Below are 72,089 nucleotides of genomic sequence, written 5' to 3'. Positions count from 1 at the left end.
CAAAATTGTCAAATTGCATGGTTTATGATTGTGCATTTAAAAACTTTCTGTCCACACTTTCTCAAGCAAAGAGCTACCGTTCTGCAGCTATATTGTTTGCAGATTTTTAAAAGATATATCGTGAGTGTGTTTTATCTTCATCCTTTTAATCCAACATAACCATAATCATTACACTAGAGGTTTTAAAACACAACCTACCGATTGTTAAAAATCATTTAACAATCATTTAAATTACGAACATTCAATAATTCTCATCTAGAAAATGTATTTTAATAGTGCAGTTAGACAGCGTTTAACCACATTTTCGACAAGGACAATTAGCTCTCAGATTTACTCTTATTTTATCAATAAGTACAACCCCCTCCCAAATAAAAGATGACAACACAATTGTGACAAAAACAGCAGCGCCATTGAATGACATGTTTTTTTTCTCTTTGTGCTCTATGTGTGATGCTTAATGCAATATTTAGAAAGGTTTACTGAAATAAAATGAATACTTTTTTTTCATACTCAGCTTGGGCGAATTTCTTTTGAATAACATTAAGAAAAACTTACTATCTGAGGCTTGGGCTGGGTTGAATAGTAAAACAAATCATTTACAGGATATTTTTTACTTTTACGTGAAAATCAGTTTTATTTACGAAAAATTAATTCAGCCAGTTAAAGAATTGAAAAAAAAGAAAATGATTCAACTTATCATAAATCGTACCAAAACAGCCAGTGTGTCGGTCACACCCCTGTCTGTCTGAGCAGTTACAGAGTTGACGGCATCCAAATCCAAAGAATCCAAAATCACAGTGTAAGGAACAGTTAGGTCCGTGTCGTCCAATACAAGCTGATAATAAAATTTAAATATATTTTACATTGTAATAAGTGATTGTGTACCCTTTGATTGCTTGGATTTCTCAATCTAAACGTGTCCAAACTCGAAACGTTTACTTCAAGGTTTGGGTGGGGTGGAGGTGATGGAGTCTAGCTCTATGTAAGAAATTGTTCTTTACCAATAGTATTTAATATCTATTTCCAGAATGCTGTGTAATAAATTGCTTTCTATAGATTTTACTTAATAAAAACCTAAATTAACAAGTTCAGCTTATGTTTTGAGTTACTTAGAGATACGAATTTAGATCAATGGATTATATATTATTTAAAAACAAATTGTCGAATGATTCCGTTTAATATCCCAATATAAAACAACTCACGCTTGCAGTTACCGTCGACTAACTGAAAATCCAGACAGCAACCCAATCTCATTTGGTTATTCGCCCATCTGAACGCAAAATAAAGATATATGCACAAATTAAATAGAATATTATTCATTAAATTATAATTGCAGAGTATAAAACTTTGATTACTAGTATATCGAAACAAAACTTACGAAACATTGCATATTCCAGACCTGTCTTGGTCTTTAGCAGTCGTAAACACAAATAAACCCCAAAGTATAACATGCAAAGACATATTTTATATTAGCAGCTTGTGATTATCAAATTAAACAAGACATTTTTTGTTTGCAGTTTCGAGTCGACTTAATGTTGTGGTTATTATCATTTCCTTTTGTGTCTGTAACTAAATGGTTCATATGCTGTTATTTTTACCACTCCACAATCACGCAAAAGTTACATGACCTCTAGGAAATAAATATTCTTGTAATTGATTTGTTTCGTCTCTGACACTTATCTTTGACAAACTAATAGTGACTCTTCCCTCTAAAAATCATTAAATAAGCTATATAGGTTGCACTAAAGAATTAAATTTTTACTATTTATTCTTACCTTATAAATGCACAACATTAAGTAGGAGGTCATAATTTCAACAAACGATTAAGATGTTTCCTTTTGCAAAGCAATTCTTTATAAACAAAAGACCCTAGAGATACTGTGCTCACTTTGCTCATAAAATGACACCCCAGCTTTCCCTATGATTATAATGGCAAAGTCCATGTTTTGCCTCTGGAAGACCCAAAATAAATGTCAGATCAAAGAGTAAAATAGGAGGTGCATAATGGCAATATGTAACAAAGATTCTGTGAAAATCTCATTGAATTTCACTCAATGGTATAATAATGAGAGTTGCAGGTAAGAGATGGATGCCCCAAAGTGTAACAGACGGACGGACAGACAGACGTACAGACGGACAGATATAGGTATCCAGTAAGGTAGAAAAGTTTGTTTTGGTCGAAGTAGCGTAGATGTTTGACATGAAACATGAAAATAACGAACAGTATTTAAGCTCATAAGTATATTCAAACAATATAAATCAGAAGGTAACGGATAAATCCGTCGTTAATTCGGGGTTTAAATAATGGACAAACAATTTGTATGCAAAAGCATTTGACTCAATGATAAATTGTATTTGCTGACGATGTCGTTGTATCGACCATAAAACTTACAAATTGATGATTTTAAAGAAGACTGCTGATATTCTTGTTTCATCAACTTGTTTGTCAATAATTAACCTCGTTTAAGAAAATTGTTCATACGTAGAGCATGCTCTTACGTATCGAATCAACTGAGATATATTAACTCCGCATGCAGGTGATGAAGGTATATTGCTGCATAAGTAAGGGGATAGAAAAGTTAAAATCATCGCGTTTATCATATAGCTTGGTTGTAAGATTACCATTAACGTCTTTTTCAAGTAAAATATCGGAATATTTAACAGATGTGTCCGACTTCGTGGTATCTTTTATCTCAAGCTCCTCAGAATATATCGTGTCGACATACGAATGGAAATTACTATTGTTAATTGACAATACATCGTCGATATATTGAGTTGAAGGCCACAGCAAGTCTTTTCTTATTTGCACGCACAAGATTTTACATAAATTCTGCTTAATTTTAATACAAAAGTAGGTATGCTTACAACAAGGAGCAATTGGTACGCATGGAAATTCCAACAGGTTGTTGGAAGACCTGGTCACCAAAAAGAACATAAATATTGTCAATCAGAAACTCAAGCATCTTTTTGATGCTGACTTCAAAGTACTTGTGCGTACAATCACAAGGAAAAAGCATATAAATCATTAGTAAGACCAAATGCCAGTATTCCAGTATGGCCTGGAATCACCACCGCCTTGAATGACCATTATTTCAAGAGCGGCGAAGAACATCCAGTCTCAGTGCACTTGTACATGTAAGCTACTTATTAACAAAGTTCAGATTGACACTCGCCAGGAACTTAAAATACTGCCCACCTCTACCATGATGGCTAAGAGCCTTGTCTGCTTCAAAGCTCGTCTCCATCAATAAGTCTCTAGCTTAAATGATCTTTTTAAAACTCACCTGTAAACAGACTCTCAGAATTTTATTTCTTAACATGTGCATACCCGGTTGCTTAATAATCAACATTTTGACGGTGGAATCAACTTCAGAGACATAACCCACATATGCAGGTGATAAAGCTATATTGCTGCACAGGGAAGGGAAAATATCGATTGAAAAGATGAAGTCATTTAAATTTTTCATTCATTTTGTCATCAACGTGAAAAGTCATTCAAAATACAACAAAACGTTTTTACTCATCTTATTTAGACATGATACTAACCAGGGAGGTTAGAAAGCGGAGATGCATGAGGGTGCAGTCATACTACATTTAAAAAATATCACCAGTCAACACTCATTCCTTCAGTGCTGATAAGGAATTCAAAATTTCAAACATGAAAAGACAAATATCTTAAAGAGACCTAGTGCAGATAGAATAAAGGATGTCAAGATCTTTCATTATGGCAATCGCAAGAAAAACATTATTCAATGTCAACTAAGAAATGAATCTAGTAATTTAAATGCTCACCTGTAAAATCAGTATTTAAGTGAAATAACATCTTGTACTAAGTGCGGATATCTGAACGAGGATAACTATCATTTCTTGGGATGCCCTGCATATAATAATCAGAGAACGATACTTTTTGAAAGTCTTCAGAGTGTGATAAAAATTAAAAACCATGTCTCCTGATCAAATTTTGAATACTTTGCTATCTGGTGATAGGCAAATACCTTATAAAATTAACTGTTTAATTTTTGAAGCAGTCCAACTGTACATCAAGTCTTCAAAAAGATTTTGATAGTATTCTGTAATAATTAAAAAAAATAAATCAAGATATTTTCTTTATATTTCTATTTACTTCAAGTCTCAGCATTTCTATCCTCCATGCTCCATGTATATGTAGTATTTTTCCTTGGAAATTTGTTTTTGCACTTTATTATTTTTTTCTTTACACAGTGTTATTGCTTGATCAAAATGTATTTATTTTATATTATTACCATTTCCTTCTGTTTTGTATTTTTCTTTACATATTTTTTTGGTTCTTTGCACTTTATTTATTTGCATATTCTGTTTTGCTGTTTGTTTGCACTTATTTATTTTCTTGTCATTATATTGTATAGCGAGTATAAATACTTAGTAATAACTCTTCTGTATAATTAAATTCGATTCATTTCTTTTTATCTTTTTTCCCACCTTAGTTAACAAAAGAATTTAATGTAACTTATAAGGAATTTTTTCATCATTGTAAATCATTATCTATTCTTAACATTTGTAACCTTGACCCTGGAGAGGACTTATATAGGCAATGCCTGATGTCAAATCCAATTATGTAATCTTACTTTACATGATAAAATAGATAAAATAAATAAAAAGAAAAATTAATGAAATAAAACAAACTTATTTTGATATGAAAGTGAATAGACAGAGGTTTGAATAAATATTTATGCATTAAGGTCACACGCAGCGTAGTTTAAATTTTATTGGGCTCTTTCCTGGAGTTGAAGAGTTCCACTAAATGAAGGACCTGTGTGCAATACCTTAAATGTCTATATATGAATTTGTACACCTCTTCTAAAACAATTTTTGATGAAAAAAAAATCTGTAATTTATGTTTTGTATTTTTTGTACATATTTTTTCTTGAATAATGCAAAATTTTCCACAATTTGATATCTTTCCAAAACCCCTGGTAACGCATGCTGATTTTTTGTCTAGGAACATGTAATGGTATTATAAATTAAAATTCAGAATATCTTGAAAAATTTTTAGTAGGTAAGGTACCTTGCGTATGTCCTTAAAATGCTTAGATCCATGACATGTCCATAAAACTTTGAACGGATTATGTCTAAAAGACTTGAGATTGTGTCTTACTGGTTAGTTTTATATTTTAGTTAATTTAAGTGGTAGGGTCTCCATTTGAGTGAAAAATTCTCGAGACGTTAAACAACAAGCAAACAAACACACCTGAGTATTAGTAAGATAGAAATTAAATAACAAATCAATATATCAAAATGTATTGGCCAAAATAAAAGTAGGGAATGTATTTACTACAAATATTTAAACACACAAATCTTTATCTGTATTAAATAAATATTTCTAATAATGGATATATCTCGTTTTAAAAATTGTAGGATTAGATTTTAAAAGAAAAATTCCCAGTTTTTTTCCAAAGGTCACTCCGGTATATGAATTGTTTATAAAGCGGTCGTAAGAATACTGAAGAATGATTTCAAACAATACCTCGTGACTGTGATTTTAGTAACCTGTGTTATTATGAAGACAAACTTTAAATTCTATTTTTAAAAATAAAAAAGTGTAATCCGAAAAGTTAAAACTACGAAGATGATTTAGGAGTCTCTGAGTTTTGCATACTGGTGTTCTATTCTGGCCCTGCTTTCCTTTAGTTGTTGATAATCTGAAATTTCCGTGTACCCGCTCTCTAGTGCTGTGTCTTCCGTCGTCTCGTCTTGGTTAGTCCGTCCCTGTTTCTTAACAAGGTTACTTGATGACGTCATCGTCTTGTCTTTCAGGGGAATAGGAGTAAGGTATTGCCCTTGAATTGATTGAGCTTCCACACTCGTCTTCTCATCCCTAACGTTGTTCCTGTTTGTAGTGTATTTCTTCTCTATAAGAAATCGTAAAAATGAAAAATAGCATAAATAAAAACAGGAGATAGTAATATATTTGAGGATTTTAAAGAAATTACCATAATGCAATTTGAACCTCCTGGTAAGAGCACCTGCCATAGACGAACAAATGATTCCAAATAAAACTCCTACAGCCCCTAGGATCTCTCCACTGTAAGACTTTGTGCTCTTGTCAACAGCGATATCTAAAGAATCAAAGAATAAAAGTAAACATTTGATTAAACTGACCTTTTCAATGAATTGAAAAAAAATTGCTTCCACTTAGACAAGAATAGGTCCCAGAAAGTCCTTTGTCCTTTGCTGCAGGATTTGTTGGAGATCATTTATACATTTGAAATTTATATAAAGATTATCATATAATGTAAGGTAGACCTATTTCCAAAAACGTTATTGTGTGAGATATATGAAATTTTGATATTCCATTTATTATTACTTATACTTCTTGATTAAAAAGATACTTATTATATGTTAATTTGCATGTTGCAGCAAAAACTTTTGATTTTGGGACAGCATTAACTTAACACAAAATGAACAATCAGACTTAAACAATTTGTAATCTACATTTAAGATCATCAGTCGACTTATACGAGGGATTATCAAAAAATTTTGGACTGAGGCTATCAAATTAGAACTACGTAGTCTGTGCCTTCGAAATTTTCAAGGAACATTAAACAACAAAAAATAAATAATTGTTGAAAATTTGAGCTTAATACGTTCATTATTTGCCAAATTTTTATAAAATTAAAACGACATATAATAACCTGGCGCTGTCGCCGTTCAGTTTCATGACATACGGCAACGTCATTGTTTTTCTATCTCCCCTTCTTCTACCTCATACACTTAGTTTGATGAGATTCCCTGGAACTGAGTAAGACTTAAACCCGTCTTGTTCTTACAACTTTACAATGTCCTGAACAGCAACTTCAGGGCATATAAAATTTCAAATAGATTTATACACTGGGAGAGATCCTCGTTTGATTCTGCCAGCTTATTTTGCTTTTTGGAGTTCAATAGCTACAACACATGATCAACGTCATTTCTGACGTGATTGTTTTTTCACACCTTGACTTCAAATCGACATAAACTTTGCATTCCTTTTCTCTCTGAATTTATTTTGTCATTAAAACAAGTACTCTGGATGCATATTGTTTCTCCGTACTCAGATTAAACATTTCCTAGGTCTGTACCAGTTTTTTTTAAGGGCAGAACTTCATAGAATATTGGAAAAGGATACCCCTCCCCCGTTTTGACATCATTTTCAAGGCCTTATTTGTTTGGAAGCTCCATGTAAAATTTAAGATAAAATGAGGTAAAAATTCCATATTTTATGGAACAATAGTGTCCAAGCGGATACCTGAATTAACGTGATTTTTAGATGTCAAATGTTCATATCAAACGAGTTTTTCTCAGTTACACTTAGGTTGGAAAAACGTCGTGTTCAAGGTTGCGCCGCCTGGACAAACTAATGCTTTCAGAAACCTTACTTATTTATAAAAAATTAATAAAATTTATGACGTGTTTTTTTCTATAAATAGAAAGGACGATGCTTAATAGATATTTTAAAAATTCATTAATGAACCTAAAGCGGTTTTAATTTTATGGCGCTAGTCCACGAACTTTTTGATACCCCCTCGTACTCTAACAATGATAGTAAATTACTGGAATTCGTTCAGCACATAGAAAATTTTGCGACCATAATGCAAGTGTTACTACGTATTCCCTTCAGTACCTTTTTGATATTTGATGAACAAGCAAAAATAACAAACTTTTACTCATATAGAACTGTTGTTTTCAAAAAAGATATATGTTTTTGGCAAAGAAAAAGGTACCGTTTCAATAAAAATATGGACTTGTATTTTTTTTCTAAATGATGGAAGGGAAGTGATAAAAGAAATTAAATTTTATCCTTTCTGAATATGGTACATTTTAACACATTTTCAGAAAAAGTTGCAGATGACATCATTTTTCAGTGAAATTTCCTTTTGTTAATAAATGATACTAGTATGCATCACATGCATTGCAGACAAAGATTTTGAAAAAAAGTGATTTTCCAAAGCATGTTACACAACACATCTAAAAATTAAAGTGGGCAACGGCTGTCGACACTTTTTTTCTAAAGTGAAATAACCACTTAAATGAATAATTTGAAGGCTTTTTCTGTAAGGATATGGAGATAACGAACAGTATTCAATCTCAAAGTCCATTACACAATACAAAATAGGAGCAGAGCAAACACAGACCTCCAAAACATCAGAGGTGTGATCAGGTGCCATGGAGGAGTCTGACACTTCTGTTTCATACTTGGATATTTTACTTGAAAAAGACGCTAATGGTAATCTAACTACCAAACTATATGATAAACGTGATGACTTTCTCTTTTCTATCGTCAACTTCACTTACTTATGCAGCAATATACCTTCATCACCTGCATACGGAGCATATATATCTCAGTTGATTCGATACGCAAGAGCATGCTCTACGTATGGACAATTTCTGAAACGAGGTAAATTTCTGACAAGCAAGTTGATGAAATAAGAATATCAGCAGTTCCGTTTAAAGTCATCATTTCGTAAGTTCTATGGTCGATACAATGACCTTGTCAGCAAATACAATTTATCATTGAGTCAAATGCTGACTGACGTTTTTCATACCAATTTTTAGTCCATTATTTTTACACTGAATTAACGACGGATGTTTTCCATTATTTCCTGATCATGACAAGGAGCACACGGCGGGTATGACCGGTCGGCAGGGGATGCTCAGTCCTCCATGGCACCTGATCCCACCTCTGATGTTTCGGAGGTCCATGTTTGCTCTGCTTTTATTTTGTATTGTTTATGGACCTTGAGATTGAATACTGTTCGTTATATCCTTATCCTTCTGTTTAAAATTAAGATAATTACCAAATTCATGACGTTATATTTCCAGAATGGTCCTCTTTTTTTTCATGATTTATCACATACATGTACAAATTCACTCAATTCCTATTTAACACAATTTTATATCTTTTTGAGAACATTAAGTTTTAAAGAAACAAATAAATAAAGCACAAACCAAACTTTCTTCTTGTCAGACCATCTCCATTTTGTGATACGTGCAAAGATACCTTGCTGATAACGTAATAGGATAATCTTTATATTGTTTGTTTGTGTTTTGGCGCAAAAGTGACATAGTAAAAAAATTAAGAGTTCCATATTTATTGAAAAAGCGGCTGTTATGTTTCCTGTTAATGATGTCAAAAAATTGGACTTTCATTAATCGTGTAAATGTTTTATGATGTGTTGAAAATTTGTTCGTTTTGATGTTTTTAATTTTTGTAAAGTTTTGTGATTTCAAATTTTCTAAATGTTCCCTTGAGCTTTTAAGTAGTTATTTGCCCCAGTTCTAATATATTGTTTTACAGTACTCTTGAAGTTTATCCTTCTCTGTTGCAAATATATTAGTGAGAAGTAAGGAAATAGGCTAAGTGGAACCTGCTCAGTATCGTAATGTTCGTAATGATTTTTATGTAATTTAAGAATCCAGCATATAGCTAGGTATGGTAATTCAGATTCAATTTAATTGCTGAAAATATATATTTAAAAAAAAAGACTTTAACTGACATCTGATTTTGAATTTCCTCTTTAGAAAGGGAACTATGACTCTAAGCGGGATTGCCACTTAAAGACTACACTCCAAGTTCCTCTAAAAACATTCTATCCGAATTTTCTCAAGCGGAGAGCTACAGCTCTGTTTTATCTTCACCTTTTTGTTTCAATTACCATTACACTAAAGGTTTTAGAACACAACCTACAGATTTTGTTTAAAAGTGTCATTTAACCATCATTTAAACAACGGACATTCAATAACTCTCATCTAAGAAATGTATTTTCATGGTGCATTAAGTCAACATTTAACAACATTTTGACAAGGAAAATTAGCTCTCAGACTTACTTTTTATTAATAAATACAAAGACTCCTACCCAAGCTAGAGATGACAAAACAATAGTGACAAAAACAGCAACACCATAGAATGATATGTTGTTTTTCTCTTTGTGCTCAGAATTAGATTTGTGCTAAATGCAATATTTAGAAAGGTTTACTTTCAATTTGAACTAAATAAAATGAATACTTTTTTCTCTTACTCAGTTTGAGAGAATATCTTTGGAATAACGTTTAAAAAAACTTACTGTCTGAGGTTTGGGCGGGGTTGAATAGTAAAACAAATCATTTACAATATATTTGTTACTTGAAAATCGGTTTTATTTATGTAAAATTAATTCAGCCAATTAAAGAATTGAAAAAGAGGAAAATGATTCATCTTATCATAATTCGTACCAAAACAGCCAGTGTGTCGGTCACATCCCTGTCAGTCGGAGCAGTTACAGAGTTGACGGCATCCAAATCCAAAGAATCCAAACCTACAGGGGAATGTACAGTTCACTCCATGTCGTCCAATACAAGCTGATAATAAAATGTGAATATATTTTACATTGTACTTAGTGATTGTTTACCCTTTCATTGCTTGGATTTCTCAATCTAAACGTGTCCAAACTCGAACACTTTACTTCGAAGTTTGGTTGGTGTGGTCTTTGATGTAAGAATTAATTTCTGCTAATAGTATTTAATATTCATTTGCAGAATGGTGGGCAATAAATTGCTTTCTATTAAGTTTACTCAATAAAAACTTAAATTTGCATGTTCAGCTTATGTTTTGTATTACTAAAAGAGAAGAATTTAGTACTATGGATAATATATATTTTAAAAACTAATTGTCGAACGATTCCATTTTATATTTGAAAATAAAACAACTCACGCTTGCAGTCACCGTTGACTACCTCAAAATCCACACAGCAACCCAATCTCATTTTCTTATTCACCTATCTGAAAACAAGGTTAAGAGGTTATACACAAATAATCTAAAATATTGTTTATTAAACTAAAGATTGTTCATAACGAAACAAAGCTCACGAAACATTGCAAACTCCAGGATTGTCTTGGTATTTGGCAGTCGTAACCACAAACAAACCCAAAAATGTAAGAAGTAAAGACATTTTTTATATGTAGCAGCTTGTGATTATCAAATAAAAAAAACCCAGGCATTTCCTGTTCGCAGTTTCGAGTCGATTTAATATTGTGGCTATCATCATTTCCTTTTGTATATGTAACTTAATGGTCCATATGGTGTTATTTTTACCACACCACAGTCCGGCAAAAGTTACATGACCTGTAGAAAAAAAAGGTGTAGCAGTCGGACGGACGGATGGATCGACGGAAGCACAGCATAACAGACGGACAGATATAGGTATCCAGTAAGGTTGAAAAGTTTGTTTTGGTCGAGGTAGCGCAAATGCTTGAAATGAAAGATGGAAATTACGAACAGTATTTAAGTTTAGCCCATAAGTCCATTCAAACAATGAGAATCAGGGGCAAAGCAAATGAGGTCCTCTAAAACATCAGAGGTGGGATCAGATGCCACATAGTGATCAACCCCTGCCGACTTGTCATCCAGTTATGTTCTTCTTGTCATGATCGGGAGGAAATCATTGTTAATAATAACATCAAGGATAAGCATATACACATCATTAGTAAGACTAACTGTAGAGTATGCCAATGTGGCCTGGAATCACCACCAATAGTCTGTTGTTTATAAAATTGAAATAATTCAGCACAGAGCAGCCCGGTATTTCCACATTAAATATCCAATATCACAACAACTCATTTGAAACTCAGATGCTCAATCAGTGCGAGTAACCACAATTATAAGAGCGGCGAAGAACAGCTAGTCTCAGTGTTGGGTACAAGCTAGTTAATAATAAAGTCCAGATTGACACTAACTAGAAATTTAAGAGACAATATTAAGTATCTATAGCCAGGAACAACAATATTCTGGAATTTCAAATACCCTCATGCCATACTTCAGTGAGGAAGGGATCATTCTAAACAACGTAGCATCAAGCATTAAGGATTGAAATGCACTGCATGTTGAATTATTTAAGGAATGAAGCTTAAACTGCCCCAAGTTATGTTATATCTTATAAAATAAGTTAAATTAAGCTTCATTCCTTATAATTTAATTTTAAATACAAATCTAACTCAATTTCATAAAGTTTTCAATTTTTTAATTGGAAAAAACACATGTGTACATAACGTAAGTTTTGAATTTACACGCGCATTAATCTATACTTAAGTTTCTAAGATGTTATTTTACAGTACTCTTGAAGTTTATCTTTCACTGTTGCAAATATATTAGTGAGAAGCAAGGAAATAGGCTCAACCGGTCGGGAACCCGCTCAGAATCTTTGTAAGGATTTTATGTAATTTAAGAATCCAGCATAGGTATGGTAATTCAGATTCAATTTAATTGCTTGAAATATATAAAAAAAGAATTAAACTGACATATGGTTTTGAATAATTTCCTCCTTAGAAAGGGAACTATGACTCTACGTTGGATTGCCACTTAAAGACTACACTCCAAGTGACTCTTAAATGCAATTAGATAATCAATTAAAATGCAGTGATCAGTCATTCCAGGACAAAATTGTCATATCTCATGGTTTATCTGCATTTTAAAAGCATTCTGTCCGAATTTTCTCAAGCAAAGAGCTACAGTTCTGCAGCTACATTGTTTGTAGATTTTTAAAGCCGCTTGGTCCGATTCTAATCGCTAAAAATTATATTTATATTCTTCTTGAAAAAATAATTGTCCATAAATTATTTCAACTTTTGTCAAATTATATCACCAAAGTCTTTTTCTTTTTAAAGATATCAAAATTCAAAAGTAAAAAAAAAATAATTTTTGTTAAGTCACACAATAAATAAACCTTTGTTGACATTTGTTGACATTGCGTGAAGTCACCTTCGAAAAATTGAATTTATCGCTTACATGTATAACTCATGAAGAACAAACCCGAGCATTTTTTTCCACAACAAAGTGTACACGGGCAATATTCTAGCTTTCGTTACTAAACCCCCTTTTAAAAAAATCTTTTAAAATATCCTATTTTCCTTTATTCTGTAAATATGCATATTAATATAAAAATTACTGTGGATTATATTCAATTAATTCTTTAATTTGTAGGATTCTACTGATTGAAAAAATACTCGGGTTTGAATTCTCTTTATAATTAGATACCTGGTATATCCGATAAAAGTATTTTTTCAAAGGTGACTTCAAAACAGATCTTAACTTCCCGTCAGGAACTGCTGTTTGTCAACAAGGTTTTTGGTCTAGGTTTTCCATGTAAGGATTGTTGTAATAAACTATTAAATCAATCTTATAATTAATTTTTATATATTATCTATGTAATGACATACTTTTATTGTATAAGATAATATGTGTCCGTTTCGGATTAAGCGGCTTTAAAAGATGTGTTTTATCTTTACCTTTTTATTCCAACGTAACCATAATCATTACACTAGAGGTTTTAAAACACAACCTACCGATTGTTTAAAAGTGTCATTTAACAATCATTTAAACTATGGAATTCAATAACTCTCATCTAAGAAATGTATTTTTATGGTGTAGTTAGACAACATTTAACAACATTTTTGACATTAAAAATTAGCTTTCAGATTTACTTTTTATTAATAAGTACAAAAACTATTCCCCAAAATAAAGATGATAACACAATTATGATAAAAACAGCAACGCCACAGAATGATATGTTGTTTTTCTCTGTGTGCTCTATGCATAATGCTCAATGCAATATTTAGAAAGATTTAATTTCAATTTGAAATAAAATGAATACTTTTTCTCTTACTCAGTTTGTGTGAATGTCATTGGACTAACATTAAGAAACTTACTGTCTGAGGCTTGGGCGGGGTTGAAAGTAAAACAAATTATTTACAGTATATTTGTTACGTGAAAATCAGTTTTATTTATCAAAAAAATAATTCAGCCAATTAAAGAATTGAAAAAGAGGAAAATGATTCATCGAATCATAAATCGTACCGAAACAGCCTTTGTGTCGGTCACACCCCTGTCTGTCTGAACAGTTACAGAGTTGACGGCATCCAAATCCAAAGAATCCAATCTTACAGGGTGAGGACAGTTAGGTCCGTGTCGTCCAACACAAGCTGAAAAAAAAATCAAATACATTTTACATTGTACTTAGTGGGAACTAATTAATGATTTCATGTACTAATAATTAGTGATTGTGTACCCTTTAATTGCTTGGAATTCCCAATCTAAACGTGTCCAAACTCGAAAAGTTTACTTCGAGGTTTGGGTGAGGTGGAGCTGGGGAAGTCTCTCATGTACCGGTAAGAATTCATTTTTCGTAGATAGTATTTTTAAAATATTTATTTGCAGAATACAATAATTACTTTCCATAAAGTTTACTCAATACAAACTTATATTTACATGTTCAGTCTAAGTTTTGAGTTACTTAGAGATAAGAATTTAGTTCTATGGATTAAATATTATTTAAAAACCAATTGTCGAACTATTTCCTTTATATTTCAATTTACCCGGTAAAACAACTCACGCCTGCAGTCCCCTTTGATTAACTGAAAATCCATACAACAACTCAGTCTCATTTTGTTATTCACCCATCTGAAAACAAGATATTGAGATATACATAAATGATTATAAATATTGTTTATCAAATTATAATTGCAGAGTGCAAAACTTTGATTATAGCAAAACAAGACTTATGACACATTGCAAACTCCAGAACTGTCATGGTATATTTAGCAGTCGTAACCACAAACAAACCTAAAAATATAACATGTAAAGACATTTTCATATAACTTGTGAATATCAATTAAAAAAAGGCATTTCCTGTTTGCAGTTTCAAGTCAAACATTTAATTCTGTGGCTGTCATAATTTCCTTTTGTGTATGTAACTTAATGGTTCATATGTTTCAATTTTTAACACCCCACAATCAAGTATAAGTTACACGGCCTCTAACAAAAAATAACTTTTTTTCTAGCAATTGTATTGCAACAGATACTTATCTCTGAAATAATAGCCACCCTTTCCTCATTTAAAAACTATTTATATGTTTACCCGTGGGGATCCGGATTAGAATAGGTCCTCAGTACCCTTTGCTTGTATTAAAAGGCGATTAATGGGGCGGTCCTTCGGATGAGACCGTATAAACCGAGGCCCCATGTCACAGCAGGTGTGGCACGATAAAGATCCCTCCCTGCTCAAAGGCCGTAAGTGCCGAGCATAGGCCTAAATTTTGCAGCCCTTCACCGGCAATGGTGACGTCTCCATATCAGTGAAATATTCTGGAGAGGGACGTTAACTTAAACAGTATACAATCAATCAATCAATCTATATATATTACACTGCAGTACAATTTTTTTAACTCCTAGTTCTTAACATATATACACACCACTGAAAGGGAGGTCTTAATTCAAAACAAACGATTAAGACGGCTCATTTTGATGTCTTGTAATGCACCTTTATAAAAAAGTAACAAAATATATACTTTATATTAAATACATAGAATAAAAAAAAAACCACATGTAGATGCATGTATCCAACATCTAGCAAAGTCGTTGAGTATAGGCTTTTTCTTATTTATATAGAATATTCAGCTATCATCAGCATTTGAAGATTTGTCTCCCTACTAAATCGATATTCAAGTGAATGTATGCTTAGAGTAAGATCAGTTTTCAAAACGACAAAGGATACGGACAGATAAGTTGATGACATAATGAATTTCAACAATTCGTATTAAGACGTATTGGAAACCGAAAATAAAAAAATATGTAGATATAAAGTGAATTATGCATGACCTTAACAGTTAGTATGAAAAACGTCTGAGTCAGCATTTGACTCATAGATATAAGCTTGGTTAATTGGATTTGCTGACATTTTCCTACAATATTCCATATCGAACCGAAAGTAGATTTTTTATGGAGTAGATTATATTTTTAACACGTTTTCATAATTACGACCACAGTCACTTGTTGCGGAAAGAAATTTTTAACCTATAGTATAATACCTTATAAGTGGAAATTTTAGCGAGAGGCAAATTTAGCGATTTCTACCCAAAGTCTGGTACAATGTATTTTATTTTTAGCGAGAAATAATTTTAGCGATTTCAAAATGCTAACTAAAGAAGCTATTACAAATAATACGCAATTAATTTTTTTTGGTATTCAATTTTAGCGATGACAGCAGCCTCGCTAATAATGCCAAAATTAAATGCACGCTAAAAATTCTACTTATACGGTAATAACTAAACTATGGGTTAAAAATTTATTTCCGAAACAAGTGCCTGTGTTGATTACTTTTCGTCATCTCAATTCAGATTTTTCGTTAAGGTTTTTCGTCTTACCACTGAACTGTGACGTAATATTTATTTAACATTTGACAAGACATTTTCATTGCCATTTTCTGTAACCACTTGAACTTCGTAGCCGGGCATGGTCACCGATTTTGATGAAACTTCACCCATGACTTGTACTTGACACCAGAAACAAATATCCAACAAAATTTTGTTGCTAAGTGTTTCGGTTGCCATGGAAACAGCCGGAAAATTTTGAAAATCGAGATTTTCAGCCACTTTAAATCTTGACTGTGGCTTAATAAAAACTAGAAAAAGCAAACAAACAATTCTCACAAAAACATGACACCGTGATGTCACTTATACTGTAAAGAAACTGTTTAGAATATATCTCTAAGTAAGTGGTAACCAAGGGTACATTTGGAATACATCCAAAATGCTGAAATATGCTGAAAAACACTCCGTATTCACTAATGGTAGGTGTTACATACTCAAACTCAATCAACGACTTAAGAAATACAGTGAAAATGTTTGACCTTAAGTATATAAGTATAAGCAATATTATTCTATAAATAACTTTTATGGTTGCCATGGTAACAGAGTGTAAGCATGCAAAACCAGTAACTAAGGTTGGGTTAATGCTACTGTCCTGAGGAAAAACATGAAAATTCAAGACTGGCAAATATGCATCCATAGGACTTTTCATCACCGAAACCATAAGAAAAATTGGGTATAATTGCTACTTTGCAGTGTTACCATGGAAATAAAGTACCAGTGCTTAAAAGTTAATTATTTTTCGCAGCATTAAGAATTAAATTGCCATTATATAATCAAAAAACAAATTAAAGGATTCAGCTCGAATAGTACTTATCTGTTAGAACTGAAGTTGAATATCATATATTGATAAAATTTGATGAGGAAAACAACACTGTTGCTATGGTTACCAAGAAGGGAAAATGTTCGATTTTGTGAACTTTATATCAATATTAAACCCTTTGTGCCAACTTCTTGCATCCACTTAAAGATTGGATGATAGTCAGAATTAAAGGTCATGTTAGCTGTTAATAAATATCAATCATAAATATTTTGGGAATCTTCATTTAAGGGTACGTATCCAAGGAACGAAAATATTTTTCAGGTTTTTAAGCATATATTTTCTGCTTATTTCCATAGCAACGCTCAATTTAAAGAATCTAATCTGAATTTTTTCAAATGGGAAAACTAGGAGCACACCAACATTTTTAAAAATTGATCATTAGTTATTAGGAAATGTGCTTTTTTAAAAGATAGAATCAGATTTAAACATACAGAGTGTTACTTTGAAAGCTCTCTGTGGTATAAAAACCTTGGCAACCATTGCCAACCAAAATGAAATTTCACATTTTGTTCTTGGTATATGTTTCAGGGCTCTTTTTTCTATTATTTGGTCACATTTTATCCTATAATTGCTTTTAATTTTTACATGTATGACTTTATAAAATTCAATGAATTTTTTTTTTTACTTTTGAATAATTTGTTTAGATTGTTACCATAGTAACGTATGTGATAATTGATTTACCAAAAATGTTTTTCATGCATTTGAGAAGACTGACTTTCAACTTTTGGAAACAGTGATTGCCAATTGTTTGCTTTGCCGCAAATGTTAACTATGGGGCTCTAAACATGTTAAAAAATGTCATTTTTCGAACTTTAAGACATGTTACCATGGTACGTAACTATAAAGCATAGCAACCAATTTTTGCATGATTTCAGTTTAGAGTATCAATCACTTTTATCATAGAGAGTTTGGATAAATTCTGAGACTATGCGTTTCACAGCTCCTATATAAAATTTTAAATCATTACAGAGAATGGCTCTTAATATCAGCTAAAAATCAAGGAAAATGAATTAAATATAAAATTCTACATTTTATATATCTGAAATATATCGCATTCTTTGCATGCGGATGACAACCATCCTAAATCCGATAAGAATATTCTATTAGTGATAGAAATCGGTAAGCTTTATAAATTTTGTTAAAAGTCCCCTAGGGGTTTCCTTATTATTATTTTGTTGATATCTAAAACGAAAGTAAAACCTTAGCTTTTTTCATGGAACAGGGCAGGGATAAAGAGGTCATTTATGAGAAGTAAAACAACGATAGGTGTCAGCAGTTAGAGAAAGAGGTAGGTCGGCTGTTTAAATGATGATCAAAGATAGGGAAATATTAATGAAAGTGATTACAACCGGTAAATGACGAATCATAAGAGTCAAAACGGATGTGAATTTCACTCATAAATATTAACACACTCAGTTAACAAGACTTGAACTGTATAAGGAATGTAAACATGAATAAGTTACCTTTATTCGCCATGAATGGATCCATGTTTATCTTGAATAAATAATGCCTAAACTAGAACTGTAAAACAGCGAATGAGAGGATATATATGTCACATGAAAGACTATGATTTAGTTTTAGATTTAGTATTAGACTACGTATGGTGTATGGGTTGATTAGATCTTATTGTATTATATGGAAAGGATGAATGAGTAAACATACATTAAATATATATTAAATTTTGGCTAGACCGGGAACGAACTCGGGACCCCTGTATTATTAGTCTGACAGCTGCTCTTACCACTGAATATGAAAATTATCCAATTTGTGTGGATTATATATGTTTTATTGTAACAGTTAAAAGAAAAAATATTCAAAACGCAAGGAATTTGTTGATTTTTTCCCAATATTTTATTTCCGCAGATTTTAACAATGACTCATAAAGTAAATATTAAGGTAATTCCACCCTCCTATGATGTCATATATACTTTTGCAAAAGCTGTAATTTAAAGTTTCAATTCATACCTAATAGAACAATATCTTTTGGAAGAGTGCTTTAGAATAGGTGTTATGATAATTAAATATTGTTAAGTTAAAAAATTTTTAAAATGCATATTTTCGTTTTTAATCAACTATTCAATCTTTAAAAAAATATTGACAAGGGCAATAACTCCTTCAGAAGTTCTCTTCATTTAAGAAATGAATTTAATTTTTGAAGATTCATGAGGTTATGAACTACGACGTTTCACGCCGGCCTATTTCATGAAGCGCGTTAGCGCATCATAATAAATATACCAGCATGAAGCCTTATAGTTCATATACCTCATAAATCTTGTAAAAAATCATTCCTTATATTTACATTATTTTTCTGATGACTTGCCATAAATTTACGCCGTTCAACTGTCATTTTTAAAATAAAACAGTTTGCACTATGTTTTTTGCTTTTTGACGTCAAGAGCGGTATTATGATGTAACAATGGAGATATTCATGCTTATTTGTGATACATACCTAATGTAGTTCATGAGAAAATATACTGCATTTTATTTTGTAAAGAAGTGGAAATTTATTGGAAATGTAAATATTTAGGCATAAACTTTATTGTACTTCAAATGTAAAATAGTTTCCCTGATATTCACAATTCAAAATAATCTTATAAGTAGGAAGTATTTAAGAACATTCAGCATTAGAATTATGCATTTTAACCAGTTTTTACATATTTTCATAATACTGTTAACAAAAAATGTACAATATTTTTGTATTGACATACCACATCTTAAATAATATGGTGACCTTTACATTTTTTTGAAATAATTGGAAAATTTAAAGTATATTAAATGAAAATAAATGCAGTTTTTAGCTCACCTGAGCCAAAGGCTCAAGTGAGCTTTTCTGATCAAATTTTGTCAGGCGTCCGTCTGTCTAGCTGTCCGTCTGTTTGTAAACTTTTCACATTTTCGACTTCTTCTCAAGAACCGCTGGGCCAATATCAACCAAACTTGCCACAAAGCATCCTTGGGTGAAGGGGATTCAAGTTTGTTCAAATGAAGGGCCATGCCCTCATTCAAAGGGAGATAATCGAGAATTAATGAAAATTTGGTGGCATGTTTTAAAGAATGTTCTTCTTAAGAACCGCATACCAGGAAAGATGAAACTTATGGGGAAACATCCTCAGGTAGTATAGATTCAAGTTTATTCAGATCATGACCCCCTGGGGTAGGGCAGGGCCACAATAGCCGACCAAAGATTTACATAGAAATATATAGATTTTTTTTTTTTAAATCTTCTTCTCAAGAATAGCATAACCATAATGGATCATATTTATAATGAAGCATCCTCAGGTAGTGTAGATTCAAATTTGTTCAAATCATGACTCCCGGGGATGGGATGGGGGCCAAAATGGCCGACCAAAGTTTTACCTAGAAATATATAGAAAAAATCTTTAAAAATCTTCTTCCCAAGAATACTCAATAGCAAAGCCATAATTGATCATATTTATAATGAAGCATCCTCAGGTAGTGTAGATTAAAGTTTGTACAAATCATGACCCCCGGGGGTAGGTCGGGGGCAAAAATGGCCGTCCAAAGTTTTATATAGAAATATATAGAAAAATTCTTTAAAAATCTTCTTCTCAAGAATAGCAGAGCCATAATTGATCATATTTATATGGAAGCATTCTCAGGTAGGGAAGATTGAAGTTTGTTCAAATCATGACCCCTGGGGGTAAGGCAGGGCCACAATGGCCGACCAAAGTTTTACATAGAAATATTAAGGAAAATTCTTTCAAAATTCTTCTTCTCAAGAATAGAAAAGCTATAATTGATCATATTTATAATGAAGCATCCCCAGGTAGTGTAGATTTAAGTTCGTTTAAATCATGACCCTGGGGAAAAGGGCGGGGCCACAATGGCCGATCAAAGTTTTACATAGACAATCACATATATAGAAAAATTCTTTAAAATTTAAAATCATCTTATCAAGAATAGCAAAGCCATGATTGGTCATGGGACTACCGGTACTTTCGGATTTAAACTTTTCAATAATAAACCAATTTCTACTTTTTCCTAGCCACAGTGCTCAGGTGAGCGATGTGGCCCATGGGCCTCTTGTTGTATTTTGAACCATTAAAATTGTGAGGATGGAAACACCTCAAGGAATCCACCGTATATATATATGACAAATTGTAAATCAAATACTACCCATAACGAGAAACACAATTGAAAAATTTTATTAGGAACAATTGCTTTTCATAATATTAGGATAATTAAGGAATGAAGCTTATTTCAACTTATGTTATCCGATATAACATAACTTGGGGCAGTTTATGCTTAATAAACCACGAAGCGGTTTATAAAAAAAGCGTAAACTGCCCCAAGTTTTGTTATATTGGATAACATAAGTTGAAATTAGCTTCATTCCTTATAATTTAATTCTAGTGTAGACAATGAGTCAATATTTCCTCCGGAAAAAGACTTCAAATTGAGCATTATTTTAAAAGTAACGTCAAGCGGAGTTATACATTTTTGACATTACTCATTGTGACGTAGGCAAGTTATGTTATCCAAAATATTATATGTTCCTCTGAATGATTCAGCCAATGAAATTGCTTGATACAAGTGAAATTAAATTATTTTTAGTTAAAGATCTTCATTCTGAAGTTGATGAAATATTTATTCAATTTTTTTCTCATATTTTATCTTAAAATGTATCTTTCTGTTTTAAATTGTCCTTTCGACATCAATGATTGCTGGAATAAAGATATTGATATCTCGAGTTCAGTTACACATTTTCCTATTTATGCTTTTCAAATTTTTTTCTTTGTGTATATTTTTTTTACGTTTTTTCTCTCATATGTTTTATAATATGCATAATTTCATAAAATATACTACACTTTTTACACGCTGAAAGTATCTCCGGTAAAGACAGTTCTAAACTTTTTTTTGTATATTCAAAACCGCTTATTTTATTTTTTATTAAATTTTGCTTTTTTTGGGGGGGGGATGTCTAGGAATTGAGTATTGAGCAAGGAAAATGACTGTCATTTGACATACTGGTACTTACAAATATCAGAAAAGGACACTCTTCCACGGATTATATTTCAGTTTGATTAATAGAAACAGGTTATTCTCCTTGATATTCTTTTCATCTATTTTTTTTATTTGTAGATTGAAATCATGACTATGGCAAAGGACTTCAATTACTACACTTGAAAACACGATGGCTACGTTAAACCGAGCAGAACGGGAACGGCTGCTGAATTGTGGGATATGTGATCGTAGATTAACAGAACCACGGTTGTTGGACTGTCTCCATTCGTTCTGTACAGAATGTCTCGTCATCAAACAAGAACAGGCAGCCAGCAAGGACGTTGTCGTATGCGAGCTTTGTGGAAACCATACAAGTCTGTCAAATCAGTCGATTGATACCCTGACTCCGAATACATTCATCACAAACATCGGAAAAGTGGAGGAAATTCTCCACTCTAATCGTCACTTTTGTTGTTCGTTCTGTGAGGAGCATGGTAAGTCTGAGGAAGCGAGTTCTCTTTGTTTGACCTGCGGTGATTGGTTGTGTCTCACGTGTGCAGAACGTCACTGCGGAACCCGGATTACAAGAAATCATGACGTAATGAGCATCAATGATGTCAGAGCAGACCCCAAATATTCATCTGAGCTACGAAAGCTCCACGAAACAAAATGTACCGAACACAGTGAAAAAATTATAGAATTCTGTATACAGTGTAGCACTCCAGTTTGCTTTGAATGTTTTCAAACAACTCACAAGCAACATAAATGTATGCCGCTCAGAGATGCTGCATCGAAGGTGCAAGAAAATCTCTCAAATATTTTACAGATGTACGAGAGTATAGTAGAAGTTGATGACGAGTATGAGATGCAAATTGCCAAACGACTCCAAGAGGTGAAAAGTAAAGAAAGAGGTTTGTTACAGCTCGTAGAAGAAACACGAGACAAACTTATTCAAGAAATACAGCAACAAGCCACTGCAGCCGAGATGGCATTGTCTCATCCATTTGAAGTCGTAAAATTGTCATTATCAGAGGCATTAGAATCCGTACACAAGCGCTCAGAAAGCACGCAGAAATCGCGACTATTCTGCGAAACCCTTCTACAGCAGGGTTTAGCGGAGGAATCTATTCATTTTAGAGAATTACTTCAAAGAGTCAAAAGCACCGGTTGTAGGAGAGAAAAGATGGAGTTTCCATCAATTCCTGATTTGAAACTTAGCATATTAGAATTTTGTATTCCCCAAATATTTGCTGTTAAAGAAGAAAATGAAAAAGACCATGACCAACAAACAGATGAATCTGGAATTCCAAAAACCGCTCGACTTGTTGGCGAGGAAGATACACTAATTCCAATTGGTGGTTTTTCTAACAGGGGTATATCAAAAACGAAAGAAAAAATTGAAAGCCCCATTCCTTATTCAGAAGAAAAAGCAGAAAAACAAACTGAAGAAAAAATAATGAGAGAAACCCCTAAAGAAGAAGGAGCTTCTGGATTTGACTACATGTTATATGATTCAGACTCGGATGATGAAAGAACAGGTTCTGAGAATGAAAATATTACAGATGATGACGACGATGATGATGACGATAAGGATAAGTCGAAAATTAAGGTATTATTACCTAAAGAAGCATTGAAAGTTGAGAAAGTAGCTGAAACTTTTAGTCCCGACATTATTCGGACCATTAAAGTCAAAGATCATTCTCACATTCCTCTACGTATCCCATCCGATAACGCCCCGGCCGTCATTAACGACGTTTGTTGGCTGACAGATTCGACTTTTGCTGTTGGGGACCAAGCAAATCAAAGGATTAAAGTCTTTGACATTAAAGGATCATGTCTTTGGTATAAGGATTTACACGAAGGATCAGTTGAGAGGATTGCGTGTATTGGTGGCGTGATTGCATCTGACTTCCCATCCGGCGTTCACTTAGAGACCAGAAACGAATCATTTACAAAGATATATTGTTATACACCAACCCGCACTCATCCCTACCCGATAGTGAAAACAACCAGACAGGACGTCATTATTGGAAACAGGGATTTTACTGACCTCAGATGTTATAGTACGAGAGGAAAAAGAATTCGGTACATTCCCATTGGCAGAAAAGTGGATATGAATTACATAACTGAGAATAAAAATCAAGATTTTATTTGGACTGAAAAACGATCAAACTCGGTCACTAGATTTCACGAGGGACAAAAACAGAGTGTGTTCTTTAAAGGGATTTCTGACTGGGAACCAGAGGGCGTGGCCACGGATTCCGATGATAATGTTTATGTGTCAGACCGCGCTGGAGGCAGTATTGTGAAGCTGTCCCCTCGAGGGGATCTCCTGGGGATCCTAGAAGTCCATCCCCCAGGCCCCCGGGGTCTGTCTATTTCCAGCCAGAATCAACTAGTCGTCAGTGATGGTGAAGGAAATGCGTGGATAATATGGCTTTAAAAATGGCTGGATAATTGATTAGAATGTCAAATGACTAATTTTAAAATGGACGCACTAGCTAGGAGATATCTTGTTTTCTGTCATTTATTTTATTGTTTTTTTTTGATGATGATTTTAAAGAAATCAATAAAGACTGATTAATAATTAAAAAAGTATTTATTGCTTTTTTACATTATTAATAATAATCAAACCTAAAGGGTTGATACTATACATGGGATCTGGAAGACCCTGTTATAGAAGTGTATTGGTGTTGTTTTCTTTCTCGATGTTCTTTCAGATGTTGGTAATCTGGAATTTCATCGTATCTGCTTTTTGGCTCTTCATATGAATGCCTGAATTCCGAAACATTTCCTTCTGGTCTAGAAGTGACATCCTCTCGTGGCTGGTGAAGTGGCTTGTATTCATGACTTTCATCAGCAACCTCTGTCATTTGGTATTGGTCCAATTTTGTCCTCCTCTGTTTCTTTGGAAGATGACCCGATGACTTCACCGATTTGTCTTGATTAGAGATGGGAGTAAGATATTGCTCACTCAGAGGTTTTTGGTCTTTATCTGTAGATTTATCATCAACGCTGCTCTGTGTTATGAATTTCCTTTCTGTTATGCACGGTGAAAATATAATCAGTGTATTTAAAACGAGAAAAAATAATACATTTGATAAATATTACAACCTTACTTACCATACAACAATTTTGATCGCCTGGTAAGAGCACCTGCCACGGCCAAGCATATCAAGCCAAATGTTACGCCCAGCGCCCCTATGATCTCTCCTTGGTAGGATTTGATGCACTTGCAGTCAGTCGTCTCAGACAGAAGGTCTTTGTAGTATAAAAAAAAAGCAATGCCAAAATTTGAAATATTTAATTACTCTTAAACTCTAATTTTTAAATGATAGATGGATGCTATATGCTTACCGACACAGCCGATCTTGACATCACACCTCTGAGTTTCGGTACAGTTGCACCTATATCGACATCCAAATCCATAGTGACCACATTCACACTTTTGCTGACAGTCTTTACCATATCGACCTATACATGCTGTAAAAGAATTACATGTTATTAAAATATTGTGACAACGGACAATGTTTAAGCTAACAAGTCTATTCAAACGATACAAATGAGTAACAGACCAAACACGGGCCTCCTAAATTTCAGCGGTGGGATCAGGTGACACGGAAGAGTTAACATCCCCTTTCGATCGATCACACCCGCAATGTGGTCGTTTTCATGATCGTGGAAAAACGGAAAAAGCTGTAGACACTATATGTAAACCCATATATGGCGTAACTGATCAAAAAATATATTTTTGAAAAATACAAAATTAAGTAAAGAAATATAGTTGATACATATAAATTAAAGCTTATCATACAATTCTAAACGCGGAGAACACCTCGTTTCATCTAATAATACGATTTTATCTTCTCTGTAATGTGTTATTTAAATTTTTTGTATTTTCTTCCGAGTCGGAGAAAATTCTGATAATCCAAATTAAATTGTGATATCTTTATAACGCAATTGACTTAGATTTTGTAATTTACGGAAAAGTTTTATCTTTATATAAAGTAATGATACAAATTATAAGTTCTTATAATTTTAGTCTAATAATTTTCACTGTACATACGCCATATATGCCTGTAAATAATGGTTTAAAAAGTACGAAAAACGTTAGTCGGCAGACACGTCAATTTATTAAATGTAACCTTATCGTGCACTAAAGCTGTATAAACCTAGGCTCGTCATTTACCTTAACATATACAGAGAAATTAAAATATTGAATATTAGAAATTGTTTGATTTCAACAATTCCGACAATCTATTGGAATTCCCATGGGTACCAATTGCGCTCCGTTATTAGCAGATTTATTTTTGTATTCATATGAAGCAGAACTCGTGCAAAATCTTACATGTGAAAAGAAGAAAACACTTGCTGTGGCCTTTATCTCGATATTTAGATATATCGGCGACGTATTGTCGATACGATATATCCTGGCGAGCTTGAGAAAAAAGATGCCACAGAGTCTGACACATATGTTTCATACTTGGATATTTTACTTAAAATATGACGTTAATGGTAATCTAACAACTAAGCTATATGTAAAAGGTGATGACTTTAACTTTTCAATCGTCATCTTCCCTTACTTTTGCAGCAATATATCTTCATCACCTGCATACGGAGTGTATATATCTCAGTTGATTCGATACGCAAGAGCATGCTCTACGTATGAACAATTTCTAAATCGAGGCAAATTATTGACAAGCAAGTTTATGAAACAAGAATATTAGCAGTCTCGTTTAAAGTTATCATTTCGTATGTTCTATGGTTGATACAATGACCAGCAAATACAATTTATCATTGAGTCAAATGCTGACTGACGTTTTTCATACTAATTGTTAGTCCATTATTTATACACTGAATTGACGACTGATGTTTTTCGCTATTACCAATGACTCATGACAAGGAGCACACGGGCGGGTGTGACCGGTCGGCAGGGGATGCTCACTCCTCCATGGCACCTGATCACACCTCTGATGTTTCCGAGGTCCGTGTTTCCTTTGCTCCTATTTTGTATTGTTTTATGGACTTGGATACTAAATACTGTTTGTTATCTCCATCTAGAAAATAAAGAATTTAAAGATAAAACTACTAACGTTATAACATTGTTTTATTTGAAATAAAAAAAAATATTGGGTAGTTACTCAATGTCCAGGAAGTATAAAACAGCTTTATTTCACCATATTATTTGAGTTAAAAATATAGAATCAAACAAGTTAAAAAACGTGTTGTTGAGAAGAATAATTTAAATATAGTAAACGTATTGACCTTTGCAATATTATGCTTTGAATATAACTGTTCATCAATTTTATTAAATAAAATGCGAATGTCAACATATTTAAAATAATTGCGGAAGAAATCTATTATGCTTGAAAACTTGATTAACCCTTTTCAACATGTCTTGCAAAACTGTTTTAAAAAGGAAGTTGTTGTAATCTAAATAGCTGAAAAATACTTTTAAAATTCTGCACGCTCCTTGTTAGAGTATGTACGTCATTATATGCATGAAGCAGTACCAGGATGCATAACAAGTACAATACCAATATTTTTATACATACCTTGTAAAAATGCCATGTCTTAAAGTATTTGCATTAGCTTTGTCAGATAAATACTTGTATAAACGTTTATACGTAAATTTACTCACCTGGTCTTTGGTCATTTGCAAAATTATTTTGTTAAAGCAGATTCTGATTGCACACACAAGTACTCTGAAGTTGACATCAAGAAGATGCTTGAGTTTCTGATTGACAATATCGATGTGGTTTTTGGAGACCAAGTCTTCCAACAATCTATTGGAATTCCCTGGGAACCAATTGCGCTCCGTTATTAGATGAGAAGATGAATACATACGTTTACACGTGCCTTCCCTTGTCAGATGAGTATTAACGTTTACACGCGCCGTACCCTTGTCAGATGAATATTAACGTTTCCACGTGCCTTCCTACACGTGCCTCCCCTTGTCAGATGAATACTAACGTTTACGCGTGCCTTCCGCTGTTAGATGAATACTTACGTTTACACGTGCATTCCCCTGTTAGATGAATACTTACGTTTACACGTGCCGTCCACCAGTATATAATCAGAACAGCACTCTCTTTCTGTTGTACTTAAAGACAACCATATAAATATAGACATGGTTGAAATATAGACATGATTTAGTTATAGACATGATGTAACAATAGATATTACAAATAATGTATTTACTTTTAAGTGTATATATATAATTATATTGATTGAAATTCTGCAATGGGCTATATTTTAACATTTAAAATAAATAAGCTAATATAGAGCTTACTTTGATTTACAAACTCCGATAGTTTTTGAAGAAGTTCGAAAGTTAATCAAGAAAACACCCACCAAGGCTGTATACACTGTAACATGTTTAGATATATCCATACAATAACTCCAATGTGAACTCTCCTGCTAGAGAAGAAATGTGTGAAATAATGACACCTTGTGAATTGTAAACCCTCAGAACAATGTTCCGGTTCAAACATCGATATAAGTGAGATGTTCTTCATTTATAAACGTTTTTTGATTATTTTGATTCAATTTTGATTTAATGAAATATATAATAACGGAAGTTAATTCAATTTGATATAGGACTTCCCTGTGATGAACTTAACAAGATCTATCTATATATAGATATATAAGCGAAAATTTGTACCTAGTATGTAATAGGTAAAATTGTAAGTCATGTATTTTTTTAAATATATATATATATATATATATATTATATACAATTCTTCTTCTTATTTATGAAGGCGGAAAGCTAATATTGTTAACTTCCGAAAATCAATACTTATTTTGACAGTCCTTTCCTTTGTTTGTATGATTTAATTGAATTATTTTATTATTGTCTGAAAATAATGTTTCTCTAGAGAATATTTAACTAATTTAATTCTCGTCACTTGAAAATAATATTCCTTTAAATACTTTTTTATATTTCTCATTCAGAGCCATTTTGTCACCGTTGTACTTTGTGGATTTCGCTTACATAGCACGGGGACATTCCTACTTAATTTACCAATATCAAACAAATATCACAACAGAGTATAAATTCTACACCCTATGGTATACTGATAAATGCTTATATTTAATATATAAAACCAAATTTTAAAGTTTTGTTAAATGTCTAAAGAATATCACAATGGTGTGAATTTTTCATGAGAGGAAAAGATGGATCCGCCTACACTGCCAGCTAAATCCTCCCTCCAAGATTGCATTGTCAAAGATTTATTTCTGACGTCACGGCGTCAGACAGTACTAGATTTAACCAGGGCTTATTTATGCAGTCGTTCCATGAAATTGTTTAGATAGTTCGATGGTGGAAATTTCGAAACCTGTATAATCTCCAAAGACGCATGTAGTTCGTTCCAGGTGGAAATGAGCTTTTATTTACATTACTGGATGATTTTGTCTTTAATATAATCTGTGCTTTCATATTGAACATGTCCGCTTTAGTTCTCTAGAATAAAAATGCCCTATCATATAAATCTCACTGTTATTTTTGTGTTGTGTATCAAAGATTAAGACATTTACATGTTATGGTTAATTGTTTGATTGCTTTTTTCTGTAAAATTATACCTTTGACATTGAATTACTAGGACCTAAACATAAGGCACACAAATATTTTCTCTTATTTGAAAAAAACTGAAAATACAGTGCCTGAGAAAAATGCAGTGTAAATAGAAAACAATGTCTTATTCAAGTTCGCTTTTAATTCTTTATTGTGAAAAATAGAATTGTATGTTGGCTGAAGTGTTATACTTTAATACTCCTATCGATTATATTTTCGACGATTACATTGTAAATTAGTTTGCATCTTCTGGTTCCTTTTCCTAGATACTTCAGTTCAGATTTTCATAAATCAATTACGTAACGGTGTTCAGTAGAGAATCATTGTACATCAGATGGTTTGAGAAGCAATGAAAGCTCTCAAGAACAGCAGGGGAATGGTCAACATGTATTTAATGCTATTCCAAGATTGTTATCCCTGCTTTCATATACGCGCCCATTAAGTGACCAAACAAAGATCTTCCCATTGATATTATTTACAACCTTCATTTTACTCTGTTTGTTGAATAAAAAATCAGTTAGGTCATTAATTTAACATGTAAAACATTACCTGTAAAATGCTGGCCCCGAGATCTAGAAACATCTTAAGCTTAAGACAAAAATCTTTATTCTATAATAAAATGTTGTCAAGCAGACCAAAATTAAGATATTTTTAATATTGTTTCGCAGAGGTGTTGTTGTGTGCAAATCAAGAAATAAATTCCATAATTAATAAATATTTTATCGGCGATTAAAAATTGACTTAAGTCTTAGTTAGTTTCATGATCCTGGGGCCAGGAACTTAAATTTAATGTTCTAAATTTGTATACAATATTGTTTACGCATGGTCTATGAAAGATTATTAAAGTATATTATCGAACGAAAGAAATTACATAACATATATATATTATTTCTTTCCGCTTTATGAATTAAAGCAAACCACGTCAGACAAGCTTTTTAGGTAAGCTAATACTTGTGTGTCTTTTGGGTGTAAATTCAAAAGCACGTTAGTTGCACGTGTCAGAGACAGTTCCTTTCAGTACGTCTACATAAGTTCTAGTAGTAGTGGTTATCCCCCTTTGGAAGGTTTGCTTCCCCGCTTCTTTACCCTCTCTCTTTCTAAATCTCTACACACACTCCTGTAGCGTACTGACGATCTGTTTCGCTCGGGGATGCTGGGTCCCTAATTACCCAGATCCACAATAAGATCGCGCCAGAGTGCAAACTTCAAGAACCTAGTTATTCCAATAATTTCGGAGTAATTTCATTATACAAACTCAGCAGCGGCGTCCCTGATTAGGGGGCAGATTCAGGGATTGTGTGTTTTGTCGGTTTTACGGTGATGGAATGCAGAGAGATTGTCACAATACAAATGTTTTTTATTTGTTCAATGGAACAAATGTAATACTCTAAATGAATGGGATACACGCAATCATCGTTGATTTAATTGAGTCTTTCGTCGATGGTTATCGTTTGTATCTCTGCCCTTTACTGTTTTGGCAGCGTTTTTCATATTTTCGTAGATTTGGAAGGTCGCGAGAAGAACAATTGTACTGACATCACTCGATGCCCGGGGGTTCTATCTAATAGGAAGCAGATCTGTTGCAGATCTTTTGGTGAAGCTTTGGATTGTTTCCCTACACAGAAAAAATCTGGCTCTGTGAAAACATTTTGAGCTCACTCTTTGTTGAAGATGCCAAGTTTTTGTAAATTAACGTATTGGATTATACGTAATTAATATACTGGCTGTAAAGAAGCTGATATAGCGAAAAGCATATTTTGGTTTTATTTTTCCTCAGCTTTCCGCCGTCATTTGTCCTGTAACATATTAATCAATATAATCTAGTATGACAAATGCGTCTCTAGAAAATAAAACAAATATATAAAAAAATTACTGCAATTGTTCTGAAAATGTTTCAGATATTAGCCCTAAGGTACTCGGGAAGAGAACTATTTAAGACTGAAAATGTGAGGAAATAATATTCAGCCCAATTTCCTGTATATATTTAACGCACATATCAGTTTATAAACAACATGAATAGTGCTTCATTAGATGAAAAGACAAACATTAATGTATTTCTTGCATACACATTAGAAACGGAAAATTGTCTGTAGATTTTTCACGAAGTTTGAATAATCTGCGCATACAGACCGTTAGATATTCCTTTTTGTTAAGGTCAATCGAAAGAACTCCTCAATAGTATATATATTTTACCTCCATGGCACCAGTGATCCCCCCTCTGATGTTTTGGAGGTCCATGTTTGCTCTGCTCCTATTTTGTTATGTTTAATGGACGTTTGAGTTCGAATACTGTTCGTTATCTCCACTTATTATTTGTTACAAAGGAATGTATACTTTAACACGATTGAGGCACCTTTAACGTGAGGGTTTGTGGAAGGAATCAGAGAATGACATTTCCTATATTATGCTTATCAAAGTGACTCAAACTGTTTTTATCTCTATTTTTAGTCTATAATTTTAAAAATATTAGAAATAGTCATATAGCTATAATAACATTTTTGGTGAAATAAATGGAGATAACGAACGGAATTCAAGTTACAACACTAATCTGGAGCAGAACAAAGAAGGACCTCTAAAACATCAGAGGTGTGATCATGTGCCATGGAGGTGTGAGCATTTCAATAAAATATATGAAGATAAAAAAAAATTAGGCTCAAAAGTTCATGAAACTATACATACTAAGAATATATTGCATGATCCTCCACAAAATCAGAGGTGGATCAGGTTCCAAGGAGGAGTGAGCATCCTCTGCCGACCGGTCACACCCGCTTTTGACAAATGATGTTATGGAAATTTTATTTGCTGATAAAAACCCAAATGCAATTGTTATCATTTCTTTATTATTTTAACAAATTTCGTTTTCCCTAATTAAAAGATATAAAAGCAGGCTAAAAACAAACATTTACAGACCGCTCAAAATGCAATATATTTCAATTAAAGCAATATTAAAAACAACAATTTGTACCATTCAGAAAATAAAATGTGAAGATTTCGGGTAACGACATAAACAGCAACGATTAGGTAAATAGTTATTCGTTTGTTTTTCATACACCCTTTTTACATATATTTAAGATAATTATATTTCCATGATCTTTTCCATACACCTTTTCAAGACTACAAAATATAATTTATTTGAGATCCAATTTCGATTGCAGGGAGTATGTAGTATGAATTGTGTATCCTCGTGATGCAATAACGTGTGAAAGATGACGTCCTAATGATCCCATCAAGGCAGGGACAGGAGTTGATACAAAGCATAGCTAAAGAAAGTTTGGAATACAATACTGGTAGCTTTAAAACAAGAGAGATGTTTTTTCCACCGCATGATCCTCCCTCTCTGTGATGGTGGCGCATATCGACCTTTTGTGTTGGAGTTTACGGATATGAAAATTTATCCCAGTGTAGGAAATGAGTCGATCTCTTTATTAGTGTTCTGTGTCAGTGTTTACTCTTTGTATCAGTGTTGATGAGGGTATTTGATACTCCGCAATAGTGTAGGTGGAAGGATTTTTCCCTTTGTATCTGTGTATGTAGAGCATATTGACCCCTATATCAGTAGTAAATGTGGTTTTCTCACTTTTTACATTAGAATTCCTAGTTTTTTTTTAACCATATGTTTCAGTGTTGTGGGGGTTCGGTATCTTCTTGATCATCGTTGTGGACATTATGCATCATTTTAATTTTAGAAATATCGGTATTCTTATCTTCCGATCTTTCGTCTTTGATGGTGCATGAGTACAATCTCTTTCAATGTTTGAGATGAAGACTTTTTGCTCCAGTGTGAATGAGGGATACGGACTTGCTCTTAAAGTGGGTTGGTGGGGATGGCTTTCTCTCTCTGTGTAGATTTGGAATACCTTTCTCTTTTCCTTCAGAGACATGTCTGAGGGGTAGGACTAGAAGACGTGTTTTGTACGGAACATCGGTGATATTGATTCTGGTAGCTCTTGCTTTTGTACATGAACAACATCCTCAGCTCTTTTCTGAAGTAAGCTCCTGTGAGACAATAAAGAAAAAAGTTTACACAGTAGTTCATGTAGAAAATTGTCCTGGTAATGAACATGACATTAATGTTCCAGGTCAGATCTGATCCATCGTGATTATATCTAAGTAAGTCGTCCGTGTTTGTAGTCTTAAGAAGTTTGGTCAGCAAGTGTTGTTTACTCCAGATGGCGGTGTACGGGGTATTAAAAGCAATGAAACAGATAGAAATTGCTATCAGGATGATGGTGAACTCTAGTCGTATGATGCTCTCCTCAGTGATTACCTTGAACTCTCTGTGATGTTTATTCCGAATATATAGTGTACGAATTATCATGGTATTCAAGACCGTTATAATTACGAAAGGAAGAAATATAATGCTCATTACAAAGATGCAATCTAGAATAAAACTAATGTCTTTGTAAGTTGGCTCGGCCGTGCAGACTTTGACCTTGTTAGGGCCCACCTCAATGGAGGCGGTAAGGCATGGTTTGTAGAGACAGAGCACCAAAGCGAGGGTGATGACAGACGATACGATTTTTCTTGTTGAGTGCATGTCACAAAATGTTTTCCTTTTCAGAGTATGACATACTCCGATGTACCGTTCAAACGTAAAACATACGATGATCCAGGACGACAGAAATCGGGATATATATTGGAGGTAAATCAAAATTTGACATATGCCGTTCTGTTCAAGGAATGGCGCGGTGGGAGCTCCAGGGGTGTAGGAAATGGCTCGCTTCACCCACTCAATTAAGACGTAAAATATAAGCGACATTAGATCTGCAGTAGATAGAGCAGCAAGGTATAAACTTGCCGAGAGTTTCCGCATATTTTTTGTCATGAAGACTCTGAGGGATAGGAGGTTTCCGAAGATCCCGATGACAAATATGAATGGCGTCATGTATGTAAATATTTCCTCGCCAACTGTCGGGGAGTGAGTTTGTTCCACAACGGGCCTGCAGTTGTTATACGAAACATTCACTAAAGAGCAAGGTGCCTTGGTTTCCTGAAATTTACAGAAAAAAATATATTAATATATGTCTTTGGGCAGAGAGAGTTGCTCATCAAGAATCAACAATTCCTCGATTCATGTTTTATGTTGGGTGGGTGTTTGAATGTCCGTTTGTTTAAAGTAAAAGATACGACAGAATCTGACGAATCTTTTTCATATTTGGATAGTTAAAAGTCTTTGATAACAATACAGTAAAACTTTATGATAAACATGAGGAGTTTAACTTTTTTTTATTATTAACTTCCCTTACTTATATAGTAAAATATCCTCATTACATGCATATGGAATACTTTATCTCTCTAAACTCCAATACGCAAAAGTATCCTCTCTGTGCTACTGAAACAAGTTAATTAAACAGAAATATCAACAAATCTCTTATAAAGTTTTTTTTGTTTAGTTGTCAATGAAACATATGGAAATAACGATCAGTATTCAAGATCAAGGTCCATAAAACAATACAAAATAGGAGCAGAGCAAAAATGGACCTCCGAAACATCAGAGGTGGGATCAGGTGCCATGGAGGAGTGAGCATCCCCTGCCGACCGGTCACACCCACCGTGTGCTCCTTGTCATATTCGGAAAATAATACATTTTCATCTAATTAGGGGATTTCGTTCCTCAATGGCATCTGATCCAACCACTAATATTTTTTGAGGTCATTGATTGCTATGCTCCATTTTTGTATTGTTTAATGTACATTTACAGTATCTCCACATTTTATACAGTGCATCATTATGACAAATGCAGACTAACGTTTTTAATACACCGTTTAAGCCATATTTACACAGTGAATTCTCTTTGTTCCTATCGCGCGATCATGACAAGGAGCATATCACGGTTGTGTACAATCAACCAACTTTTGATATAACATTTTTTGAAGAAGTTTTCCCATTATATCACAAATATAATATTTTTATTTATATGCCCTGAAAAACTGCCGAATCACGCCGGAAACAGTTATGTTCCACCGGAAACAGTTATGTTGCCCTCCCGAACACAGTTATGTTCCCTCGCGTGCAATCATTCTGCATATTAATTACGTCGGGTTCGAAATTCACAGAGGCAGTTGCTAAGAGAACGTAAACAGTTCCGCGAACGTTAAAAAGTCGAGACAACGTCTGCGATTTGTTTATTTGAATTCAGAGGAATTAGATAATTTAATTGAGGAGAAAAATTCTTTAAATGCAACAAAGGTTATCAACACAAGTGTCAGCATACTTAAAACATTCTGCCATGAAACAGTACGGGATATTTCGGAATTATACTCAACGTACATATGTGTATCATAGTGTTCAATAAATATGTTCGATGATCGATTTGGGTTCAATGCTTAAAAATGTTATATACCATATATTACATGGCTTAATTCTCGGGCAGCAATACCAGAATATTTGCCCCTCGGTGACAGGAAAGCCCTGGAGTGTTATGTCACCCTCTGCCTGCGGCATCGGGCGACATAACACTCCAGGGCTTTCCTGTCACCTTGGGGCAAATATTCTGGTATGCTGCCCTCGAAGCCATGTAATATATGTATAATATTTACTCCTCCATTGCACCTGATCCTACCTCTGATATTTTAAGAGGTTCGTGTTTGCCTGGCTCCTGATTTGTACTGTTTAAACGGACTTCTTGGCTTAACTGCTCTTTCTTACTACAGTATGACTTGTTTCACTTTAGACCAACACAGTTTACAAGCAAATGTGTCAAATTGAGAACAAAATGAATGTTTTTCAATTGTTAATAAATATACTTACATTTTTTTTTTCGTTAATTAAGAAGGATAATTTTTCTTTCATGAAATAAATACATATCATGAGTTATTTTTTGTTGTTGATGTTAACTCCTAGAAACGCAATGACTTTATGCCGCAAATCATATTGCTAGTGATCGCGATCAGGCCTTTGATTGCCTTTTGAAGCTAAAGCAGTAAATAACTTGCGTGTAGTTTTTATAGTTTAATTTCTGGCCGAGGTTTGGACATTCAGATTTTATGCATTAAATTTGGCAAACTCGTTTTCTGCAGGATTATGTTTTTGTCACGTAGGTTCCAATTTAGATAGTTGTTGGACTTGGTTTTAGTCCCAAAGCTTGACGGAAGCTTTATAAAAAGACATTGAACGAGCAATTAAAGAGAGTGTTATTAGTAAACTCGGGTTGGGGAATAGCCTTAAGCTCTCCTAAGATGCTTGTTGTCTGAGGAAAAGGATAGTATATCCCGATCATTTTGAGTTTTCAGAATCATTTGGGAAATGATGTCCTTTAAAGGAGACGGACTGCTTCGTGTCATATACAGGTTACCGACTCGTTATTGTTTTTGGATTCATTAAGACCTGTACAAGTCTTGCGGGAAATCGGGCCAATAATGAACCCGAAATAATGATTACTTTTTCTACTCATTCTCTCACAGTTAGAACTTAGCCATTTGCAAAATGAACAATACTTTTTTTTAGGCAAGGAAAAAATTCTTTAGAATTCTAGAATACTACTACCTCAAAGTAATACAGAAAAATACCATTTAAATCATGTATTTGTATAAATTGATGAACAAAGCAGGGTTGATGATTCAAGTAAAATAGTTTCAACATTTTGTTAAGGACAGATGATACAAACAAACCTTTGTGAGGAAAAAAATGAAGACAACAACTTGAGTTATGTTTTATTGAGTAAAATGAATAGGTTTCACCACTTGTTTTTAATTTGAATTTTAACTAAAATGGGATTTGAAGTGAAAAAATATTTGTAAAGATAAACAACGATGGTTTCAGAGAGGCAGAATTTTTCTCACCATGGAAGGTTTACTATTTCGTTATATTCTAGAAATTTATTATTTGCATAATTTTCAATGAAATAAGTCCAAAAAATATATACCAATCCAGGCATCTATTCTTTCGTCTGTATCGTCTATCCTATGCTTCTAAATTTTATTGTTTTTATCTTTGATTTGAGATAATTAAAACTCTAATTAAGTAAAAACTTATCGATCTTTTTTGCCTCGCCAATTATATTTGAGTTTGAATTGCAACTTTATTAATTGTAATAGATACTTGTTAAATCTTAATTTGACTTTGTTCAAAGAATTTTTTTTTAAAGTGCTTATGTTTTATCTGACACTTGTAATTTGTAATTAACCAAACATAGTTCAATAAAATCTCGATGCAATAAATGTACTATCTTGTTTTGTATATTTTCAAAATAAAATGTCTTTTTTAATTTTTTTTAAAAGTATGATATATCAGTCTGATTTGCCAATTAAATAACTGAGAATACTAGAACCGATCTCAAATGGGTAGCTATACTTTATTTAGTATAACTGCAAACACATTGTATGCGCAAGAAGTTTAATTTTGTGTTATTATCAGTTTAATTTGCTTCCCAAAATTTTATTCTCCAGTATATTTGTATTATTAAACAGCTAAAGATAAAAATAGAGCAACGCCCGAATTCGTAGAATTTAGTCTTGCTTATTAATATCAAAAAGTTTTTAGCTTGTCAAATTAAGGTCAAGATCTAGTAAACGAAGGGTGCCTACAGATTTATCAAATTTGAGAAATAAATTCCTTTATTGATGCTTTACAACTTTAGCTAGGCCAAATAAGGTGTTTCGGGGCATAATTTGTAGGTAAACAAGATGAAAAACTGTATTTTAAACTGTCATTTTCAATGAAAAAGTAAGAAAACCATTCATGAATATGGGAGTTTTTTTCATATTCGACAAAGGAAATGTATCCAGATTGCCTACAGTCTCTCAGAAAACGGTAATGTGTATGTTCATGGCCTCTTCTTTAAATCAATATCAAATTTAATATAGGTATCCGGTTTACTTTTCATATGATTTCAAATTGAATGTCATGAACATATCCTATTTTCTACATAATTCTGCTAAAGCTGTAAAGTACGGGAAAAAGAAAGTTGAAATTGATTATGACGTCATAATGGATCTAGCACCAAAAAATTAGTCTAAAGTTATTTACTAGATCTTGACCTTAAGGTAACGCGAATAAAATGTATTAATGATTTACGCTAAATTATTTAAAACGTTGTTGTATATCTGTTACCAGAATCATTTCTTAAGGAGGCAGGGGGGATAACAAATTAACCACCAGATTTAACTTAATTTTTTTATATATGGTATCTTAAGCTGTCAACTATCATTTGGCAAAGAGAATTTTCATACAATTTAATTTTAAAATTTGATCATTTTGTCTTTATAGCTCTTCTTCTCAAGGAGGACAAAATAGTCTGAAAATGGCCATAAACCCAGCCCCTTTAATGAACTCAGTCGAAAATCGATAATAAATGACAGATTCTTGAAAAACTGTAATAGAGAAGTTACAATTGATATTTGAAATAAACTTTATTTTTAAATTAGATTTAAAGTGAATTTTAAATAATCAGATTTAGCTCAATTTTAAATCAACCTAATAAGAATTTACTTTGTCAAGTTAAGAAACATTGCCGATTTGTGTGCTTGCTTGTTTTATTATAATGATCTAATAGAAACTTGAAAAGAAGAAAAGTAAAAAAGATTGAAATAAAATATTGTTTTTTATGAATCGACGCTTTTGAAAATTATAAAGAATTTAAAAAAGTAATTGACAGATATTTCATTGTTGTCTTTCTTTTCATATTTCATAACAGATGTCTATTTGTAACCGTTTTTTGCATCATACCCACCTTGTTTTCTTCAAATTATCTAGATAAAATATTGCAGCATATTTATCATTCGAAACAATCATTGTATTATCCATAAAGTACATATATCTTCAAGAAGGTATCTTATACAAAGCACTTGAAATAAAAAAAATTCGCACCAAAGAAAAAAAAATCAATTAATAAAGTTTCTGATAAACTATTTTCTATCCCGTTACTCCCTCGCTGTTTTAAAATCTCCATCAACACTTATAATAAGGAGCTATGTGTAAGACAGGGTCACGTGAGCCGATTGTTAATTTTTCATGTCTGGATCTAGAGCTTAAGATTGCTTATCCGACACGAAGATCTCGTGAATTCTGCACTATCTAATTCAGTAACAAGTGCTCATCAAGAATTACACTGATGCTTATGTCAAATATTGTTTATTCTCTACGTTGTATCTATATTCTTGTTTACACATTGAAAGATTGGGTTGACGCAAATTTTTTGTAATTTGATTGTAAGGATGGTTAAAAAATAAAGCCATTTGATTTATAAGTATTAAAATGTTTGCAATAATATTTTTAGTGTATTGGAGAAGAAAAAATATTTTCATTCAGAAGTTTTTAATTTTATTCTTATGGCTTCGAATAACATGCTTATCTACAACTGTATATTCACACAATATTTTAATTTGTGAGAGCATTTTATGTATTTCGAAATATACTAGTATAATGTTTATTAATTGTTTTACGATAACCATTTATATAAAAATCAACTATATATTTCTTCCTTAATTTTAATCATTTAATCTTCTGTATTGCAAATAAACATCAATACACATTTAACAAATAACTTGAATCGGTCAATATTGTGGACTGCTGATGTTAGACATACAAAATTCACAAAGTTTGATTTTACTTGGTAATTCCGATTATCTTGTAAAGGGTGGGGGTAGATGCAATTTCTTTGGAAGCTAAATGTTTGTATAGTATTTGGGGTAGAGGCTTTCTCAATCTTCAGTTCGATTGTATAAAAACATTAAATACTTTTCTGGAATGAAGTATTTCCTTTTTTTCTTATACTACGTAGAGCAAACAAGTGTTCACAGAAAACAAATTTTACAACTTTTATTCATAGTTCCCTTTCTAAGGAAGAAATTCTTCAAAATCATATGTCAGTTTTGAATTTTTTTAATGTCCCGAAGAACAAAAATGAATTTGAACTTCCATATCTATAATTATAGTAGATTCCAAACTTCTTAAAAATCCTTACAAACAAAGATACATTGCGGGTTCCAGTAAATGTTCAACTAAGCCTCTTTCTTTACTCCTCACAAAGATATTGACAGAAGTGAAGGGAAATCTTCAAGAGTACTGTGCAAAAATTTATTCAAGAATCAGATGTGGATACTCGAAAATTCAAAAGAACTTTTTGACAATTTGAAATTACAAGATTTTACCAAAATCAACAGCTTAAAAACTTACGACTTTTCAACTTTGTATTCAACCATTCCCTACGATAAATCAAAGTCCGGGCTTTTTGATATCATTGACAGCAGACCTATTTTTGTATTTATATGAAGCACAATTTGTGCAAAATCCTTTACGTAAAAATTATACATGCATTGTCAGTTAACAATAATTATTTCGATTCTTTCGATACAATGTATCAGAATGAGCTTGAGATAAAAGATACCACAAAGTCTGATGCATCTGTTTGTTTTTTGGATATTTTACTTATAAAAGACGTCAATGGTAATCTAACAACCAAGCTCTATGATAAATATGATGACTTAACTTTTCCATCGTCAACTTCATTTACATATATAGCAATACTAAGTATATCGATATGCAAGTGCATGCTCTACGTTTGTACAATTTCTAAAACAAGGTAAATTATTAACAAACAAGTTGGTAAAACAAGAATAATAATATAATATAATAATAATAATTCTTTATTTAAAGAAGGTTACCCGATTAGTGCACGCACTATTCTTCCCCGGGGCCTTCTATAGACAAAATATCAATATACATACATACATACATATATATAAATATACAAAATCAATAAATAATCATAAGCTATTTCTACATTGTTTTACAAATTTTTTGACTTGATGCTTGAAAGCATTGAGTGTTTGAGACATTCTTATATGTACAGGTAAATTATTCCATAAGATAGCACCAGAGTATTGAAAGGAGTTCTCAAAGAGTTTACATTTATGAGATGGTACATAGAGGTCTAAATTAGATTCAGATCGAAGATTGTATCGATTATTACACTGGAAGTCAAACATACTATTTAGATAAGTAGGGTGAGAGTTGAACAATGATTTATATAACAAAACATATTTATTTACAATAAGTTGCTCATACACTGTGAGCCAATCTAGTTTCTCAAAGAGAGGCTGTGAGGGCGCATCAGGAGGAGCATCTAAAATACATCTTGCAGCACGTTTTTGAAGCTTATATACTCTGTCAAGATTTGAGTGAGATGTATTACCCCAAACAGTTAAACAATAATCAATTGAAGGCATAATATATACATTGTAAAACAGCTTGCGTGTTTGAATAGGAAGAAACTTTTTAATTCTACGGAGGGCAGAAATTTTACGTGACAGTGTTTTACAAACATGGTCAATGTGTACATTGTATTGTAAAGAATTATCTAAATAAACTCCAAGAATTTTTTCATTTGATACAATATCAAGTTTTCTGTTAGATGCAAACAGATTTATTTCATGCTCAGAAAAATTAGATCTCTTTTGATGCGTACCAACTAACATGCATTTAGTTTTTGTAGCATTTAGAACCATTTGATTTTGAGAACACCATTTTTCTATAAAAGCTATATCCGTTGATAATGTATCTACAATAGTTTGAGAATCTTTACTTGATGCATGTAAAGTGGCATCATCTGCAAATAAGTCTAATTTGGATTTTGTAATACATAAGGGAAGATCATTAATGTAAAATAAAAACAGAAGAGGACCTAGAATAGATCCCTGTGGAACTCCCGCTGTGACTTGCTGATAAGATGAATGTTTGTTGGACAGATGTACACTTTGAAGTCTTTCACTTAAATATGATCTGAACCATTGTAAAGTTATTGCATCAAAGTTATAGCATTGTAGTTTTTTAAGTAGAATATCATGATTGACGAGGTCATAGGCTTTACTGAAATCAAGAAAAACAGTACCAACAAGTTTACCTTGGTCCATTTCATTTAATCATTCATCTGTAATTTTTGTAAGGGCTGTTTGGCATGAATGTAGTTCTCTGAAGCCTGATTGAGAGTCTACTATAAGATCAAAATCCGAAAAAAGAGATCGTATATATTTTGCCACATGTTTTTCAATAACTTTTGATAATGTTGGTAAAATAGAAATAGGCCTATAATTATTTGGATCTAATCTGTTTCCTTTTTTATAGACTGGGGTAACTTTTGCAAGTTTAAAACTATCGGGAAAAATGCCAGTTCTGATACTAGTATTTATAATATGGGTCACAGGTTTATGTATTATTTGTGAAGTAAGTTTCAATAAACGTGGCCCGATGGTATCAACACCTGAAGATTTACTAATATCTAGTTTATTGAGTAAAGCTAGTACTTCATCATGATTTATGAGTGGGATAGAAAACTTGTCTGCACCCAATTTAGACTGAACAAAATCTTAAAGATCTGTCAAGTCATTTCCTCCTTATATATGCCTGAAAGAAGTTCTGTAGAAATATTTGAAAAATGAGAATTAAACATTTCTACTATTTCTTGTGTGTCCTCTGTGATATAATTATTCTTAGCAAGTGCAGCTGGAATATAATTATTAGATTTAGAGGCTAAATTGTTTAGTACATCCCACATTTGTTTTGGATTTTTGTTTTGTTCTATAGCTGTTTTGTAATAACTAATCTTGGCGTTTTCAATTAGTGATGTAACTTTATTGCGCCATATTTTGAAATTTTCAAAGTCTTTATTTTTATGGAGGGTATCACGCATGTGTTGAGCTTGCAGAATTTCTTGAGTTAACCATTTAGGTCTTGTGTCATGCTTAACTCTTTTTGTTTTTACTTTTGCATGTTTATCTAATACCGCATTAAAAAGTGAATAAAATTTATTGAGTGCTTCATTAGGGTCAGAGAATAATTCCAATGAATGGAAATTAACCTCCTTTAAGTCTGCAAGAAAATTATGTTCATTAAATCGTTTAAAGTCTCTGCATGTTATTTCTGTGTGTTTGAATTTGTTGGTGTTATTATTTAATTTTCTCGTAAAACAAACAGGATAGTGGTCAGATATTGCAATTGACGGTACTGCAGATTCACATATGTTTTCTGGTAGGGTCGTATAAATATGGTCAATAAGAGTTGATGAGGTGTTTGTTATTCGTGTAGGTACATTAATTAGCTGTGTGAAGTCATATTCTTCGAAAGCAGAGGTCCAGTATCTTGGGGGGTCTTTAATCAGGTCGATATTAAAGTCACCTGTTAAAATAATTTCAGCATCGTCACAGCGGGATGCACAATTTATCTCCCGTGTTAGACTTTCTACCCAGCAGGTGGTGGCAGATGGGGGCCTATATGTGGTACAATAAAAAAGTGGTTTTGAATTTGGGATATTAATTTCAAGCCATATGGATTCAATATTACCTATTTCAAAATCATTTCGACGTTTGTAATGCAAATTTTTGGAGACATAGACCATTAATCCTCCCCCTGATTTCAGTAATCTATCTTTCCTCTCAAAATTAAATCCTTCAATAGCTAACTCACAGTTGTCTGTTTGTTCATTTAAAAATGTTTCACAGATACCAAATACATCCATAGAGCGATATCCTGATAAAAGAATTTCAAGTTGGTCAATTTTGGGCATGATGTGACATATATTTAGATTTCCAAATCGAAGACCTTTTTTGACGAGTCCGAAATTGTTTATATATTTATTTGAAGTTTCCTTTTGTGAATGACCATTATTTGTAGAAATTGTTGAATTGGGAATTTGTTTTGTTGATTTAGTAAAGGAGGATGTACATGATTTCGTATGAAATATTTTTTTGACAGGATTTACATTACAGTTACTGACTGACTGTGAAGGAGACATAAAACTTTTAGCTACATCTGATCCTACTGATTGGTCTTTGATATTACGTGCAATACAGATATGAGAACATTTGCATGATATTTCACCACATTCAGCCCAGAGATTGTTTAAAACACTAAAGGGGTTTGAATTTAAGAGGGTAGAATGTTCGGCATTTTCTTCTTTGCCGAATTCCTAATATGAACAGTGTTTTGCTTTGTGGCCCGGGGAGTGGCAGTTCCAGCAGACAATCTTAAATCCGTGCCGTCAATTCTGAGAGGAATGGCCAGTTTCACCACAGTAGAAACACACATTCATATTTCCAGGCGCATTTTGTGTATCATTTAAACGACGCGTTTTAATAATCCGAACGTAACAATCGTAGGCTTTCAGGAGTGTTGATGTTCCCTTGTCGGATAGATGGATCCCATCCTTCCAGAACAGATCCGAAGATTGGAACATATTTCGGAGTGAGATAAAATTCACACTGTATTCCTCACAAACAAATTTGATGATTTCATTTATTTGAGAAACACTTGTATCTCTTCGTGGTGGTATCTCCGAGATATAAATTTCGGTGCATGGCGATCTCCTTTGGATATCAAGCACAATTTCGGTGAGATCACATTCACTTGTCTCAATATCTCTGTTGCTGGAAGCATCATTTCCACCGGCAAGGATGACGATTGACTGGAATGGTGTTAGGTCAATTCCCTGAAGAATCCGTCTAATATCGAACAGCCGAGCCCCTCTGTTTGTACGGACTGCAACATTTTTTAGTAATCCACGGGTACGGATTCGCTGTAAGATTGAGCTACCTATTACAAGAACAGATTTTCCAGATGGAACGTCGGTCGCCAGGGTACGGTTCTTTTCCGGTCTGTTGGAGGTTTTCTGCTCTTTTTGGGCTGACAAGGTTTCCGTGGAAGTTTCTGTGGAAGTTGAGAATTCCCTTGTCTCAACTCGGGTACACTGTGTATGTCTCGACACGCCTTCTACACAAGTATCCTTTATGTCACGCGTATCAACAGCTTTGGTTTTTGTAGGTGGTTCCCTTGTTTGAGTAGTTGCATCTACAAACTGAGTGTTTTTGTTCTGAAGAGAATGTAACTCCATTTTCAGTCTTGCAACTTCCTCAGAAAGATCAGTAACAGACTTTGTCAGTTTTTGAATAATTTGAGAACTGTTACAGTTATAACATGGTCTGCTCTCCATATCTTGCAATTTACAAGGTTTAGGGGTGGAAGTATTTTGTGGCTGTAACATCCCTTCAATTTTACTAACCTCAGTTATTGGCAGGTGAGGAATTTGTCCAATGAATTCTCGTAGCCAGGCAAATCTCTCACTCCCTTGAACATGAATTGTCTGAGTTGATTTATATAGTGTCGCTGTAACATTGCCATTTTTCTGATTTATAAATACTTCCGTTTTTGAACCCATTTTTGGCAAACAGAAGTTCACTGTTTAGAGTGCACACAATGTCTTCAGTCCTATCCTCATCATAGTTCAAAGTGATACTCTGTTGGTTGAATTTCACTCGTAAGAAATCTGGTACATCAATTAAAGAATCTTCATCATCAGCATTGGATTTCCCGTGTGAAAATGAAAATCCAAAAGTATCCAAAATAGATTTGAACAGACTTGTATTTTCATTCAGATTAATCGATTCCATTATTTACCATGATTAACAGCATATTAGGTAATTACTGATAAGGAGGAGCACTGTAAAACACGTCTGGTCACCTCGAGAGCTTATCATATAAGATCAGAATTCTAGTTTATAAACATCATTTCTATTGTCAATACAGTGGGTTTTGTCGTTATTTCCCGATCATGAAAAGGAGCACGCGGCGGGTGTGACCGGTCACAGGGGATGCTCACTCCTCCATGGCACGTGATCCTACCTCTGATGGCTTGGAAGTACGTGTTTGTTCTTCTGTTTTGTATGGACTTTTGATCTTGAATACTGTTCGTTATCTCCATATATTTCATTTAGAATCAGTAAAGAGGATATCTAAATACTCTGCAGTTCCACCAGAAATAGAGTCCCTTCGAAACCCTGTTTACCATTTCTATTCAAAGTTGTAAAATTATAAAAAGGGAAGAAAATATTTTAATCCCTTACATATCAATATAATAGCCAAATCAGTAAAGTTACTTTGACTATTTCATTTTACTTAAAAAAAAACAAACAAACAGACACCTCTGAAACTAAATTAATGCACTAAAACTAGTGTCCTCGTATTTGTTCTCGTTTTCTTTTCAATTACTTTTTTGTCACGAAGGTCACGGAGGTCCTAACTTAGATAGTAGTTTGACTTGGTTTGAGTCCCAAAGCTTTCGGGAAACATTTCTTATGAGCCATTAAAGAGATTGAATCCGTAAATTAAAATTTAAATATCGTCATGAGATCACTGAGGACTACAAGAAGGTTCTAAGCGTGATAAAAAAGATTTCTCTCGGTCATTTTGACATCTAGTATACAAAATCACTAGGGAAATCTTGACCTTTTAAAGTGATGGACTTTCATGCGCCAAATGAGTGGTTCGGTTTTTATTTAATTGAAGTAACTTCAATATGTACGATTCACGCGGGAAATCAGGCTAATATTGTGCCGGAAATAACGATTACTCTCCCAAAAAACGTACCACTCATTCGCAAAATGAACAAGAATTGCTTTTCCCAAATCAACTGTCATTTGCTATTAGCTTGAAAGAATTAAAAAATACAGCCATAAAAAAAATCAAGACTGCAAGATGTAAATCATCGTCTGATACCCATGGGTGATTGCGTTTTGATAGGTAAAAGACGAAATCAACCGAGGGCATACGTTGAGGAATGTAAATCACGTGATTTTGAATGTAATTCACAGTGAAGACAAAGATGGAGATCGACTTTGATTTCTCTAGTATACACAATAAAATAGATATGTCTCTTTATTCTTGATTGTAATCAAGCTGTTTAACATAGCTGTACATCAGAAAATCCAGATCGATTTAATATTTCATGGTCTTCATCGCAACCGTGTTTAATGTGTCCCCCCGACGATCTTGATCATGAAGTAAAACGAGGAAGATAGAGAGAAAATAAGAATGTTATACATTTACATGTATTATTCATTTTTTGGGGTCTGTCAAAACAAAATTTTTTTAAAAAGTACAAAAGGGTATAACACTTTTATGAGAAGTTAATTAGTTGTGAATTAAACAACAATATAATGCGATAAACATTTTTTAAAAAAAATCACTGAGAGAATATATCTTTCAATTATTTTTTGCAAAAAAATATATATATTTGATCGCATTTGAATATTTATGATGATATTATTCTTATTATTGTTATACCTTGTATGTGCCTTTCTTAAAATCCATTTAGAAATTGACGTTTTTTTGTCAATTAATTAAATTTAAATATCCGTATAACAAGAGTTCTTTAGAAGGTAATATTTTTTACTTGTATACCGATTGTGTTTTCAGGACCCAAACAGATGTAAGATATCTTTTAAAATTATTCTTAGAAAAAAAATGAAGAAAAGCACTTTAACTTAAGGTTACCAGTCTAATCTAGCAAATGTACGCTATACATCTGAAAGTTTGATTTATTTAAACATTTAAATTTTCTTTTAAAGCAAAAAAGAATCAGAAACAATATGTTTAAAATTAAATGTGTAAAATAAGGGGAAAATGAGTTGATTTTAAAGTTAGGGACTTACATACAGTTTGAATGAATTGATGAATGAATGTTTTCGTCGTCATGCCATACCCTAATAAAAATCTAAAAATGATATTTTATTTCTTAAATTTATATTTTACGTTCTTATTCATGTTAAAAAAAATATAGGCATTATTTAGACTTTGATTTTGATATGCGACGTAAAGTATCTACGATGTCATGTGATGTCACATTCAGAACTTTCCAAATTGCCCGTGCAGTTTGCTTTCTATATGCAAGAATGTCTGATCATGTGAACAATTGCATGCCATTGAAAATTGAATTTCAATTTTATTAGCATTGTTACATAAAGAAAAACATCAGCAAATGTGAATATTTATTTGTATGATATATTTTGATTTGATAGACACGTCTATTTGCGTTATTTTTATTTTCATTACCTTATAAAATATTTATGTCTATTTAATATTAACAAATACATAAATGTAAATGTTCCTCTCGGAACTATTTTTCTATCTGTAAAGTAATGTTTTTGCTCGAATACAAAACCTAATTTGTCAAAATCATTCTATCCCCTCCCCCACAGAATCATTGCAGATTTAATCAAGAAAGACCTAAATATAACCTTGAAAGCACTTTGATTAAAACACACATCATAAAATGCAAATTGTAATTAACAGAGATACAACTGACAAATTATTAATTTGTCTTATATTCTACTTTCTTATTTCGGATTTTTCCGTTATTTCCCGATTATGAATGAGCATACTGCGGATGTTACCGGTCGGCAGGGGATGCTCACTCCTTCATGGCACCTGATCCCACCTCTGGTGCTTTTGAGGTTCGTGTTTGTTCTGCTCCTATTTTGCATTGTTTAATGGACTTTTGAATACTGTTCGTTATCTCCATTTGTTTCATTCCTTGACAACTGGAAATCTCACAAGGCGAGATCTGTAAAAAATGAGGTTCTATAAACTGTTTCCGTAATGAACGTCATTGTCTGGACCCAGTAGATCTGATCCGCGATATCTACGCTTCTCTAATTTAATAAACATTACATGGAAGCTGATTTTCAGTGTTTGCTCGTCAGAGTTGTGAAGTGTTTAGGTTTTGTCGCATGTTGATTGTGATGTTTGTAAGTTAAACGTCGATTTAAGTCAGACACATGTTCTTATGCTGGTAAAACAATACCGTTCGTTGTTTTCTTAAGCAGTTACTTTATCGATGCTAGTAAAAAAAAATGATTTTTTTAAACTGATTACTAAGGGGTTCTTTTTTTACAGTTAAAGTAGTATGTGCAGTCCATTTTAGGCTCAATTCATCTGTAACAAAGAATACTATAGTTTACTATAGTTATTTACAGTATATCAAAGTTTCAAAGATAGCAAATTAAAGTCTTCAAAGTGATCACTATAGTGTCATAGTTATCACTATACAAATCAAAGTCTTCAAACTTATCACGACATGAAATCAGAGTTTTTCCATAGTAAATCAAAGTGATCACCATGGTAAATCAAAGTTTTCATACTTATCACTATTTGAAATCAAAGTGTCAAAGTGTTCACTGTAGTAAATCAGTGGCAAAGTGTTCATTATTGTTAACTGTAGTATTATTTTGTTAGGGATTGCTTGTCCATAAAAAACTCTTAGAAAAAAAAACCCAGAAAATATAATTTCAATACAATTTAAACCGCAAAATTACATTAATACATTTCCCTCAACTTATGATAAGGTACACTTTCGAGCACTTGGACCGGGATTCTACTATCTAAATTGTGTAATAATGTTTTTATCATTTACAAGTGTAAATTGTGTCAATAAAGAAAGGGACGATACGTTAAAAAGTGCACTAAATATTAATCTAAACGCCTACAGATTTTTATCCCTTTCCCCTTAAAATACTTTCCCTTGTCAGGTTTTCTCGCTGTATTTATAATTTACTTTCCTTATGTATATGATTATGTATTTCAAAAGAAGTTCTTAGAAAGATTTATATACAAACATAATATATGAGTTACTTGAAAATGTTGACTGGTGATCCGAGCAGTTTACTTTTTTCTTCATTAATTAGAAGAATTTAATCTACAAATTACGATTTCTTTCCAAGACTTGTTAATATTTCTTTCATAAGGACGACTGACACTTCTTAAATTTCACATTAATAGAATGCAAAAATAAATTGTTTCTTAAATACTGAATTTGTCTACTTGTAACCATGACAAACAGCGTAAAAATTAAACGCAATCTAAAAAAGTCTTAAAGTAATTAAAAGAAATCAACAGCTAGCGTAATACATGTATGTGCTCAAGTGCCTCTTTACGTATAGAGAGTGTTCGACTAGATAACGTTTACCTAAGGATTCACTATCTTAAAGTTAAGGTTGAAAACATTGAGTGCACGCATTTAATGCATTATTATTTTTTTCCTAGAAATTAATAATTGGAATATAAAAATGGTGCAGGTTTTTGAGAAAAAGTTTATAATTCTAAAGTGCATTTATGTCTCATAAATTTTCATACCTGTAATATTTAGATTTTATCAATACGTGACTATATTTATGATCATCAAATGAATACCGGATATATTCATTACATTTACCTGAATTTTCTTGTATTTTCACAGTATTCTTTAATTGTAAAAAAAATAACCTGTCATAATCAATTCCATAATGTTACTATAAAATCGAATTCTGGTCAAAGCAAAATTACAGACCCCTGTTTATACTAGAGATAGAATCAGGTACCTAGGAAATAATAAGCATCCCCTGTTGACCAGATGCACCGGTTGAGAGTTTGATTGAAATAAATGGAGCATATAATATAACAAACAGTATTTAAGATCAAAGGTCCATAAAATGATACAAAATAGGAGCAGAGCAAACATGGACCTCCGAAACATCGGAGGTGGGACCCGGTGCCATGGAGGAGCGAGTTTTCACACCTGCTGTGTGCTCCTTGTCATAATCGGGAAATAACGGAAAAATTCGTCGTCAATTCAGTGTAAATAATGGACAAACAATTAGTATTTGACTCGTCAATGTCTTGATGGAAAGATAGATTTATCATAAAGTATCTCTTACTTCCTATGCGCCTTATTACCCTGTAATATTTTTTTTAATTTAGATAAGATCGCGCGGAAGAGGGATGAAATATTGCAATAATGGCGGAAGTGGACTGGTGTTTTACTGTAATAGTATTGCCCTTCTCTGCTAATAGTGGTCCAGTCGATCATTAAGAAGGTTTTGTGTAGCAAATAAATTCTCACACAATGGAAAAAATAGCTTTAACAAGGTCCTCAGCATTTAGATTTCTTCCTCAGAGATTTTTTTTAATCCAGCAATGGTTCTCACATGAAAAAGTATATTATCACTGAACAGTTCACTGAACTGAACAGAAAACTTATTTACTACTTACACAAGTTTTCTCTATATTTTCAAGGGGAGAAATAGAGGGGTAGGACGAAAGATTATTTTGAGGTATTCGTGCCAAAAAATATATTCTATTATAGAACTTTCCAATTTAAATTAAAATATCAAATTAGTATAAATAAAGCAACGAAATACTCTTGTGAAGTAAATCATGTTAAACAACGTAGTCACCAAAAAACCTCTACCAAATCTGAATTATAATAGAAATCAAATTTTGAATATAAAAATCAAAGGAGAGGGTACGATATGGGTTTTATTATGCCCTAAAAATTTAATTATCTTACAAAGTTATGACATTGCTTTTACAGGAGTTAAGTAGATGAATATGATAAAACATTTAAGAATATGTGGCATGAAGGAGGACCATTCTAGATATATAACGTCATTAATTTAGTACATTTCTAAGTTTAATGCAGAAAAGCCTCAGAATGACTCATTTCTGTGCTTATTTTCCGTTAGAGAATAATGTCTGCCACCGTTGATATATTATGTAAACTGCTTTGAAAAAATCACAAATCTCAAAATTTTTATGGGTGACAGTGGCAGAGTATGTTTTCGGAAAATCCTCACTGAAATTTGATGTCTTCTACAAGTTTTTCAGAAAATACAGGAAAATACACGAGTTAATGGCGTCACAATTAGCATTTAGGAGGTCATATTAGAAAAATAATTGGTGAATTTTTACTGCATGAAATTCCTCGGAATCAGAAAGAATGAAAATTAATTTTTTATATTGTTTTCAAATTTTAGAAGGAAAATACAGGGCTTTATTTGTATTGAAACTGTACCTTGTTTTTTTTAATTATAGAATAAAATGAATAAATTATAAGTACGACTTTATAAGTTGCAACATTATACACTATTTTTTTACTGCAATGGAATATTAAAATGGACATAACAAACAGTATTTAAGCACATAAGTCAATTAAACAATTCAAATTTTGGAGCAGAGCAAATACAGACCTCCAAAAATCATAGGTGGGATCGGGTGCTATGGTGGTGTAAGCATTCCCTGACGACCGGTCACACTCGACGTGTGCACCTTAAATTGTCGTTATCGGGAAAAATCTGTCGACAATTCAGTGTGTAAATAACGACCTATTAATTAGTATGCAGAACGTCAGTCAGCATTTGATCTGAAGATAGATTCTATCGACCATAGAATTTATAAAATAATGACTTTAAACGAAACTGCAGACATTTTTTATTCATCCGCTTTTTTGGAAATTCTTAATCTTAATTTTAAAATACAATACTTTTTAACAATGTATAATCATAGTTTCCAAATGCTTCGATAATTTATATGCATCGTCTCCATATAGTTAGATTTTATTTATATTTTGTCGATTTATGTAAAGGAACAAGAAAAAAATGAACTTAGTTAACTAATATTCAGTTAAGTGTAGAACGGTAAATAAATTTATTGTATCAACTTTCGATACACACGTGCTATTTTGTAAATTGATTTAAATGTTACTGAAAAGTATATATAACGAACTGCTGCAAATTTTCTTTTAACTACCCAAATTCATTAATTTACACCCATTAATCACTGACTGTTAATTAAACTAAATGTTGTTGCTCGAAAGTGTTAATGCAAAGTTAAAATTGTTAAAATTTTTACATGCAATTAATTTTTTAATATTTCATTCTTAATTTTATTTCAATCTCAAGAACCCTAACCCTTAAATTACATAAAATACTAAGCAATTCAATTATTACAAGAGGAGTACACAAATGTAACAACAGAATAAAGGGGGAAAAAGGTAAGAAAAAACAAAACAATTCAAAATGAAATTCGAGAAACATCGAAATTGTGGAAGATAAGTGTTTAGTACTTACATTAAGTTTACTGGAGGTGTATTTCTTGAGTAAAAGTGTCAATAGATCTTCGCCAAACTCCTTAATATCGGACAAATTGGATAAATTCATGGTCCTATTGCTGATAATCAAGTCTCAGGAACAGAATAGATTTCAGTGATGACAGAGCGCGAACTTTATACACAGTCTAAGAAATCAATGTAGTTAATTTCAGTAGAGTTGTTCCCCTTCTTTAATCCACTCTTCTCACCAGCAGCTTACAATAATGATTGTAGCCGTGATGTAAAAGACGACGGCTTTAATCGTGCACTGAAACAGAGTGGGCTATAGATATAAAATCCATCCCCTCTTTTGTTGACGTATTTTGTTATTTTTGTTATTTTGTTATTTTTGGTAATGCTTCTTTACAAAAAAAAAATTGTTTACATCTCAACCAATTTGTAATGCTACAGATACCTACAATGTAACTCTATGAATTATTATTGATACAAAAATGTAATAATCATTAATAGATTAATATTGAGAATATTTTTTTCATATTAGGTTATCTTCATTTAATCAATCTTAATCTTAAACATTGCAGATAACAACATACATGAATATTGCATTTCTAATAACATGGTATTGAAGAAAATTTATGTTCATTAATTAATATTATTTTGAGGTCTATACTTTAAAGTCATTTCTTTTTTCAATGAAGCTCTGTTTGCATTCTGTATGAAAAGGTGTTCCTTAATGATTTTTCATAGAGTTCCTGGGGATTTACTTATATCAAAAGTCATGGTAAGATGGGATAATTAAAATGGAAGCTAATTAATCCTGTTATTTTCTTCTTTGAAAGGAACATATGGGACTGCTTTATGGTCTGTAAATGGTTGTTAATATGACGTCCTTGTATAACCCACCAAAGGTGGTTCAATATTAAATACTAGCGGATTGGTAGGTAGGTAGACAGCACACGGTTCTGAAATATATCAAAACATGGGTATTAATATCTATTAGGGACTAATTACCAACATGACACGATTGGGAGAAAGATAAAGAAAGTCACGATGACACCTAAAAATATCGATGACATTTATTAATTAAAAGTAAGAATCGTATTCAAGTAAACATGCTACAAACAATATATGGATTACTGGGTCGTTTATATATGTAGACTAACTTTGTTGTAAGTGTTGCATTATATCAAGAAGAAACCGTATATATAGACTTACTATAATGTTTTGATGTCTTTCTTTTCGTCACCACCCCTGTAGCTATATAGTTCTTGTCAAACTAGAGGATATTATTTAGAATCTTTGATTGAAATATGTTCTTCATGCAGATGTTCATTTATCTTACTTATGAAATATAAATTAATCGTGCAGTTTATTATTTTAGAAGAAAACTTTTGTTTTTATGATCTGTCGCCTTTAAAGCAATATGAGCTGCATTTTTGAAAAATTTATTTTGATGGCAAAATATGTTATTTTGATTAATATGTATGTACTTTGAACACTTATAATCAATAGAGCCAAAATCAAGTTTAAAAATGTTTCAGAGGAAATATTTCCGTACAATCAAATACGAGGGTTGACCCAAAAGTAATGTCACAGTGTCCATATCTTTTATATTTGGCGTCATATTATCAAATATAATATACCAAAAGATGCACAAATATAAATCTAATTAAACTTTAATTTTTCATTCAATAATGTTTAACTGAATTTATTTTATAGATGTTTAAAACATATAACATACGGGGTGTCGCCGCGTCAAAACCGAACGTCACAAATTAAAGTGTACTTTTATTAGCATAAAAAAGACAAACACATTAAAAAGCATCTTTTAAAAGCGCCTAAACGCAAAATACTTTAAAAGACAAAAATTTACATCATTTTCTCTAGTCTTAAATTGACAATTATATGACATCACTGCTATTTTTGGTGAAAAACATCCTTGATTTATTCCGGTGCATTGAAAAAAGGAAATGTCAAAATGGACAAAAAAAGCCAAAACAAACTTGTAATGCATTTTTGCTTCAAATTGGAGAAATCGCCAGTAGAGACAGTTACGTTGATTCACCAGACTTTCTCTGAGGAAAGAATGTAAATAAGAGACTTGTTTAGATGGTTTCAGCGATTTAGGGTGGGTTATGGGTCATTGAATGCTCAGCAGATGACAAGAAAACCGAGAGATGGGAGGGCGGACGGAAATGTTCAATGGTGTGTGACGTTGTCAAAAAGAAAGACGGATAGAGCGATATGTGAAATTTTAGGTTGGTTCAATGAATTTTGACAGAATTAATCATGAAAAGAGTGAGTGAACGATAGGTACCAAGGGTAAGAAAGTGAAATTTGTGAACGTGTTCGTGGATATCAAATCTCAAATATTTTTTAATGAAACTAAGGGAAGCGTTTAGATGTATGACGGCGCGTATCCGTCAAATGACGTTATTTAGGTGCGGCGACTACCATAATCGCACGTTGTATATAATCCGATATTTTGAAAAGTATAAATCATGTTGAATTGAAATTTTCAGGTCTGATTTGAAATAACTGTAGCTTTCATCATTTGTAATTTTGTTGTTTTACGTCGACGGGTAGCGATTTCATCGAAGTTGTGACATTACTTTTGGATTAACCCCGGTATATAGTATTATATAGGAAATCAATATTGTACAGGACGACAATAATGTAATTTTGCTTCAATTAAAGCTTACAAAAAGCTCTTCCATCGCAAATATGAAGAATTTTTTAAAAAAAAGTTTATAAATGTTCTGTTTTTCTTTCATGGAAATAGCTAATTACAAATTTACAACAAAATTTTCCCACGTCAAAAATGCAGCTCATATTGCTTTGATATATGCATGTGCTTTTTACTACATGTATGTAATATGTAACCGAACAACCTTTTATTTCAAAAAGTTAGAACATTTATATTTCAAAAGTTAAACTCAATTTAATGTCATGAATGTAATCCATGATTGATAAATATAATTTAATTTAACCATTCATTGTGATTCTTAGCCTATAATGCATATAGTTAAATTCATTTTAAAGAGTGATAAAATTGTTTTATCTCTAAACGCAAAGCCTGCAGTGCGTAATTTCCAAATAAATTTATTTTAATTTTGGCAATATTTTATCTACCTTTCATGTTTTTTTCCTTGAATACCCTGAGAATGATAACCGGGAATAAAAAGAGAAAAAGACAATCAATTTGTTTTGTTCTTTTTGTACTTAAACACTGTTGATAACGCATGCATGAAAAATAACCCATTGAAAAATAAACTGTTTAGTTTTACTTGATAATTCTAGAATTACAGTGAGAAAAACCGAAAATAGATTTTTCAAATAAAAATATGTATTGCTTAAGAATTTAAGATAACTTCTTCAGAATTGTTGCAAGTGTAAAAAAAAAAAAAAATTTAAATTCTACTGTTTTAATTTAAAGCTGTTTTGGTGCCTTATCTTTTAAATAGATTATTAAAAACAGCATATTTTCAGGCAGAAAATATCTTATTTTAATTGAAAATGCCAACATTCAGATACATTAAAACTGTTGTGAAAAAAGTGAAGATCTAAAGAAAATCCTTAAACAATACAAATCTGTGAAGAAAACATAAACACGGATCTTGGAGATTCCAGAGGTGGGATCAGATGCCAATAAAGAGTAAGCATCTCCTTTCGAACGCTCATGCCCGATGTGAACCCTATGTATCTGTCAGGAAGACGGAACCTTCCGTAGTCAAATTATTTAGTATCAAAATGGATGCACAACAGAAGGTATGAATCAAGTTATCAAAATACAACCCAATGATAGGTATTATTTGTTAACAAGGACATTAAAACGATAAAAAAAAAATTCATGAAACGCTGACTTTAAAAGAGGATGTTTCAATGCATATGACATAAGCTGTACTGGCATAAGCTTAAGGCTGCCTTGGTTTTAAAGCTGCTCGTACTCAAAACGTGAAACAGGTGTAAAGATTTTTTGTCTACACTGTATTTTATTTCAAGTTCACTGGGGTATATCAATCATTATACAAATTAAAGTATTACTAATCAATAAAAATGAAAACACAGTTGATATATGTAAATGTCAATTTAAAAGAAGCCAAGCAAAGGTTTTTTTTCTTGTTGTATAGGCGTTTTTGAATAAATTATGCTTCAAAGTAAAATATTAAACAGTTGAGCTATTAAGGAAGATCAATTCGTGTCCATCTGAGTTTCCGAAAGTTTATTGGCACACCTGGTCTCCAGTGACTACATAAATGTTTTTCATGAGGAATAACAGCGTCGTTTTAATTGCATTGATTTTTCTATCCTTTAAAACTGTTCAAATTTTAACAGAAACATTAATCATTTCCACATCTGATGTTCTTGAATTATATACTTCTTTTACTTATAAAAGTGTTATTTATTTAGGAACTCTTTTTTGCTTTCAAAATGATTTTTTTGTAAAAGAGTCGAATCCACTCTAAGTGTTAACTAATCATAACTACAAACGTCAAAGCAATGCATTTTACATTGGATATTCCTCAAGAAAAGCAAAAAGTTATTACCACAGAGTCTGACACATTTGTTTCATACTTGAATATTTTACTTGAAAAAGACGTCAATGGTAATATAACAACCAAGCTATATGATAAACGTGATGACTTTAACTTTTCTATCGTCAACATCCCTTACTTATGCAGCAATATACCTTCATCACCTGCATACGTAGTGTATATATCTCAGTTGGTTCGATACGTAAGAGTATCCTCTACGTTTGAACAATTTCTAAAACGACGTTAATTATTGACAAGCAAGTTGATGAAACAAGAATATCAACAGTCTCGTTTAAAGTCTTCATTTCGTAAGTTCTATGGTCGATACAATGACCTTATCAGCAAATATAATTTATCATTGAGTCAAATGCTGATTGAGGTTTTTCATACTAATTGTGAGTCTATTATTTATACACTGAATTGACGACGGATTTTTTCCGTTATTTCCAGATCACGGGTGTGAACGGTCAGCTGGGGATGCTCACTCCTTCATGGCACCTGATCCAACCTCTGATGTTTCAAAGGCCTGTGTTTGCTCTGCTCCTGTTTTGAATTGTTTTATAGACAGACTTTGAGATTGAATGCTGTTCAATATCTCCATATCCTTCTTGAGACTATACGACAATGTGTTCTGCACTGAATATGGTATACCTTCTGGTGAAACCAATCAGTTTTGTGTCCAGTTTAGTATTTCAAATGAAAATAAACTTTTCACTACACTTGGGGCATTTACTAGGTTTAATTATATTTAAAAAGCATGACTATTTTAGCAACACAAGTAACAGATTGTTGTGCTGCATTAAGTCCTGATTCTGCTTCCAAAGATAAGAACATAGAATATGATGATATTAAGTACTGTTCAAAAACAGATAACTCACGAATCTCGTGGAAGTCTGACACCAGTTGACTATCCTAGTGTCGATAAGGGCTTCTACAGATCTGGGTTTTCATGAAATGCAGTTCTATACTGATAACCATGTTTTTTTTTTTTATAATAACTGATTAGAACGATGCTATTGGTTTTAAAAGGGAGGGAATTTGCGTAAGATAACGAGCAGTATTCAAGCTCAAAAGTACATAAAACAGTACAAGATAGGAGCATAGCACAAAAGGACTCAAACGAATTAGAGGTGGGATCAGTTGCCATGGAGGATTAAGCATCCCCTGCTGACCGGACACACTCGCCGTGTGCTCCTTATCATGATCGGGAAATAACGAAAAAATCCATGGACAATTCAGTGTGTAGATAATAGACTTACAATAAGTGAGAAAACCGTCAGTCAGCATTTGCCTCAATGATAAATTGTATTTGCTGACAAGGTCATTGTATTGACTATAGACGTACAAAATGATGACTTATATAAGGGAAATTGACGATTGAAAAGTTAAAGCCATCACGTTTATCATTGAGCTTGGTTCTTAGATTACTATTAACGTCGTTTTCAAATATTTGGACTCCTAAATATGTAACATATTTTTTATTCAAAAAATTCACTAGGTGTCTATATTCTCATTTGTATTTTTCATTCACTTTCACCAATAAATAAATAAGATTTGAAGAAATTCCCTTTTGGGTCAACCCTCTTGTACGTACGTCTGTTATGCATTCAGATCCATAGAATGCCATAGAATCTGAGGCTATTTCGGATCGAATACATTAAGGCACTGCTTAGAAAATCTCCTTAGCACAACACTGTTAAAATCAATGGTAAATAAAAATTCGGATCTCTATAATCCAAAGTAAACGTGTAAGACTCGTGAAAGAAGAAGCTCATTGGATCCACAATTTATATGCGAATTTTTCGTTTCTGTAATGTACAAGACATAGAAGCTTTTATGCAATCAACGATAACTTCCGGTCAATGCAATTAACTGTTTATAGTAAGAGTAAGACAAATTGCCATTATTAGAGTCAGGTGAACATATCAATATTAGTTAGTCATGATCAGGCCATCAGAGGAGTGCTGAATAATATGTGTCCCTAAACAGCGTTGTACGTACTGTCATATTGAGACCAGAAAATCACCTGTCCTACTTATCAACTGCTATGGAGAAAACGAAAAGTATTAAAGATCAAAACTCCATAAAACAATACAAAACAGGAGCAGAGCAAACACGAACCTCCAAAACATCAGATGTGGGATCAGGTGCCATGGAGGAGTGAGCACATTTTAAGGACCGTGCATTGCAAAATAAGTTGAACATTCTATCCTTTTATTTATTGAAATAATCCAATTAAAACTCCAAATAGAGAGCAGAGCAAATAGGGACCAATAAAAACATCAGAAATCGGATAAGTTTTAATGGAAAGAGAAAATATTCGGGCTAAACGGGCAACATCCACCTTGTGCTATTTATATTCATCAAGTAAAACGAAAAAAAATGCAAGAAAAAAAATACAAAAATACAATACTTTGATACAATGAATCTCTGTTTCATCGACTTGCTTGTCAAAAGTTTGTCTCATTTTAGAAATTTTCTGGTATATTCATCATTAAAATCCTTTTCTTCAAAAATAAAAAAAAATATTAGTCAGATTCTTTGGTATCTTAAATTTCAATTTGACTTGAATATATCTAGTTAGTATATACAATACAGTAGAATATAAAAAGTAATGAATGTAACTATTGTTAATTGATAATACGTCGTGGATATGTATATTATTTTCTCTATGTTATGAATCCTTAAGGAAATATAGTTAATTTACTTCTGTGACTTCATTTTATTTTTTCCAAAGGATGTAGATACAACACAATTTCTTTACATTCGATGATATAACATTCCTTTAATTTCCATTAAAAATTAAAAGACGTTTTTGTTACTTTCATTACAGATCTTGAGCCGATTGTCCACTGGGGATAATGACAGACATGTTTTATCGGCTGTTAGTGCCCACCCAGCAAAAATAAAATCACGCGCAGACTAATCAATTTGCAATGCCTCATTTTTTAAGGTTCTAGAAAATCATCAACCCTTGTAGACAGTGTTTTTATAGGCGCAATGGTATATTTATGCAATAAAATTTGAGGTCATTCATTTAGACAGAATCACAGACGCTTTTTACACCCAACTTTGAATTAAGCTTGAAATTAAAGATACCACATAGTTTGACCACTTTGTTTCATATTTCGATATTTAACTAGAAAAAATTTTTTGGTAAACGTGATGATTTAACTTTTCAGTCGTTAACTTCCCTTTCTTTTTCAGCAAAATACTCTCATCTGCTGCATATAGAGTCCATTTCTCTCTATTGATACGCAAAAACATGCCCTATGAATGAACAATTTCTGAAAAGAGGTAAATTATTTACTAATAAATTTTAATAAGGATATAAACAGTATAGGGTCAATAAAGCAAAAAAACAATCTATTATTGAGTCTAATGCTGACTGACGTTTTTCATACTGGTTGTTAGGTTATCGTTTGAACACTGTATTGTCGACGGATTTGTCCGTTACTTCCTTATCATGACAAGGAGCACACGACGGGTGTGACCGGGCAGCAGGGGATGCTCAACCCTCCATCGCATCTGACCCCACCTCTGATGTTTTTGGAGGTGAGTGTATATGATCTGCTCCTATTTTTCATTGTTAAATGGACTTTTGAGCTTGAATACTGTTTGTTATCTCCATATATCTTACAATTTTTTTTTTCATATTGAATTGCTTATTGATCCTGCATCGAGAGTTCTTTGGAGTAATGGGTCTATATTGGATACTCACTCCTCCATTTCACCTGATGATGATATTTGATATTTACATAGGTGTATCCTATGTGTGCAATCGTATTAAGAAATAAAGTATTAAGAAATAACCTCTAGTTGCATGTTTTTGAAGTTATGGTCCATGGATTAATTGTAAGGTTGCACTACTGCATCGAATAATTTTCTGCACTGCGATTAAAAGATTTTTCATCATCAATGCTTTATGTTCTTGGACAAACTACAACATGAAAGTAAAGGTTTTAACATCTTGAAGGTCTCAAGCTCAGTCAATGAACTATGGCTTTAAGTAATGAAATATGAATCTTTGTTTTTTACTCAGATTAATTCTTATTCCTTTGTAAACCTTCCTTTTATTTACACTTCTCAGTTTCCTGTTTAGGATAATACAGCTCTGCCTTTGAATTTGTGAGTCTCCCGGAGTCGATTAATTGAATTTCAGTCGGTACTTGATTTCATTATCTGCCAATAAGGTGAACATGAAGGACATAAAGGTAGTACAATAATCCCAAGGTTGTTGTCATTAAAGGAACTAAACTGCCATAGCCGCCTTCAGGGGGAGTTTTCTTTTGATAAATCTAATTAAATTCCTTTTATTGAGATTTAAGAAGTGGTCAGTGATGGCCATCACGTTTCTGATCAAATTACCTGTTAAATTAGTCAATTATCTTTTTATTGGAAACATGTCTTTACGGACTTTAACGTCAATGTGAAAAATGAGATTCACTTATAATTTTTTAAAACATTATTCTTGCTTTTAACAAATTTAAAAATAAAGAACTTTCGATATGCCTTTCTAATTTCAATAGCGAAAAGTTGTTAAAAGTCTTTAAATTTGAGTGTCGCTTATATTTTCTTTTTACATCATATTTACATTGCTCCTCATAGATTTAAACTAAAAAACTTCTCGTACACCTTTGTCGCCTTAATAGCCAAAATTACACTCACACTAAAGATTTCGATATATAACTTTTTTCTGTTTGGGGGAATTTAAAGGTTCAAAACCAAAAAAGAAAATTTACATGTTTTACTCAATTTGAATTGAATTTTGATTATTTGTAAATTAACCTGTTATTTACATGAATTTTCTCTAAATATACATGAATATATGACCTTAAAAACGTAGGTCCCGTGTCACGGTAGGCGTTGTCACGATAATGAACTCTCACTGCTTAATGGTCCCGAGTGCCGAGTAAAGGTCTAAATTTGAAGTATGCATAAGTATGATATGTCTTAAGCACTTGAAAGGGAATTTAAAGGTTCAAAACCAAAAAAGGTTGATAATACGAACTTTTTTTTCAAAAACCATACAAATATTTCTTTATTTATATAAATGCAAAATACATACGTTAAATATATTAATAAAAATTCCACAAAACTGTTGAATTAAGTGTTGAAAAAAATATTAAGATTGATAAGGCTGATTGCAGAAAGGTTGAATTCTGAACATCAAAGAAAGTTTAACATTTCCCAGCTTGTTTATATTAAAGGTGTTTCTGTAATACTTTTTGGGACAGTTAGAACACCAGTGATATACAGTCTCTCTAGGGCAGGCTTCCGACAGAAAGTTACTCCGCAATGCTTCATCATCCATTTGTCTATAGAAATATAGTAAGATCAGTGCATCCAAACATGATACGACTTCGCCTTAAAACAGAGTCTGTCAATGTTCATTCATAGGGATACTCCTTCAGTTTGTCCTATGCAGGTGAAAGAAAACACAAAGACATGCTAAGCCGTACAATAAAACATACATGACGCATATTGAAAAGTTTGAAGAGAACGAGCATTGGTCGATCTCAAAAATTCAAAAAAGAATGCAAATTTGAGAGTAGGAAAAAAAAAATCTAAAAAATGCAGATCCCCTACAATTTTAGAGGTTGGATCAGTTATAAAATTCCTAGAGGGAGAAAAAATCCCCTGTCACCAGCCAGACGAACAGTTAGGAAGACGGGACGTTCCACAGTCAAATTCAATATGATTACAAAGGCCTAATAAAATATCGGTAAGAAACAACTCAAGCGAAATATGACACAATAATAGAGTAGTTTTGTGTTCAAGGTCATTATTACGATTAAAGAATGTACAAAACGTCGACTTTAAACTAGGATATTGAAATCCAGGATAAAATCACTTTATCCGCCTGTCTCGGTTTAAAACCTGATGGATAACAGAGCATGATATTGAATGGTAAATAGGTTTGAAGACATGAAAAACCTTAGGCAGGTGATAACAGAATTTCAATACATAAATAAGGCAAGCTGACCTTGGATAAATGGAATTCCATCTTGTTTCTCTTACAATTTAATTGTGAGTTGCCTCTCGTTGTCTATACTCAGTAAAAATATATAATAAATCTTGCATCCTACGTGTTGTCTTTAATTTTACAAAATGCCGATTTTCAATTTTCTAATAGTTCTTGGAGTTTTGAGATCCCACATCTTGTAGAGCATGCAGTTGCACAAAACTTCTAAAGTTTCTCCTCCAGAAGTAGTTTATATTTATGTAAGGATTAGGAATTGGGTCTTAGTAAGCATTTGTTGTACTATGTAATGTATCTCTGTAAGGATATTTATTCAGTGTAGGAGTCCAGTAATGATTATGATATAGAATATATAAAACTTGCCTTGGTTGACATGAATATTAAAATTTCTAAATACTGAAATGTGATTCTGAAAAAATAAATGTTTAGAAAGTGAACTGCAGATATAAGACTTCAAAATGTAGGAATAAAACCGAAGTTATAATACAGTTGTAATAATAATCGTTGCAAATAAAGACGCTGCCATTACAAGTCTTGTTGTTTGGAACCATAACAATTTGTTGATGTGATCTTTCTTATTCTTGGATCAGCTCCGGTTTAGTGAAAACGGGACTGAGGATGGAAAGAAAAATTGTTTTACGTTAAGTATTTGTTAATCCAGACCTACTCTAAACATTCAATGAGCAATGGCTTTACTAAAGTGTTTAACAGTTTTTACTACTTTACTACTGTCTTATTGTTTATATAAGAAACTTTGGAGAATTCTCAGAAAGCAGATAGGAAGCAAAATATCAACAGTCTGGTACATGCATAGAAATATACAATAAAAACAGATATTTTAACGAATGTTCACCATTTATTTTTGGTGCTTTGGATAGAGCTGAAGTTTTCGGTGGATGTAAAAAGGTCTTAAGATTTAGAATGGCAAGTTCCCATACTGAAAATAAATGTAAGGATAACAAAAAGCATTTGGGCAAGCCCAGGTAGTTACAAAACTTTCCAGCTATAACGGAGATCTAAATATGACATCAGCTGTAGCATACCACTTTTTCATTTATTTGTAAGATCATAATTAAAACACTGAATTGTAGACACGGATTTTTTGTTATTTCCCGGGAGCACACGACGGGTTTGACCGGTCGGCAAGGGATGCTCACATGTCACCTGATCCCACCTCTGATGTTTTGAGGTCTGTGTTTGCTCTCCTTTGATTTTGTATTGTTTTATGGAATTTTGAGAATGACAACTGTTTGTTATCTCCTTATATTTTAAGATAAACATGGCAAACAATCGAAAGATGTGCAATATAAAATTCTATCTCAACCGAAAGTGAAGATTTTTATCTATTTGTCAAGACGGGGAGCGGGGTTGAAGGAAGATAGAGAACAGCATATCATACCCTATTTTTCGTATATTCTAAATTTACGTCATTCTTAAAATCTCTTTTCATCCAAAAACTAAATACAATTACATGTCCATTAATAATCTAGCTTGAAACCCCCACAAACCCCCGTTTTTTCATTAAAGGACAGTCCCCTAAAATCTAGAGTAATATCTTCTATATTTATTTCGAGTCCTTTATAAAATTGAATAGAAAAAGTTTGTTAAAATTGATCTGAAACAAATTTCTTTAAGTATTTTTTTCTCTTTGACATGACGCATCGTTTTAGAAAGGGGGTGGGGTCAGTTTACTTGAAAAATAACCAAGGAGGTGGGACATGTTCCCAACTCGATTAGTTCCATTTTTTAGTCAAACATACTATTCATTAATCTTATTTCATAGAAAAAAGGGGAGCAACCGGACTTTAGGTTATGACTGGAAAAAATGTTAAGTGCCCGATGGCAGTACTGGAATTTCAATCAAATGTTGTTAACTAGAATTTAAGCCTCGATCGAATTCACTCAATGTAAAAATTTTCCCTTCAAAAATAAAGCGCATTTCGGACATTAATATATACTGAGATGTTGCTGCTAAATTTCACTAAAATTCCATTTGATTTCGATTATGGTTTATATATTTCGAGGTGTTGTTTCGCAAACCCCTTCATACACATAGTTTTGTGTTACAGATAGCCTTTAATTGACATATTTGACATACATATGGTTGACACAGAAATTATGTTTGTCAGGTAGCTATAAAACACCTGTCACATGACAACAAGCTACCAGGAAGAAGAAAGACAAACCGAAAGTTGTAAGAAAGTTAGCCGAAATACTTCAACAGAAACACCTAAAACCATGAGTATGTATTTTTGACTAGTTCATTCTAATATATATAGTGACAACGCATAAATTTCTTATTCTCTCTTTCTCTTTCTCTCTCTCTCTCTTCACCTGATCACAAATACCATCTGTACATGAAATTAAAAAAAAAACAACAACAAAAAAAACGATGGTAACAAATGCAGTGCAGTTGACTGATATGACATGTATTCCACGGAAGCCCATGCATGGTGCCACGTACGAAAAATATTTTATCTGGCGGCCACCACTACTATATCTGGCGGTCGCCACATAATTGATATGGCGGTCGCTATATAATATCTGGCGGCCGCCAAATATTTCTCTAGCGGGGGCTATATAACATCTGGCCGCCGCCACATATTTATCTTGCAGCCGCCAAATATTTATCTGGCGGCTGCTATATAATATCTGGCGTCTGCCAGATTACACCTGGTTTCTTGATGCGCGCGCATGTTTTAACGTTTCATTTCAGAGGTGGATACAGTGTGAAAACAAACTTGTAAGAGATTTATTAGGACCCGACACTCCAAACCACACTTCTAGTCTATGTTTTGCATAGAAAATATTAATATTTGACTTGAATTATGCAAGTAGTTGTAGAGTGTTTCGGCTACTAAGAGGCCTCATCAGGGGTCACGGACATAAATCATGGTGTTAGTTGCAGTTTGTGTTTGCTGTAAGCTTTGATTGGTTGAGAATTAAATAAAGTTTTGCATTTTGGATTTCTGAGTATGGTGTTCCAATATTTAAGAATTCGTTTTTTATCATTAACTTTTTTTATCAATAAGCAGCGGATGTGTCAGAATCCATCTTCTTAACCCAATAAAGACACAATAACACTCACCTTTTGCAAAATAATTTATGTGGCGGCCTCTAGATATAACGTGGCGGCCGCCATATAAATTATGTGGCGGCCGCCAGATAAAATATTTTTTTGTACGTGGCACCAACTGGCTCCGTAGTATTCCAATTAGGATTCAATATTATAAATTATTAATTAGTCCAATCATGTTTTTTTTTATTTCTTAAAGATGGTGGAGTTTTTTACTAAATGTTTGCTCCCCCCCCCAATAATTTATCGATGTATAGTATACTACAGAAAACATTGGCTTTATGAATCTGCTCGTGCTCCCTCGTCTGATAATCCCTCTAATATTTGGAAAGAAGGATATGGAAATAACGAACAGTATTCAGTCTCATAGTCCATAAAACTATAAAAATTAGGAGCATAGCAAACACGGACCTCCGAAACATCAGAGGTGGGATCAGGTGCCATGAATAAGGTATGGTTCCATTGGAATTTTGCTCTGTGTTTTTCTAAAAATAAAATAGAAATTGGTGTAAAAGTCGAAAAATTCATGCTTTCTGAAATTCAATGCAGAAAAATCATACATGTACAAATCCTTTTTTTGTATTTTTAAATAATATTTCTACACATCCGAAGCAGTCCCCTTAATGATTCAAACAAAGTCGGTTGTGTGTAATTTCCTTTACTGTATTTGTCAGTGTAGTACTAAACTCAATTTGTAGTATTGAACTTAAAATATATCACACATTTACTTCAAAAATATCAAATTATATGCATTGCTTCTTTATTTTCATTATCTTGTTATTTTTCAGATATAACATTACCTACATTGTAGCAAAAGAAATGGCCACTGCCACAAGCCAGGCACAGGAACTCATAACCTGTGACCTTTGTGCCACACCTGTCCAGCAATTCTGTAACAGCTGCCAAGTCGGTCTGTGTGAAGACTGTATCAACAAACACGTCAAGAGCCTCAAGTCCATGAAGCATGACATTGTTCCTTTCACAAAGCGTACAGTACAGCTTGTGTTCCCTCAGTGTACATCTCATTCCCACCAGAGATGTGAGGCTTACTGTCAACAGTGTGATGTACCGGTCTGCATCAAATGTCTCACAGGTCAACATAAAGGTCATGTTTTCGAGGACATGGATAAAGTCATAGCTGTGAAGAGAGAAAAAATTAAACAAGAAACTGGAGAAATTGAGGGCCTTATCCTGAAGACCACAACACAGGATTCAGACACTGAAAACAAAATTTCCAAATCCATCACCCATTTTACAGATTTACAGAGACAGACCAATGATCACAGAAAACAATGGCACCTAGAGGTGGACAACATCTTTAACAAAATGGAATCCCTAATCCAGTCATTCAAAGATCAGCATATGACAACTCTAAAATCATACCAGTCTAAACTCAGAAGTCAGAACTCTAGTATGTACCAAACTGTTGAAGAAAACAAAAAAATCCTGAAGTCTAACCAAGTGTCTGATGTCAACAACTACCAATCTAAACTGAAGGAATACAGAAAAATTCCACAAATACCTGATTTACCATTGCCCTCTCTTCAAACAAACACAGTTCAAGGGAGAGAACTCAGCATATTATTAAGAGGATACATGGCTACACTGACACAAACATCACTATCCAGTCTGACAGATGAAGTCTCCTTTTTATCTGTTAAGGAATTATTAGAAGAAGCCAAAGTGATTGCTAACATTCCAACAAATGTTAAAAAGTTAGTTAAAGTGGCCTGTGTAGGATTAGATAAAGCTTGGGTTAGTGGTAAAGACAAAATGATAACCTGTGTGGACATACATGGAGCTGTACATGACACTGTCATCAGTACATGTAAGAACTACCCTAATGACATTACAGTGACCAGACAGGGAGAAATGATATACAGTGATTCTGCAAATAGAACTGTGAACATTGTCAGAGATGGAAAGACAGATACACTGATCACCACACCAAGGGGCTGGCATCCAGTGGGACTGTGTTGTTCCAGGTCAGGGGTCATCCTAGTTAGTATGTGCACTACTGATAGAATTCATCATAAAATAGTCTGTTATCAGGGACAGAGAGTGACACAGGAAATAGATAAAGATGAACATGGAGTTCCAATCTATCAAGGAGGAAAATATACAGTGTATGTGGTGGAGAACAAAAATGGAGACATAGTGGCCTCTGATCTTAATGCTAGAGCAGTGGTAGTGGTGGACAGGACAGGAAAAGTCAGATTCAGATACAACAAACCTCCATGGGGAAATAAATCATTTGGTCCTACACAAATAAAGACAGACTCCCTGGGTCACATCATTGTGGCTGATGATATCAATGACTGTCTACACATCCTAGATCAGAATGGACAGTTCCTGAGATGTGTGGATAATTGTGGACTAGAGCTTCCTACAGTACTGAGTGTGGACAGTGAGGGGAGGTTGTGGGTACGGTTGTATAAATCAGGGGAATTGAAAGTCATACAATACCTGAAATAAACAGTAAACATTCACATGTTTGGAATTGTTTATGGCATACATTTATCAAACAAATTAAAATTACAATTTTCAAATAATTTGTATCTTTTGTATCAACTCAGGATTTTTAAAGTTATAAAAGTATTAAAATACCTGTACAACAATTTTATAGTTATTTTTATTTTTGTCATAAAATTTACACATGTACTTGAATAAAGAAGGAATCAAATACATGTATAATCATTGAAGTAAGGAGATTAAATCTTGCAATCAAATGACTTCAGAATTTTTGTAAAATTTACTTCATTAAAAAGAAAAACAAGGTCAATCAGCGACAGAGCTCATCTGCACAAAAAGGAACAAATCAGTTCGGTGTTGAAAAGTGTACAGAGAAGAGGGGATGGGAGGCTTGAATTTTTAACTACCAGGATGCTTTCATATCAGTATAACTAATGGCTTTGTTATTTAGCAGAATTTTAAGATTTTTTTCATATATATATTCCTATTAATGAAATACAATCTCCCATGAATATTTTTTTTACAGTATATTCCTTTATCTTTGATCCCCCATAGTGGCCACATCATAGTAACCCCCAGGAGGACATGATTTGCACAAACTTAGACTTTAATCTACACAACCTTAGGATGCTTCATTTTTCTAAAACTACTAGTGCTTTTGCTTATCCTGAGAAAAAAGTATTTTTGCCTATACATGTATTTCATTACATGTATGTAATACTTTGATCCCCAATGTGACCCCATCCTACCCCTGGGGATCATTGTGCATTAACTGAGATAAGATGAAGAAGCCAACAGTTTATTGACATCATTCTATAATGCAAGTTAATATATGTGACATTCTAAATCAAATTAGTCAGTCCTTTCACAATCAAAACATACAAATATTGTAACAGATCAATCAAATGTGATTCTGTATATGAAATATCAATCTGTATTTATCAAAAAAGTATATTTCAAATTTTAACAGTTAGGTCTTAAACAGAAAAAATGTCATTATAACACAGATAGAAAGAGATACTTTTTAGCGTGCATGAATCATAGTTCGCTATTTACTTTTAATACTCATGTTTACTGATCAATGAACCTGTTTTTTCGACACATTTCCAGTCCTTTTATTATACATGAAACGTTTAATTCCAAAACTATCTATTGTTTGCCCAATACTGAATATTCCAGCTGAGTTACTTCAGAAATTTTGAATTTGAACATTCTAAATATCCTATACTGCTCTTTTATTCCGAAAATTTCTTAAAATCAAATCATAGGATTTGTTTTTTTAAATGATAGATAAATGTTTGTATTCCAGGTTCTTTGTTAAAGGTTTAGAGAACAAAACTCTTATGTTTATAGCATGTATGCTATGGTTTCTTCAAAAAGGAACATAACCTTCTTTTCCTTATAAAGGATTGAAAACCCTATAGAATGAAATGTAGAGAACAGCCTTCTCTTGTCACCAATTAGTAAAAATACTCAGCTTGTACTGTTTATAATGGATACTAGATAAAATAAAGCAGAGATGTTTACCTATTTAAAAAAATTATAGATAGTCTTGTTACCAGATACTTAGCAAAGTGTTTATTCCATCAACTTCACTGTTTGGATGAAATTATACTTCAACTTTTTAAATTTTAAATCCGAGAATAAAGTACATGTACATTCGTCCATCCTCAGGAAAGAAAAACATCTATTTTTTTTTTATGATGCAACATGAAAAACCACTGAAATCAATTCAAGAATTTACAGTTTCTCTATGGGGTAGAATTGTGTACTTTTAAAATAATTAATTTGTTACATGTGCGTTTCTTTCCTGGCATCACACATACAAATATAACACAGTGATCTATACATATTATCACAAAGCAATGCATATTCTGCCACAATAAGAAAGTCTTTCAGTTCCTTTAGAAAGTTTTATTTGACAGATAGATAACCCCTGTATCACATGTGTGATGTGTGTGTTGTGGTAAAAAGCTACAATAGAATAAAAACCATAGTAAGTAATGACAGGTACTGCTTTCCATACAAAAATTTCTCAAAACAGGATTCATGTAATATAAACAAATTACACAGCTAAGTATAATCTCTTAGACATCATTAACTAACTGTAACTTTATCATTAATATCAAATTTCTTTCATAAAATATATTTTTAAGACAAATACAGACTTGTAAACTATCGACTTTAAACGATGACATTAACAGCGCACCATACCCTAAGCACATGGCAAAATATTATTTGTAAATTATGCAGAACTGCGTGAATATGCATAGTTGACATTAAACAAACAAGTGTAGGATGATATTATCTAAAGAATAAACAAAGTATCAAGACTTTAAACTACTTACACCGTGGATTACAGGCGTTTGACAGGTGGAAAATTAACTTGCCGAGAAGTATGGCGGCAAAAACACATCAGATTAACTCGTACTTAAAACATTCGTATTGACCTAAGTCTAACTGACATAGTCGTACAACAAAAATTCTTATGACTAAAAAATAATATAAACAATAGACAGAACACTCCCCGTCTGAAATCTCAAGATTTCACTATCAAAATTACAAACTAATAAAAGAGTATGACAAAATCATAGACCTCTCAATAACAATGACAAATCAAAGGTTACTCAAAAACAGTCTCAAATAACCCGGTAGTCTGTCAACACATTCTCAGAACTACACAACTTCACTTTCAATGAGAAGTATCATGTCAACAACTGGTCTGATATACACTGTAGGCTTTCCATTCACAATGGTACGAATTTCAGCTTTTCGCACATGGTCATCAGAACTCTTGAAGGCTTTCAAGACTAAACCAATAGGCCAGCAGTTTTGTTCA

At 32.8% G+C, this 72,089-nt stretch overlaps 6 protein-coding genes and 1 long non-coding RNA gene across 7 annotated transcripts in view; 2 read left to right on the top strand and 5 right to left on the bottom strand.

The window, feature by feature from the left end:
* The window catches only part of LOC134250218 (multiple epidermal growth factor-like domains protein 10), a 1,621-nt gene extending 93 nt beyond the window's left edge, over positions 1-1,528 (bottom strand). The window contains exons 1-3 of the mRNA XM_062732571.1: positions 1,379-1,528; positions 1,203-1,270; positions 710-835 (exon numbers count right to left, since the gene is read on the bottom strand). Of these exons, the coding sequence (XP_062588555.1) occupies positions 710-835; positions 1,203-1,270; positions 1,379-1,461 (277 nt within the window). The 5' untranslated portion in view covers positions 1,462-1,528. The remainder of the gene's footprint in view (positions 1-709; positions 836-1,202; positions 1,271-1,378) is intronic.
* Positions 1,529-5,290: 3,762 nt separating this feature from the next.
* Positions 5,291-10,947, bottom strand: LOC134250214 (uncharacterized). Its single transcript, XR_009988442.1, has 5 exons — positions 10,861-10,947; positions 10,706-10,773; positions 10,228-10,353; positions 5,970-6,095; positions 5,291-5,888 (listed from the first exon to the last, which is right to left on the bottom strand). It is a non-coding gene; the product is annotated as an uncharacterized LOC134250214 (long non-coding RNA).
* A 7,240-nt stretch (positions 10,948-18,187) lies between these two features.
* LOC134250217 (E3 ubiquitin-protein ligase TRIM56-like) lies at positions 18,188-24,506 on the top strand. Its single transcript, XM_062732570.1, has 2 exons — positions 18,188-18,302; positions 22,118-24,506. The coding sequence occupies exon 2, from the start codon at positions 22,170-22,172 to the stop codon at positions 24,420-24,422; it is 2,253 nt and encodes a 750-aa protein (XP_062588554.1). The 5' UTR covers positions 18,188-18,302; positions 22,118-22,169; the 3' UTR covers positions 24,423-24,506.
* Positions 24,507-24,610: 104 nt separating this feature from the next.
* LOC134250216 (uncharacterized) lies at positions 24,611-28,633 on the bottom strand. The gene is made up of 5 exons (XM_062732569.1): positions 28,272-28,633; positions 28,027-28,082; positions 25,337-25,462; positions 25,103-25,240; positions 24,611-25,019 (listed from the first exon to the last, which is right to left on the bottom strand). The coding sequence occupies exons 1-5, from the start codon at positions 28,370-28,372 to the stop codon at positions 24,628-24,630; spliced, it is 813 nt and encodes a 270-aa protein (XP_062588553.1). The 5' UTR covers positions 28,373-28,633; the 3' UTR covers positions 24,611-24,627.
* A 3,815-nt stretch (positions 28,634-32,448) lies between these two features.
* Positions 32,449-53,410, bottom strand: LOC134250213 (C-C chemokine receptor type 1-like). The gene is made up of 2 exons (XM_062732567.1): positions 53,204-53,410; positions 32,449-34,545 (listed from the first exon to the last, which is right to left on the bottom strand). Exons 1-2 carry the CDS (start codon positions 53,291-53,293, stop codon positions 33,427-33,429), a joined length of 1,209 nt encoding a protein of 402 aa, XP_062588551.1. The 5' UTR covers positions 53,294-53,410; the 3' UTR covers positions 32,449-33,426.
* Positions 53,411-65,912: 12,502 nt separating this feature from the next.
* LOC134250212 (E3 ubiquitin-protein ligase TRIM71-like) lies at positions 65,913-69,447 on the top strand. The gene is made up of 2 exons (XM_062732565.1): positions 65,913-65,944; positions 67,567-69,447. The coding sequence occupies exon 2, from the start codon at positions 67,598-67,600 to the stop codon at positions 69,251-69,253; it is 1,656 nt and encodes a 551-aa protein (XP_062588549.1). The 5' UTR covers positions 65,913-65,944; positions 67,567-67,597; the 3' UTR covers positions 69,254-69,447.
* A 2,479-nt stretch (positions 69,448-71,926) lies between these two features.
* The window catches only part of LOC134250215 (uncharacterized), a 6,651-nt gene continuing 6,488 nt past the window's right edge, over positions 71,927-72,089 (bottom strand). Inside the window, exon 3 of the mRNA XM_062732568.1 lies at positions 71,927-72,089. This exon is cut by the window's right edge and continues 506 nt beyond it. Coding sequence (XP_062588552.1) covers positions 71,927-72,089 — 163 coding nt within the window.

Source organism: Saccostrea cucullata, unplaced genomic scaffold (assembly GCF_032062105.1).
Source record: "Saccostrea cucullata isolate Sc308-1 unplaced genomic scaffold, CSIRO_AGI_Scuc_v1 ctg6326, whole genome shotgun sequence".
Lineage (NCBI taxonomy): Eukaryota > Metazoa > Mollusca > Bivalvia > Ostreida > Ostreidae > Saccostrea > Saccostrea cuccullata.
The sequence above is the reverse complement of the archived record's forward strand: the minus strand, read 5'-3'. Positions and strand labels throughout refer to the sequence as shown.

Excerpts from the sequence above, each read along its gene's own strand:
- LOC134250217 (XM_062732570.1), top strand. The coding sequence starts at position 22,170 with ATGGCTACGTTAAACCGAGCAGAACGGGAACGGCTGCTGAATTGTGGG.
- LOC134250216 (XM_062732569.1), bottom strand. The coding sequence starts at position 28,372 with ATGGATATATCTAAACATGTTACAGTGTATACAGCCTTGGTGGGTGTT. Across the intron at positions 25,463-28,026 it reads GGTGGACGGCACGTGTAAAC|CATGTATAGGTCGATATGGT; the intron begins GTAAGTATTCAT and ends ATTCTTTTACAG. Across the intron at positions 25,241-25,336 it reads TGTCAAGATCGGCTGTGTCG|ACCTTCTGTCTGAGACGACT; the intron begins GTAAGCATATAG and ends TATACTACAAAG.
- LOC134250213 (XM_062732567.1), bottom strand. The coding sequence starts at position 53,293 with ATGAATTTATCCAATTTGTCCGATATTAAGGAGTTTGGCGAAGATCTA. Across the intron at positions 34,546-53,203 it reads ACACCTCCAGTAAACTTAAT|GAAACCAAGGCACCTTGCTC; the intron begins GTAAGTACTAAA and ends TGTAAATTTCAG.
- LOC134250212 (XM_062732565.1), top strand. The coding sequence starts at position 67,598 with ATGGCCACTGCCACAAGCCAGGCACAGGAACTCATAACCTGTGACCTT.